The sequence below is a fragment of the Petaurus breviceps genome, unplaced genomic scaffold (assembly GCF_028583685.1).
Source record: "Petaurus breviceps papuanus isolate PSGF00001 unplaced genomic scaffold, PetGlider_PUasm1.0 91133, whole genome shotgun sequence".
Lineage (NCBI taxonomy): Eukaryota > Metazoa > Chordata > Mammalia > Diprotodontia > Petauridae > Petaurus > Petaurus breviceps.
Window position 1 is genome coordinate 10,505,371 of NW_027187419.1, and position 72,089 is coordinate 10,577,459.

The 72,089-nt window shown below is 38.2% G+C and overlaps 1 pseudogene; it reads left to right on the top strand.

Moving 5' to 3' along the window:
* Window positions 1–27,640: 27,640 nt before the first annotated feature.
* LOC138155266 (E3 ubiquitin-protein ligase FANCL pseudogene) lies at window positions 27,641–28,757 on the top strand (annotated as a pseudogene).
* Window positions 28,758–72,089: the final 43,332 nt, after the last annotated feature.

Here is a 72,089-nt window from a genome sequence, read left to right on the forward strand (position 1 = left end):
CAGGCTATGTGCTTGGTGTTGGAGAACATGATGCAAAAACAAACAAGTCCCTATTCTCAAGGAACTTACATAATATTGGAGGCAAACACCACATATACAAATGCAACATGAGCACACGGCTTTGATATTGCTTCTGACTCTTTGTCTATAATTTTTGGAGTTGGGGGAAAGAATATTGAATACAGAATAGATGATCTGCAACTTCGTGAGCTTCAAAATGTTGGGAGAGCCCCATTAATCTGGGAACTGGAGACCATGTCAGAGTCTGAGTAACGAACTAAGGGAGTAGAAAAGTCTGAACAAACTTCCTGACCCTACTCAGCCAGTGGATTGATCCGAAAGCACAAATTTCTGGAAGCAAGTTAGTAACTTTCCGCCCAACATATGCCATGTTTGGAAGTGAAATTGGTGGGATAAATGCTTTGCAGAAACCACTTTAGGTTTGAGTCCTCTCTTCCCAGGGATGGAGCTAGCATGTATGTTCCTCAGTCTGTGGGGATGTTTTGTATTTTTCTTCTTATTTTTTACAGTAAATATTCTTTTACAAAAGCCAACTAATATAAAGTGATTAGATGAAATTAAGGAAATATTAACTGGTATGGACAATATTAGAGGGGGCACATTCGAATGGAGCCTTGAGATGAGAACATCAGGATGACACCCAAACTTCTCCAGAATTCCTCTAGAGCCCCAAGGGGAGATGTATGTACTTCTCTTTGCTCTGAGGGACTCAGTTTAATAGTATGAGTGAGAGTTGGAAGAAGGCCTCCCAGAATCTATGTAGGCTACCATAAATATACCTAAAAGACACATGCAAAGTGAATCCAAAGTAATTTCTTGAAGGCGCAGCTAGGTGGCACAGTGTATAGAATGACAGGCTTGGGGTTAGGAAGACATTTTCCTGAGTTCAAATATGGCCTTAGACACTTATTAGCTACATGAACCTGGGCAAGTGACTTACCTCTGTTTACCTCAGTTTCCTCATCTGTCAAAATGAGTTGGAGAAGAAGATGGCAAAGCACTTCAGTACCTTTGCCAAGAAAACCTCAGATGGGGTCATGAAGAGTCAAATATTACTGAAATGACTGACCAACAACAAAAACAAATTTCTTGAAATAGGTGAAGTCTAGAAAGGGAGAAAGGCAATCAGGAAAATATATCTTGAGCTAATGTTTGAAGAAAACTAAGGATTCTAATTGACAGAAAAAGGAATGCTTTCCAGGAATGAGAGACTGCAAAGGAAAGGATGGCAGAGTGAACCACCTGTTTAAGAAGATAAGTATGGCAGAACTGGAAATGGCTTTGGAGTTGGGTTGTGAAAAGCTTTACATGACAAATAGAGAAGTTTGAGTTTGACCCCAGAGGAGACAGGAAGCCATAAGAGCTATTGAGCAGACAAGTGACACAAGTAGACTTGTGCTCATAGATAAAAAGCAAACTCATGTTTTATATTTAAATATCATCAAAATCTAGCCCCAGCCTATGTTTCTAGGTTGATGCCATCATGTATTCCATATTCCAGAATGATTGGCCATTTGTTGTTTGTTGCACATAGTGATATGTGGTGGGGATCCTAGAATTTCTATGTGTAGTTTTCTGGGACATTGTTCATTTTAGGGGAGAAGGCCCCTGGGCAATTTTCCTAGATTAGGTTACTCCTTCCTTGGGGAACTTTGCCCATTATTGGAATAACACTAGCCACATTAAGACTTCTTTGTTAAGGTTATCTCATATCTTGCTAGAGTTTTCTAGATTTTGAGGGGCTCTGATATACCAGTGTAGGTTAGAAGTAAGGATATGAATAAGTTTAATGGAAATGCTATGCCACTTCCTGTTAGAAGCCTTTCCTGTTTCCACATCTTTCTATCCTCAAATAATCAGGCACAGAATTCCCTGATTACATGCTCTTTACTCTGGGAAGAATGTAAGCTACCTGAGGGCAGAGACTGTAATTTTGTCTTCGGGTCAGCATTGGGTATAGTACCTTGTATTTTATAGGCCTAGTAGCACAGACCTAGCATATTCTTGTTGGTCTGGCTTGGCTTATAGGCTGTGATGAGAGATGAGGGATTCTATTAGAGAGTCAGGCTCTTCTGTTCACTTTGTACTTCTCTTGTTGCAATCGTCATGTAGACACATTGCATAGTGTAATGGACACAACCCTAAGCCAAACATAATGCAAACACTATATTTAGAAGAATAAAACAAAGGGGTGGGGCTACATGGCCTTTGAGGTCCCTTCCAGCACTAGATTTACTATTTTATGAAACTATTACCTAGAATCTTAATTACTCAGGACCAGAAGCCCAGGGTCCCTTTATGCCAGGTCCAGAAGTTTTTGCTAGGTTGATTTATATGATTAATGATGGGACATTGCAAGGTGCAGAATTCCCCCACCTGAAAATCTTGCAACTCGCTGCAAAACAGTGGGACAAATTTGATACCAAAGGAAGAGTCCAAGGAGCTCCAGATTGATTATAGGTAGTAGTTTAATCATTGGGGTTGCTTACATTGGAGACCAGTATGATGGATCCCTGCCAAGAATTCATGTAATCATCAGTCTAGAGAAGTGGCCAGACAAACAGGGGATTCCTGCAAAAGAACCCCAAAAATCCTTGTAGTAATTATAGACAACAGACAAAGGGAGGAGGAACTAGAGAGTGCATCACTACTGATTGGTGGATATTTTTGGTTCTCTGCTTAGCAATGAGCTTGAGCATTAAGCCAATATTATGCCCAATCATAAGTTTATATATTGACTGGTCATGGTCATATATGGGTCATGACATTCTTGTTATGGCTTTCATAGTTCATACTATCTAAATTTTGATTTTTTTTAACAGGTCACCATGTTCAGGCTTCCACCTTTCACAGTGTTTAAGTTTTTATGACTTTTCATTTATTACTATATTTTATGGCTTTTTCCAAATCAGGAACCCACAGATATCCTGGAATGTTCATCTTTTCTTGTTTGATGAAGACCTGATGCCATAGTGGATGCAATCCTTTAATTTCTGCATGGAATATACCATGAACTTAAGAAATAAAATTAAGCCAAACATACCTCCACCCATTCATTCTTCCATGGGGGAGGGAGGCATAAAATATTCATACTTTTGTGGTGTGTTTCATATCATTTGTTGGTTATAACCCAATGAGATTTTGTATAGAGAAACCTATTTTCTCTTGTCAGGAGACTAAGGTGGGACTTTGGACCTCCAAACCTTTGAAGTTTTATTTATGGTGTGGTGAATGTGATATAGCTCTTAAATTTTTATTTCACCTAAATAGGAATCATGGACTTTTCTTACCTTTACAGATAACTTTCAATGAAGTGAAAAAAAAATAAATGCTTTCGTAAGCAATAAGATTTGTTCTATCTCCCTTTCATTTTTTGCAAACCCCAAATTCCAGAACTTGTCTACCTCCCAGTTTTCTTCTTTGCATAAACTGTAATTTTATGCAAAACCTGATCTCTGATGCTCATAAAGTTGAAATATTCCAAGTGCGGCATAATAGGCCCACAGCACAACTGTCAGAGGCTTAATGAAAGAGAAAAGAATATTAAATTCTTTAAACATCATCTCCCACTGGCTCTCATATGCTGTTATCCTGATTACTTAGTCTTCTCATGAGTCTAAGTTTTAATATAACAGCCCCCAAATCTAGCCCAGTCTTCCATTGTTCTGAATTGTGGAGTGTTTTGGGGACAGGGAGAGAATGATGAAATGACATGGTTATAGCTATGTGAGAAATGGCATAATATATTTACAATTTTGATTGACTTTAACTTGGTAGTAGATGAACAAAGGATTTTTTGTTTTTCCTAGTTTTCTAGAAATATACTGAAGTTAGCTAGTCCACAAAACTCACTTTGAGTTTAGTAGTCTTTCTTACACATATATGGGTCCTTTGGATTCCTGTTTTTATAATCTTATTATAAACCTATAATGTTTTCCTATGAAATTCTCCAATATATCACAGATTTGATTGTATCAAAACATTTCCCCATATGTCCATAAATGCCATGTTTTCTCCTTATTGCATCTCAGTAAGAAAATGTTATTACAGGAAATGTTATTGTTAGTTCCATTATCCTTCTTTTCTAGTGTATTGATTATAATTCCATTAAATCAAAAATTATTAGGCACTCACTTTATTCTAGGCATTGGGGAGCTTACATTGCTGGTGGTGGGGCAGGTGGAGAGAAGGTATACAACATGTGAAAATTAAGTAAACAGACTGAATATCTAAATATAGAAAAATATAGTGAAAAGTACACTGGGCTTGAAACCAGAAAATATAACTTTATTATTAATTATCTGTGTGACCTTATACAAGTAACTTAGATACTCTGTTTCAGGTCCTCCATTTGTAAAAATGAAGTTTGATTAAGATGATTGCTAAGGTCCCTTCTAGCTTTATGCTGCCTATAATAGCAATAATAATAATAGTACCTCATTTCTTTAGTGCTTTAAGGTCTATAGAACATGTTCATCTCAATAAACTGTGGTCTAGGTTGTGTAAGTATTATTTTCCCTAATTTGGAAATGAGGAAACATTAGTTGAGGGAAGTGACGACTGTGGTCACTCAAACAGAAAACATAGGGACTTGAACTCAAATTAGTTGACTGCAAATTAAGAGTGCTTAACAGAACCATGCTGATATACAATATAAAACTTGAAATGTCTAGGAAGTATAACTATCTTTTTATTATCTGTGGGCTTAATATCCATTTTCATCAATTATCTATACCTCCCACTTGTCTTTTCCTTTGAAACTGACCACCATTCAGTCTATTTTCCTGTATACATGATTTCCTGCCTTGCTGACTTATTCAGTGCCATGCCCTCCTTCATGAGAATCCAGGCAGGTGAAGGGAAAAGGATGTGAAAACAAATTATTTATTTTAGTTACTTAGTAGAGAGTTGGTAGAGAAGGAAAACAGCATGCAATTTTTGGGTCGTCTGTGTATTTGATTCCTCATGAGATTCCTCTTGCAACCATCCTGACTACTCAGCACCGGAGTGTTTAGACAAACTAGCTTTTACTATCCTAAAAGTTCAGACCACTGAAGCATGTTTGACTGGGTTATTTGTGATTTTACTTCCAAGTTAAACAGTCATTGCTGCTTGGTATCTCAAACTCCTGTAGGCTAATGTTTCCAAGCTCCCAAAGAAAACATATTTCCTGAGGAGAACACAGCTCATTTATTCCCTAAAAGCCATTCTAAACTATTCACAGGGGAAATAAGTATGACCAATGTAGCATAAGAAATATTTTACAAAGAGTTGATTAAAGATGACTTCATGAATGATTAATTACAAAATTTAACATGTACGAGAAGGAGTTTTTAGTGACATTTAATTAAATGCCAACAAAACAAGTTCCAATTAAGCATTCATTATAGCAAGTACAGCACCATGGAAGGTTTCTTTATAAATCATTATTTGAAATGGAATACTAACAACTTTCCAAAAATCTATAGCTGGTATAACCAATTGATCAAAGTCTTGGATATTGAATGTATTTTAGCTTTTTATTTATTAATCTTTTATTATTATTAAAAGGTTATTTTATATATACATGCACACACATATAGATACATCTTTTATTATCAAAATAAAAACATTTAATATGTAAGACTTTGAATATACACACATACACATATACCATAACTAGCCTTTTATTATCATGATAAAAACAGAAACTGTGTACCAAAGATAAACAACTTCAGTTGTCTAGGACAACTAGTTCCATGGTCTAGGATATCCAGAATCCAAAATTTAGCTATTGTGTGTATATATGTATACAAATCTATATATAACATACATATATGTATAGTATATTGCATGTAAATATAACTAACCTTTTATTATGAAGATATGACTTTGAATATATACATATATACACACATACACTTCTACATATGTATATATGTATACATATACATATATATTTGTTACTTTAGAGGATTTATGTAAGTAACTTGACCTCCCTAGGCCTTGATTTTATCACCTGGAAAATGAAGTGTTCAGATTAGCTGATCTCTTAGGTCCTTTCCAGCCCTAAAACCTCATGGTTCTGTGATTTAAGAAATAAATGACATGTAGCCATGGTAGATCTCCTTCTGTGTGAGACATAAAACGACCCCAGTGCTTCAGGAACAGAGAAGGATGAAATTGGAGGGGAGAAATAATTTTCATGCTCTGTAGTCATGTCATGAAGTGTGACTGTGCCTGAGAACAGGACCTTCTGTTCACATAGAAATGATCTTTCTCTTGGATGTTTAACAAGTAGGATGGGAATGAGAAGGAAAGGCGTCTGCCACCTTTTGTCCTTGTACCAGGAGGCACTTTCATTCTGATTATGAGTGAGGGGTAGGGAGGGAATAAAACAAACAAACAAAAACCCCAAACCTCTCTTTTCAAACCTGTAAAATCTTGTTTAACTCCTAAAGATTCACTAGTCTTTAAGAGGATCTTGGCTTTTTTTTTTTAAAGAAGAATATCATTCTTCTCAAAGAACCTTTAAATAAATTATAAAGAAGAAAGAAAAATCAAGGAATTGTTTGCTAAGGTTTGACCAGGAGATGTTATCTTACCATTGAGACCTTCTTACATTATTCACTAGAAAGTGAATGGACCATGCCATAAAGTATTTGTCTCTGGCAAATGGAATGGGCATTGCCTGGAATATTTGATGGAGTTGTCCCTGGGCACCCTTTTACCCATGAGAGAACTGAATGACATATCATTCAGAACTGGTACATTGGCTCCTTTATACAACATGCACTTTTAGAAACAACAAAAAATCATTATTTTGATTAACAAAAATTTTTATCTCTCCCTCCCACTTCCTTCTACTATTGATGAAAAACCAAACCAAACCAAACCAAAACCCTTGTAACAAAGTTGCATAATTAAGTAAAACACAATGTCAGATTGGTCACATTAGAAAATGTGTGTCTTATTCTGCACCTTGAATCCATCCCCTCTTTACTACTTGGCCTCTTAAAGGCTTCTATTGATTATCCTTTTATCACCATGCGGATGAAATATTTTCCAAGGTTATCTGAAGGCAGTCTTGCAAAAATTTCTATATTTCTAGTCCTCACAGATTTTTTCTTCCATGTTTAAAATACCACTTCTGTAATTTGGAGTTACAAAAGAATTTTCTGTTGCTTTTTTATACTGTGTTTTATTTTTGTTGGATCAGAAATATGTATCTCAACTAGTACTTTTTAGATAAAGCAAGCTATGTGAAATATGCAAGTACATTTGAAGCTCTTATCTTTGAACCACTGTTCCAGTCCCTAGAAACCCTAATGGCTTACTTAAGCCTGACATGAACCTAACTTTTTGCCTCATTCAGGAAACCTTTATAGATTAGCACTCCACCTCATGTGTTTTATTTTATTTTTAAAACCAAGTTTTTATTGATGTCTTTTGTTTATCATATTATCATAGATACCCACAGCTGTTGCTTATGCTTTGTTTTTGAAGAGACCAATGACATCATGGGATGATACCTTGAATTGCTCATGAATTGGGATTTAAGTGAGGCAGAGAATTGCACAAAATCTTCAGCCTCACTCTCTCTTCCAGAGTCCAGTTGCAAGACAAAAGTCAAGGTGACTGGTGGTGGCCAGGATAGAGTGGATGACCTTGACTTAAATGTCTGACCAAGCTCTTAGTGCTGTCCACAACACCTGCTTCAGCTGCCTTCACGGTTGTTGGAACAAATTGTTCCCATCTGCTCATTCTGATCCGGGACATCTTCACATGCTTGGGGTAAACACTCCACTAACTCACCAATGGGTTTGAGACCTATTGGTCATACTATCTGTTTTAGCCTATCTGCCAAGATGAGAATATTTTACTGGGGAGTGGCTGCTGGGCATACTACAGCTCCTTGGAGCCACTTGTGAGAGTTGGGTGACAGGTAGACACCAAAGGTGGATGAACAACCCTGAAAAAGGCCTCCTTAAGCACTACTGGATATGGAGTCAGGAAGACTTGAATTGAAACCCAGTCTCAGATACTTAGTTAGATGTGTGACTGCGAACAAAATCATTACCCCCAGTGGAGCCATTCAATATAACAGAATTTTTTAAAAGACGAAAAAAAAAATCAGCACAGCTGATCAATACATTGAAAATGTCTGAAAGCATGGATAATTAAATGACACTTGTGGACTTCCCACCTCCGTTAAGAGGTTGGTTGGGGTGTCCACAATTAGCTCTTTATTTGAGTCAATGCTTGATCTTTATAATATTGTTACATTCTCTCTCTTCCTCCCTCTCTTGGTAGGTGATTGACTTTCCATTTCCATTGCTGTAGTCATTTTGTTTATTGTTGTCTTGACCTTATTTATAATTTTCATAAATTCTTGCTGCAGAGTAATTTTTTTTCATCACATTAATTTGCCATAATTTGTTTAACCATTTCCCAATGAATGGGCATCTACTTTTTTTTCCCCCAATTCTTTGCTATCACAAAAAATGCTGCTATAAATATTTTGGTATTCATGAAGACTGTTCTTATCAATGACTACTTCAGGGTCTAAGTCCAGTAGAGGAATCTCTGACTCAAAGGATATGGACATATTAGTCAATTAATTTGCATACTTCCAATTTTCTTTTCAAAATGGTTGTATTGTTTCACAGCTCCACCAACCATTTGTTAGTGTGTCTATCATTCAACAATCCCTTCAACATTAACTATTTTCTTTTCTTTTGGGCCATCTTCAGCAATTTGCAAGTTCTGAGGTAAAACCTTAGGGTTGATTTGATTTGCATTTTTCTTGTTATTAGTGATTTGGAGCATTCTTTCATGTGGTTGTCAATACTTCACAATTCTTATTTTGATAATTGTTTGTTCATTTTTTTGCCACTTATCTTTTGGGGAATGACTATTAATCATATTACACACACACACACAATCCTCTCTCACTCCTTCTGTCTTTATCTATCTATCTATCATTTATATATTTCTATCAAAAAACATTTAATAGAAAGTTTTTCCTCCATTTCATTACTTTTGTTCTTAACCCAGGTGTATTAATTTAGTCTGTGCAGAAGTTTTTCAGTTTCCTGAAATCAATGTCTATTTTCTTTTGTAAATGCCTGTCTCTTGTTTGACTAAAAATATATCTGCTACCCATAGCTGTGAGAGATATATGATCTGCTCTTCTAATTTTTTATAATGTGATCTCTAATGTTTTGTATTTATTTAGAATGTGTCATGGCATATGACATAATGTGTTTGTCTAAGTCTAATTTCTACAAGACTATTTTCTAGTTTTAATAGCAGTTTTTATGAAATAAGGGATTTTTCATAAGTCATTTAAGTTTCCTACTTTATTGAACACTATAGTTTCTGATTCTCCTGTTTAGTCTATGTCATTGATCTATTTTTTAACTAATAATAGCTTATTTTGATGACTGCTGCTTTAGAATGTAGCATGGGGTCTGGCAGTGCTATTCCTTCTTCATGTCTACTTCTTGTCATCATTCCTCATTATTCTAGATCATTTGCTTTTCCAAATGGACTTTGTTATTATCTGATCAAATTCTCTAAAGTACTCCACTGATAATTTGACTGATAGAGCATTAAAAGTCTAATTTAACTTTGGTAGTATTATCATTTTTATATATTGTTAAGCCCTAGTCCTGAGCACTGAACACTCCTTCAGCTACTTAAGCTATTTATTTATTTATCTATCTATTTATTTATTTGCAGGACACTCTGTAATTGAATCAGTGTAAGTTTTTTTTGTGTACTTTGGTAGACCAATCCTTAGATATTTTGTGTATTATGTGGTGATTTGGAGTGGAATTTCTCTTGCTATTTTTGTTTCTTGTGTTTTGTCTTTATTATAGAGAAATGCTGCTGATTTTTTTTAAAGCAACTGGGGTTAAGCAACTTGCTCAAGATTACACAGCCAGTTATTTCTGGGTGTGGTGCTAAGTATCTGAGCCCGGATTCGATCCCCAGGTCATCCTGACACTGGGCCCAGTGGTCTTACTCGCTGTGCTACCTGGCTGCCCCTATGCTGCTGATTTTTGAGGGTTTATTTTATAGCCTAAAACTTTGCTGAAGGTATTAGTTGTCTCAATTAACATCTTTGCTGATTTCTTAGGAATTTCCAAGTATGCCGTCATATCATCAGCAAATAGGAAAAGCTTTATCTCTTCTATATCTATCTTAATGTCTTTGATTTCTTCCTCCTGTTTTATTGCTGTTGCTAGCATTTCCAGAACTGTCAAATAATAGTGGGGAGAGTGGGCATTCTTGCTTCACATTTATATTTAGTGGAAAGGGTGCTAGTATATCCCCATTGCATATGTTGTTGGCTTTTTTTTTGTTGTTGTTTTAGATAGATGATTTATATATATGTATATTTCATCTTTAAGTGTACATTTGGGTCTGTCTTTTGCTTGTGGTTACTGAACTCATGACTATTTTGTTACATTATGTAAACAATGTATTAATTATTTTGACTTTTTTACATCTGTTTGTAGCACTCCCATGCCCTAAAACATGGTTAATTTTTGTAAAATTCACTGTCCTTCTGAAAATTATGTATATTCCTTTGTGGTGCCATTTAGAAGATGCCACAAATCTTTTAGCTTCAGTTTCTCCAGGAATTTGTTTAGTTCCATATTTTTCCTTTCATCTTTCTACTGGACTTATCTAAAACCAAGAGATATTGAAGTCTTCTGTCACTATTTTGCTCCTGTCTGTGTCTTCTTGTACCTCATTTAATGTTTGGTTTATGAATTTGGATACTAAGACATTTAGAGTATTTGAGTTTATCACTTATATTGACTTGTTATCCATAGTTTTGTTCAATATAATGTAGTTTCTTTTTTTCATCTTTACATATCACATATTACTCTCTATCCTATTAATTCTTCCTCCAGCACCCCATGCTGCCCCTTTATGTACTCTTGAATGTTGCATTGTAGTCCCACAAAAAATCTGGATCCATCTGTAAAAAGGGTGTTGTTAGGTTTTGTTCATAATACCCCGTGCTCACCTCTTTACTGTTACCTCCGCCAGACTTTCACCTTCACCTTTGTTTCCTTGTATACATTTAGAAAGCAGTCTCTTATTGATTTTTCTGTGTTACTTTCTTTAAATTTTTTTTGTTTCTTTTCTTTATATTGTCTTTAAATTCTGTATTTGTATTCCCATTCTATTGTTTTTTCTTTTGTTTCTTTAACAAGACATCATTTCAGATTCAAGTTTTTCTATTTTTTCCCAATTATTTTTGCTGTGCAGGTCATAAATTCTTCTCTCTTGATTATAATTTTTCTTTTAAACCACTTAGGAACAGCATGTTGTGGGTCTACATTTTAAAATTTCCCACGGTCCTCTGTCTCATCAAATGTTGGACTGTTTGCTTTACAGGATTTGTTCATAGATTTCTGAGCTCATTTATTAGATCTGGAGGCCATATTCCTAGTGTTAAGTTCTCCCTGTTGATTTATTTGTTTATGTTCAAGGTCTTCCTCCCCCCACCCCCTAGGTCTTTGGTAATTTCAGTCTCCCCCTTCCTTTGCCCCTTGTTGCTCACTTTTTAACTTCGTCCTCTCATAAGGTGGTTTTCCTGGAGGCTGGATCTCAAGGTGTCTCAGCCTTTTCCTGTACTGGGTAATTTATGGTTCACCAGTTCGGGTCTCTGCCCCAAGCGACGTTTTAGGGGGACAGAACTGCCCCCAAGCTAGATACTGAGCTTTTCCTTTTAGCTTTGTGAAGCGCCACACAGTCCCCTCCATTATCTTCCCCACACCCAAACGTGGTGTCCTGTCCTAGTGACTTAGTCTTTTTCCTCAGTCCCTTAGTCTTCTGGCCTGGCACTAGCAGTTCAGAGAGCAGCCTTAGTGATACAAGGTTGATTTCTATATTTTGGGTCTCCAAGGCTTCAGGAGAAGAATGGGATAGAGTAAGGGGCTGAGGTCTATTTTAAATATAAACACACGTCCTGACCCTTTCCTTCCATAAATCTATTGTCTTATAGAAAATTTTTACAACACTTAACATTACTGTTGTTATTGTGGTCCCAGAAGACTTCTACATCCTAGAGCCTAGATTTCAATGGGAGTGGAAAGAGGAGGGGATGCTGGGTTGTGGGGATGGATTTTGTTAAATTCCTGTGTTTCAGGATCAGCTAGTACATCTTTGCTGTTAGTAGTGGGTAGGATGATGGGGGAGGGGATGCTGACTGAGCTCAGGGTAGGCATTAGTGGGTGTGTGTGTGTATTTAGCTTTCTTTCAGTTTCTGGGGGTCCAAGATCATGGAGACAACTGAAGTTATCTTTGGGAAGCAATTTATGCTTAGGTGAGGTTTGAGGGCTTATGAAGATCAGAGAAAATGCCTAGTCTTACATTTGTTGGTTATATGATTAGAAGATTTCTCCCCCTCTCCCAATCTGTTTTAGATAACTTGTTTGTTTTTTCCATCACAGAATTTTAGATTAGAGTTAGAAGCAACCTTTTATGTCACTTAGTCCTACTCTCCCCTTTTACAATGAGGAGACTGAGACCAAGAGTGGTTGTAACATAGGATCATAACTCTGGGTTTTAGATGTGGACCTGGAAGGGACCTTAGAGGATATTAAATCTCTCCTCCTCTTAAGGGGAAGACACTGAGGCCTAGAGAGTTTAAGTGACTTGTTCAATGTTGAACCCAGTGTTACCAGCATACCACTATGTATGGTTTTACTGTGTAGATGTTCCCAGGAAATCTTTCCTTATGTGAATGTATGTGTAGACTTCACAGACTGAACCACTTGGGAGATAACCAGGGACAACTGTGAAATGTCTGACTTTCCTTCAAAGAGGTATCTCATGTAGGTACCTTGCTGCTCCTGGTACCTACTTTGGAGTAGAAGATAAATCTGTGATGACATAGAAATTCAGTTACAACCTGGGCTGCTTTCTTTAAATGCACTTAGCTAGCTATGGCATTTATTAAGCACTTACTATATAACAAACACTACGCTAAGTATTGGAGATAAAAATATAGACAAGCAAGACAAGGAGATTACTTTCTAATGGGGAACTGGAAGGTGAAAAGAGGAAAGGGATTTGGAGCTGAAGGCCAGGAGGTGAGCCTGGGGAGGATAAGATGAAAGTTCACCTATCAGAACCACAGGGAGTTTGGGTGGGGGAGTGTAAGGTGCTTGTGATAGGCAGAAGGGAAGTCCAGGTGACTTAGTTTGGTGATTGGTTGTAGCTTCCACCCAATTCTTCTAGTACAGTGGTGCTAAACTCAATAGAAATGGATCTTTTGAGCTGAAACCACAAATTAACATTATCTATATTGTGTCATGTTTTTATTTTGCTACACATTTTCCAATTACACTTTAACTTAATTTGGGCAGAACTTGGAAGTTTTTCCAGAGCTTGCAGTACAAGTTTGACACCTCTGTTCTAGGGGACTATTTGAGAACCCCAGTTGGGCTTCTTAGACTGTATAGAAATACAATTCTTCTATAACTTTTCTTTATAATACCTCACAAATCAACAACTCCTTAAAATGTTGTTTTTTTTGAAACTGAGAAAAAATGAAAGCATTGCTTCTCAGGTCAGAGGGAAGACCTAGATACATAATCCACCTCTGATATTACCAGTGTGATTTTGGGCAGGTCATTTAATCTTCCTGGACCTCAGTTTCCTCATTGCTAACATAAGCGGATTGAATTAACTGGCCTCTGACTTCCTTTTCAGATCTCGAGGTTTGATCCTGTGATCTTATGACTTGAAATTAATAAGGTCCACCAGGTGATAAGTATTGAGAATCCTGGGTTGGGAATCAGGAGACCCATATTCTAGTCCTGACTGAGTCATAAATTACTTGTGTAAGCTTGGTAAGTAACTTCACATATTTTATTTTATTTTGCTTTTTGGAGGGAGGACGACAGGGCACTTAGGGTTAAGTGACTTGTCCAAGGTCACAGAGCTAGTAAGTGTTAATGTCTGAGACCGGATTTGAACTCATGTCCTCCTGACTCTGTGCTCTATTCATGGCTGCACGTAGCCTCCCCACTTAACATCTTTTAATACAACATCCCTTGATTCTGGTCTCTTTTCTTCATTCCTTCCACCATGATACCAGTTCAGGTCCTTACCAGCTCTTGCTTGTATTATTGCAAAAGCCTTCTAATTGGTTTCTGTGCTTCATCCCTCCCCTCTGTAATTCATCCTCTAACAGATACCAAATAGGGGTTCCTGAAGCACAGGTCTGACCATGTCACTTCCTACTTGGTAACATTCAGTGGTGGTTTTCCCCAATACTTCGATTTCAATTTCAAACTTCTCTGTTGGGCATTTATAGCCTTTCATTACTTGGTTCCAACCTATCTTTAGAATCTTTGATTCTATTTTTCTCCCTCAGTGCACCTCTTTGGGAACTTGTAAGATAAAATTTCCTGGTTCTCTTGTTTAAGGGAATTCAACTTGGCATTGCTCTGGTCCACATTAAGCAGGAAAGGAGATAAGTTGAAGCAATATTCATTCAATCTTTCCTTTTGTAAACTTCATAACGGGACTAAAAGTATGTATTCAAATTCATACGCTGCTATGGTTACTGATTACATTGTACAAAGTCTAACTGAGAATGTTCTATTTTAAGGAATGTTATATCTATAGGTAGTAATTTCAGATTCCTTCGTATCTATATTATTTCCATAGCTGTACTATTAACACAGGCAAGTCCTATCAATCTGGAAAGAATTTCCATACAGGCCATAGGCCTAATGTACAGGGACCAGCCAGCTGCATTTGGAGAGGCTCATTAGCAGGTCTGAGAATGATTCATTTTTTATCCACAATTCTTGGGGACCATCTTACTAGATTTCAGAGATGCTGCAATCTGTATCAGTGAAGAACATACAAGGTCAAAATCATCTTGAAGTATTGAATTGTCACTCAAATGCATAACTAACATGCTACCTTTTCTGGGTAAAGACTTAAGATCAAGTTAGAAAAATAGCCATGTTAAAGCATAAGCTCCTACAGAGCAGGGAGTGTTGCATTTTTTTGTCTTTGTATTTCCAGTGCCTAGTCCAGTGCCTGTCACATGGTAGGTCCTTGTTAATTGATATCACTTATATTTCTACCTTTGAATAATTGGGAGGTATTATTTGGGTTCTCTGATTCTAGTTCTTTTAGATAGGAACATCATGATTAATCTTTAGATTAAGTCAGGAAATAGAAACTCAATAAGAAAACATTAAACATTCTTCCTTCTCTTCTAAGAATGCAAGAATGTAACACATGTCAAAGAAGAAATTTTTCATTTGAGATTTGTTCTATGCTTCTTTCTGTCTTTTTTCTCTCTCTGTGTCTCTCTCTCTCTTTCCCTCTCTCTCCTATTTTCTTTTTTGCTTTCCCTATCCATAGATAAATATGTCTATAAATTAGATCATAGTTACCTTGTATTTTAGATGTATATTATATCTGTTTCCTTTAAGGCAGGTGTGGGGAACCTGTGGCCTAAAGGTCATATGTAGCCCTCTAGGTCTTCAAGTACAGCTCTTTGACTGAATCCAAACTTCACAGAACAAATCCCTTTAATAAAAGGATTTGTTCTGCAAAACTTGAACTCAGTCAGAAGGTCACATCCAAGGACCTAGAGGGCCACAGTTTCCCTACCCCTGCTTTAAGATGTCAGATATTTTTAGAAATTACATAATAAAAATTCATATTGTTCACACATGAACAATATGTGGTCTTGACACATGTCGCCTATTTTGCACTTGTTTCACTTTTTATTTTTAAGCCAAAGTATAGGAGTTTACATTTATTCCTATTACATTTAATCTTGCTACAATCAGTCCATTGTTCCAGTCTATCAAGATCTTTTTAGATCCTGACTTTCTCATCTAGTGTATTATCTACACATCTAGTGTGTTTACTACACATTTCTTTACTCTTTACAACACATTTTACTTTGCAGAATATTTAATTTTTACTTCAAGTTTCACAAGCCTAATATTTGCCAATGGACACCCACCCCTTCTTCCAGAAGTAAGCTGAGTTAGTACAATTTAGATAATTAATTCAAGGCTGCATCTGAAGCAGTCCCATCACCACTTACTTCTCCGATTCTGATTGGATCTTATGGAGGTCCAACATATACTAGTGTTTAGGTCAAGCACGGGGTTTAGAGAGGGTTAAGGGACTTAGTTTGATTTCCATGCTAATGTAAAACAAAGGTCAGGGACTGGCTGTTTATTGTCAGAGCATCAAAATCCAAGGGATTAAGAAAGAAATAGGAAATTGGTTATCCTTGAAAATTCAGGCAGGAAGGTCAGAACCAAATTAAGAAAAAAGATACAGAGAATTCTGGGGAAGCAACTATTTGTCTGACTCAATCTATCTCCCTGAAGCTTTGGATTTTTATCGCAACTGCAAGTACTTCCTTACCCCTACCTTATGCTGACATAATATTTTGACCACTATGACCTCTCCTGACTCATCATATTGTGTTTGGACTCTGTAGCAATACAGAAATCTATGAACAACTTCTTCTCTTCCTAACCACATACACTCACAGAAGGAAGAGAGATCCAAATTTTAGCCCCAAGGGGCTGTAGTTGCACTGTTCCTTTCAGCCTAAATAAGCCCAGTCTAAAAAAAAATTAAAAAAAAAGAAAATAAGAAAAAAAAGAGAAAGAAAGAAAGAAAGAAGGAAAGAAAGAAGGAAAGAAAGAAGGAAGGAAGGAACAAAGGAAGGAAGGAAAGAAGGAAAAAAGGAAGGAAAATGGAGAATTCTGTACAGTTCTAAGACAGTTTGGGCTCAGATTGGACTGACTTCAGAACTATATGTTTTGGTTTGTAGAAATTGTTTTTTTAAGCAACTCACTTATCAAGTCATTATTGTATTTGTTCTTTTAAAATATTTTTTAAAAAATTACACACGTGTATTGGACAATTATCAGCAACGTAAAAATTTCCACATACAAAGGACAGAAAAAAAGAACAGCATAGGAAAATGTGACTCTACTTATACACAGCTTTCCCCCAAGCATATATTAAATTTAATATGGTACCATAAACATTGTTTTCTTGTCTATGTCCCCTCTGAAGTCCCCCTGCTATGTTCTATTTTTCTAAAAGTTTTATAGATTCTTCTTTCTTTTTCATTATTTTATTTGCAAAGGGCTCTTTTAATCATTAATCTAAATGTTATTTTCCTTTATCTCTGATCTAGTACTGAATTAGATGGTCATAACCTAATTTGGACAGGTGCTCCTAGTTCTGAGTGTGTAGGGGAAATGACAGAAATCATGGACATATGTATCTTTGCCCTCACTGTGGAGGTAGAGTATAAAGAGCTTCTGGTAGAGATTGAATTCATTTTGCTTTAGAAAACTATAACTTTACAAACTAGAAATAGCCATCTTTACAACAAAGAGCTCTCTATGTTTTCACATACATAGATTCCCAATTCAATTGAATAACAATTTATTATATGTGACAGGCCACACATTTTTCTTTGGTTGGAACATCTCATGTACCATTTACTAAATGATGAGCAGTAGTTCACCTTCGCCCTTGTTATTCAGGTCAGTATAATTAACATGGTACTTATCCACATAGCTATCCCTCTAATACTACTCTTCTCCAGGCTAAACATCACCACCTCCTTTGATCAGCCCTCTCACATGGCACGAACTCCAGACACTTAACCATTCTATTTGCTTTCCTCTGGATGTGTCCCAGTTTGTTAGTGGCTTTCCTAAAATACGTTACTCAGAACTGACCACAATTCTTCAGATGTCAGCTGATGAGGGCAGAGTATGGTAGACTTTTTTTTTTTTTGGATGTTGTATTTACATAACTGAAGTTTGCACTAGCACTTTTGTTGTTGTTTTGTGAGTTTGTTTTTTTTTTAGTTGTAATATTGTACTGTGAACTAATATTGAACCATTAGTCCACTAAAACCCCAGAATCTTTTTCACATGGACAATATGTTGTCTAGACATGTGTCCCCTATTTTGTACTTGTTTCATTTTTTGTGTTTTAAACCCAAGTATAGGAGTTTACATTTATTCCTATTAAATTTAATCTTGCTACAGTCAGTCCATTGTTCCAGCCTGTCAAGATCTTTTTAGATCCCAACTCTGTCATCTAGTGTGTTATTAACTATCCCTCACAGCTTCCTGCCATCTGCAAGCCTGATAAGTCTTTTATGTCTCCTTCTAAGCTTGGCATCACTGATAAAATGTTGAATAGAACTTGACTAAGAACAGCTCCCTGGGGCTCTCTGCTTGAGGTCTCCCTTCAGGCTGACCATGACCTATTAATCACCACTCAGTGGGTCTAGCTATTCAATCAATTCAGAATCTAACTATACTATCATCTAGTTCACATCTTACCACTTTGTTCCCAGGAATAGCAGGAGACTCTTTGTCAAAAGTTGTACTGAAATTTAGGTAGATTGTAGCTTTGCTATTTCCTTAATCTAACATCTAAAGCTCCATCACAAAAAGAAATGAGGTTAGTCTAGAATTGTCCTTTATTTAATTTTTATTGATACATTTTGTTTTGACAACACAATCACTTCCCAATAAACAGCCTACCCCCATAGGTCTTTTCCTTTAAAAAATCAGTTAAGCAAAAGCTATCTAACATAGTGGTTGAGACTGACAGCACAAATGTAATATTCTGCTCCTACATTCCACCATTTCTAAACAGAAAGGAAGTATGTTCTAATGTTGGTCCTCTGGGAACTACATTGGTTATTGCATTCAACACAAGCTCTGTTGTCTTTTAGGGTTGTCTTTACTTATATAATTTTCTTTCAATCATTCAGTCTACAAGCACTGACAATAAGTCAGATTTTGTTCTAAGCCTGGGGATGTAAAGATAACCCCTGTCCTCAAGGACCTTATATTCAAATCAGAGAGACAATATACATTTCTATTGATATATACAAAATATATACAAAGTAACCATGGGCTTTTGGGGAGTAAGGCACTAGCAAATGGGAGTAGGTTTGGGGGCCAGAAAAGAAAGGCTTCATTAAGAATGGGGTATTTGGGGGCAGCTAGGTGGTGCAGTGAATAGAGCACTGGCCCTGGAGACAGGAGTACCTGAGTTCAAATCCATCCTCAGACACTTAACACTTACTAGCCTGTGACCTTGGGCAAGTCACTTAACCCCAAATGCCCTGCCTTCCCCCCTCCAAAAAAAAAGCAAAAAAGAAAAAAGAATGGGATGTTCAAGCTTAGTCTTGAAGGAAATCAGTGATTCCAAGAGGCAGAGGTGAGGAAGGAGAGCACTCTAGGTACCAGGGGATAGTACAGGGCACAAGTTAGGTAAATAGGAACTAGCATGTTATATATGAACAATTAGACGACCAGTTTGGTCTTGGATGGTAGAATTCATAGAGGAGTAATGGATGATGAGGATAGAAAGGTGAATGACTCCATCATGATAGTCATTCAGCATACTGTTCTTTTGGCTTTGCTCTTTTCACTGTGTGTCAGTTCATACAAGTCTTCTTTTGTTTCTCTGTGTTCATATTATTTGCAATAATATTTAATTACATGACTTCTTAGCTGTTTCCTCATATCATATTCTGTTCACTGCTTCTGTTTTTACACAAGTGGTTCCTCAATTTTGCTTCCAAAAGTGCCTGCTTCTCACCTCTGCTTTCTAGAATCCTTTAAGTGCTTTACAATGTAACTCTGAATCCACTTCCTAAATGAGGTCTTTCCTGATCCCTCTTCCCTCCACATTTGAATTGTTTATCCCTACTTCCTCTTAAAATTATTTTGTATTAACTTTATATTTACTTAATTGTGTTCTTGTTCTATTGTTCCAGTAGAGTGGAAGTTCTTTGAAGGCAGGGGTGATTTCATTTTTGTCTTTGTATCCTCAATACTTAGCACAATGCACTCAGTAGGAACTTAAAAAAATATTTCTTGAATCAATTGAGTTTGCTCCTCTCCATCATCTTCTTGGCAGCTGTCAAAGTCCTACATGATGCCCCAGAAGACTTATCTCTTTTATATCTGGAATCTCTGCGTTGGGTCCCTGAGATCCTGATTGGTAGGTGCCTCATGTGGGACCCACTTTATCAGGTCAGTTGCTGCAACTGTATGCTATCTGTATACCCATCTGCTTTCTTTGATCAGAATTCTGATCAGAACAGCAAGCAATCATTATTTCAAAAGACTGATAATGACTAATAGCTTCCATCTCTTGACAGAGAAGTAACAGACTTGAGATGTGGAATGAAATATGCATTCTCAGAATTTATTATGTTAATTTTTTTGGACCATACTTATTTGTCACAAGGAAAACTTCTATTGGGATATAGAGGGTGGAGGAGAGTGGCAAGTTAGTGGGTACTGTTAGATTTAATGCAAAAAAGAAAATAAAGTTCAGAAGATGACACAAAGATTTGGTACTACCCTGCTAAAATATACATATTCACACATATGTGTTATGTATATGTATATAGAACATATTTCTTAAAAAAGAACTGTACAAAACAAAAGTTCACAGTTTCTCATATAAGTCTCTTTTTTGTTCTTTGTTGTATATTGAAACTTTTGCACTTATTGATGAATTCTAAGTTCACAATAAAAGAGAAATATATTTTTAAAAGGGACCCAGGGACATATGATAGCAGAATTGTCTCTTGTTGGAACTGGCTGTTAATTCTGCTCCATGATGGGTTAATGGTGACTGATTATGGTCAAAAGTTTTAGGCAATTACCAAGATAACTAAGAAGGGAAAAACATTAATCCTTCTGAAGTCTAATTTGCAGTGGTTCTCACACTAATGCTCCTGTGCCAAGACACTCCTTTCTCCTGAGATTTTGCAACTGCACATGTGTAATGCAAAGCAGAGGCAACTTCAAAGGTTTGGAATACCAGCATAGTAACTCTCTATTTTATTCAGTGACAAATTAAGGCAAAACATTCACAGAACAGAAAAAAATCAAAATACAGCATTCACCAAGTGTAATACAATAATTTCCAAGAACTACTCTACCCCTGGGCAGTACATTCATTCAGTCAATAACAAAGTCTCTCTTCTCAAATGGAGATTAGTTTCCAATCATAAACAAAGTACATTCATTTGGTCAGTCACAGAGCACAAAAAAGTCAAAAGTTTCCCAACCCTGGATTACAACTGAATTACAATTATCATTAATGTCAAGCACCTACTCAAAAGGGGCAGTGGAGAGCACGAAGGCCATCTACCCCTGAGCTACAACAAGGTTAAGATATCATCACAGCATTTAATACCCAGAGAGAGGTCTTTTCTTCATCTTGACTGGAGGCAAGTTCTCAGCAATCTCTGTTCCTGGGGAGACAAAGCTTAACAAAGCCACAATATACATTGCCAGTGTCCTCATCAATTCACTCTCTGCCTGCAGAACAGTCTCAGGACCCCTGAAAATATCAGCAAGACCCTCTTCCAGGATTTCTGTAAATATACAACAAGAAAATCCTTCTTCAGGGCTTCTGCACCAACAGCAAGGTTCTAAGACCTCTGCAACAACAGTACTGTCCTTTACCAGCAGACGGATCTGGCAAAACAACATCAAAACAGACAGACAAAACACTGGCATAACAGCCATGTCTCCTCAGTCCTTGGCAGCTCTGGGTGACAGCTCTAGAAAGTCCTGGGCAGCTCCAACTGGCCCTCAGCAATCCTTTCTCTCTCTGCCTCCAAGATGCTGCTCCCAAAAGTTCTTCTGCTTCTCTCCTTGCTTGGGTCTTCTCTAAATCCACAGCACCAGCTCCTCCCAGTTCAGCCCTCTCTCTTCACTTCAACAAGTCCATCCTACAAGTGGGATTCACAAGCTCTGAGTTTCAATACTCAACCTGAAAAACAAGCCAATACGGGGGGATCTTTAAATTCTATTACTATTACAACTTGATGACCAATCCTATGGGAAATGTGAATCAAACCAACCTATATAATGACTCCTTCATTCTGCTTCGCTCCTTCCTTATTCATGTCACACTCATTAAATGTGGGTATACCCCAAGGCTCTAACTTAGGTCTTATTTTCTCTCTATACTCTCACTGAGCAACCTCATGGGCTTAATGATCAATTCCATCAATCCCATATCCAGTCCTAGTCTCTCTCCTGAGCTCTAGTCACCTGTCATCAACTGCCTATTGAACATTTTGCACAGTAGGCACCTCAGACTCAGCATGGCCCAAACAATACTCATATTTCCCCCCCAAACCCATCACTCTTCTGAACTTCCTTTTTACTGTTTAACATCCTTCTAGTCACCAAAGCTAACAATCTCAGTGTCATCCTTGATTCTTGATACTCATTCATCCAACATGGCCACTCTGTTGCTAGACCATTTCATTTCTTTTTTTTTTTTAAGGTTTGTTTTCCATTTCTTTTTTTTTTTAATTTTTTGGTCTTTATTAATTTGTTTGTTTACTTATAGTTTGCAAGATTCAGTTCCACAGTTCCTTGACTTTCAAATTTTCTCTCCCTCCCTCTCCTCCCCCCTCTCCATAGTGGCATACAATCAAGTATAGGATCTGCAAATACTTTCACATTAGACATTAGTCAGGTTATAAAGAAGGATTTTATCAGATGGAATGAGCAATGGGAAAGAGGAAACAAAACCAAACAAGAAAAAGATCAGGAATTTTGCTTCAATCTGGATTCACACTCAATTCTTTCTCTGGATGTAGATATCTCTCTCTATCATGAGTTTTTTGGGGTTGACTTATAACCCTGCATTGCTGAGAAGAGTCCACTCTATCAAAGTTGGTTGTCAAACATACGTTGTGTCTGTAATTGTGTGCAAATTTCTCCTGGTTCTACTTTTCTCACTCAGCATCAGTACATATAAGCCTCTCCAGGTAAATATGAAGTTCATTTGCTCCTTGTTTCTTATAGCACAATAGTATTCCATGACATGCATATACCACAACTTGTTCAGCCATTCCCCAATTGATGGGCACCCTCTATACCATTTCAATTCTAAGGCTACCTCATTTCCCTCACACATCTCCTCGAGCTGACCCCCTAATTCAGGCCCTTGCTATTTCTCTCCTGGATTATTGCAACAATCTCCTTTTTGGTCTCTCTGCCTCAGGCCTCTCCCCACTCTAATCCTTCATATAGCTGCCAACATATTTTACCTAAAGTGCGTATTTGACCATGTCAACACACTGTACTCAACAAACTTCAGCAGCTTTCAATTACCATTAGGATCAAATATAAATGTTTTTGCTTGACATTTAAAACTCTTCACAACCCCACTGGTATACTTATACAGTATGCCCCTCCACACACTCTGTGATTCAGTTGCGCTGACCTACATTGTTGGGCCTTTCTACTAGTTGTATCCAATTCGTAGAACTTGTACCCCTTTCACCTCTACCTTTTAAAAGTCTTAGTGTCCTTCAAGGATCAGCTTAAGTGCTACCTTCTATATGAAGTGCTTCTTGATACCCACACCTGCTAATGAAGATACTCTATCCTCAAACTACCTTGAATGAATTTTGTACAAATTTGCATATATTGTGTATATACTTACATTTATGCATGTAAATTTACATGTGCATTTACATTTATATCTCCCCAGCTAGGTGATGAAGTGGATAGAGGTCTGCTTCTATAGCCAGAAAGGCCTAGCTCAAATGCAGCCTCAGACGCTTACTAACTGTGTGATTTTGGGGAAGTCACTTAATTTCTTTCTGCCTTAGTTTCAAATGGGTTTAATAATAGCACTAAGCTCTCAGGGTTTTTGCAAGGATCAAATGAGATAATATCTACATGGTGCTTAGCACAGTACCTGGCACAAAGTAGGGGTTTAATAAGTATTTGTTTCCTTTCTTCTTTCCTTCCCCATTGGAATATAAACTCTTTGAGGGTGGAGACTGTTTTTCTTTTGTCTTTGTACCCTAGTGCTTGGTATCATGTCGGGCATATAGGAGGTTCTTAATGAGTGCTTGTTGATTGTTTGATTGAAATAGCTGGAGTTTAAGAATGGAAGGCTGCTGACTGTCTGGTAGCCACAGCGAAGAGAAGATTCACTCATCTCTTCTGTTCCAGCAAAGCATGCACAAGCCACTAGTGTGAAAACGGAAGCTGTCACTGAGTAGCTAACAGTATAATCCATATCAGGATAATGAGGTATGGGCTCTGGGAGCCCCCTAGATCTCTCCTTGGGTCCTTGAGGTACAGGCTCTGGGAACCCCCCTTGAACTCTGATTAAATCATCTCATTTGATGAGGCATTTGCATGAGGCAATAATCCTTACTTTGTAGCTGGGCCCAAACTTCTGTTACTAGACTTCCCACCCTTGAGCCTATCAAAATATCAATCCACCCTAGAACTTGCCTAGCCCACCATTGTCTGTAGTCTCCAGGTAGCCTCCAGCAACTTCCCACCCTTAATCACTCATTGACCTCATTAACTCCTCCTGAAGACCCTCCCCAAACTCCTCCTCTAGACCACCCCTAGATTCCTCCCACAACCTTCTGTATATAAGACCCCATCTTGTCTCCATGTCTGGGAGAATGCCATAGAATTTGCTAGCACAGACTTATTCTGTGTCCAATACAAGCGAACTTCTAATAAACTTTACTTTTCTTTGGCTGAGAAGACTTGAGTCGAATTCATTTAACAGGACCTGGCATGTTGGTATTTTGGGATCTCCAGAGCAATCCTAAACCTCTTCAAGGATAATGGTTAAATTTTTGTTCCTGGACTAGGTCTCCAAGATTCCTCAATATATACTTCTGATAAGCACCACCTTGCTTCTTGCCAGATGGTTGTGTTTCTTCTATCTGCCTCTCGTAGAGGGACATTGGATTGGCTATGATCTTGCCTGCCTAACAGAAATTCCAAGGTATCCACCACAAGAGGAACTTCCAATTCACACCATTTTGTCTTGGAAGTTGGGATGGTTTTCTGCTGATGCCTTGTCTCTCCTTAAGAAGGGGTGGAGGATCCTCCAAATTCTATTTCAGACCTCTAGGCCAAGATCCAAAGGATAAGTGAAACCCAGAAAGACTAGATGAGTCTGCTCTTAACTCTAGTTCTGTTGCCATTCTTCCATCCTCCATATGTTTCAGAGTTTACCAATGATGCCTCAGAAATTACATTCATTAGTTCTTTCAGTTCTCAAAGTATAGTTCATCTGGGCCTGGTGTTTTGCATGCATTGAAAACAGCTTTTATTGCCTTCTCACTTGCTTTGGGTTTCAATTCTCTATTACTACCCATTTTATACTATGCATAGTTCAAAGGTCATTCTTGGCAGAGAAAATAGTAGACTAAATGTTGAATATGTCTTTCTTCTTTTGACCATCTCATACCTTTCATTTCCCATCATTCCAGAGTTGTAGCCCTATTTTTTCTTTGACCTTCCTCCAGTCCCCAGAAAGGTAAACATATTCTTTTGGTTTCCCTTAACATAGATTGCTTACTTAAGATAATTTTGACCTAAAGACAAAAATTTTGGACCTTTTGAATGAGATCTTAGTCACTCAGTCACTAAAATGGTTTAAGCTGACAACCTTGCTTAGGCCCACACACTTTTTCATTTGACTATCATTCTGAGTTTCTCTGGAAACTGTTAAACTTATTATTTTAAAGGCTGATTCAATACTACTATCTCCTGTATTTGTAACATTACTTACAGTCAAACCATTTAGAGAATTTAGGTGTTATGAGAACCTATGTACCATCTGCACTCTAAGTCATCCTAACATAAGGATCATAGTCATCATAGATTGGACATGAAGGTAACTTTAGTTTTTAAAGATGAGGAAATGAGGTCCAGAGAGGTAAAGGGATTTGCCCAAAGTCACATGAATGCTTTTGTAAGTAAGTGGAAGTAGGTGGAAGAGTTAGGATTTGAATTTAGGTGATATGACTCAAAATACAGTGCTCTTTATGTGAGAACTACTATTAAGGCAGCTTTGTAGACCTTTTCATAGGCACAAAATGAGATAACTCTATTTCCTGACCCTGAATTGTGTTTTTAAAAAATTCTTGTCTTGTACAAAAGGAATAAAAAGATACCTTCTCATTCCATGAATCTATTTTTCAATTAACCAATGTTAGAAAATCATGCTGATTCAGGCTTCCAGGGAGTGTGAAGGATTACTCTGCCCTGTTCTTTGCCCTCTGACTCTGCAGAGATTCAAGAATGTGTCCTAAGTCTTAGAAGGAAGAAAACTTTCCCACCACCTCACTTCCTGATTCTCCTCTGAAACTGGGCTGCTGGCCAGTGTGAGCAGAGAATTGCTAAGCTGTTAGAAGGTTAACAGCCAACAGTTTCCTCTGAACCTCTCAAAGGCACTTAGGAAACTGTAGCAGCAGAATGGCACCAACTGTGAACCCTAGAGAATATGCTTGAACTCATTATTCCACATAATTACATATTAAAATTGCTTTGAATTCCCTGAGGACATGATAATGTGGTAGGGGGAGATAGCCAGAAGCAAGCTGGGTAAGTGAAGAAATGTTGGAAAAAAGATGCCTTGGGATTGGAAATTTGCCACAGAGATTTAGCCCCTGATTTGAAGCCATGAGGACAGGGTTTGAATCCAGTCTCATTATTTACAGTACTGACTCTATGGCCATGAACAAGTCACTTAACCTCCTTGGGTCTCAGATTCTATATTTGTCAAATGAGGGAGTCGTATTAGATAATCTCTAGAGTTCCTTCTAGTTCTAATCTCTATTATTTGAGGACTTTTCCCAAGTGGATGGCATTCATATGAATAATGGAAACTTGAATAAATTACCTAATTCTTTCTTTTTTTTAACTTAGGGCCAAATTTTGACTTTGGGATAATAAAGAAAAATCGAGAAACATATAACATATGACTATACAATGAGAAAATGGAATGGCAGTTATTTGAAGGAAAGAGTATTGCATGTAAAGTCAGTGGGTGGAGGGGTGGGAGGGAACACACATTTATTAAGCTCTTACTGTGTACCAGGCACTGTGCTAAATACTTTACAACTATCTCATGTGAACCTCACATTAACCCCTGAAGGGTAGGTGCTATTACTCCCATTTTGAAGATGAGGAAACTGAGGTCTTTCTGAGTTTAGGACTGGTTTTCTACTACATTACTTAGCTTCCATGGATTGGAATCATAACCTTGACAATGATTAGCTATGTGACTATGGGCAAGTATTCTTCCTGCTACAGTTGTCTGTAAAATAGATATTAATGGAGTTATACTATTACATGGTTGTAATGAGAAAAACAATTTATAACTATTAAGTACTATGTAAGTGTGAGCTTTTATTATCACTATATTATATCATTATATATTTATTAGGGCAACTAGATGGTACAGTGGATAAAGCACCAGACCTAGAGTCAAGAAGACCTAAGTTCAAATCCTGCTTCAGACACTTACTAGTTGTGTGACCCTGGGCAAGTCACTTAACTGCCTCAATTCCTCATCTATAAAAAGAGCTGGAGAAGGAGATGGCAAACCACCCTAGTATCTTTGCCAAGAAAATCCTAAATGGGGTCACAAAGAATCAGACATGACTGAAAGAATAGTAACAAAAAAATTTACTAAATCATATAGAGAAATCAATCTTGTTTTCATGTCACACCTTAGAAAGCTTGAACAGGGCCTGATGGACATGTTAGTGGCCAAGGCAACTTTGCTGTGGCAGTTACTGCTTCTCCTTCCTCAGAACCTGGAGAAACCATTTACAAGGGATCCATCTCAGCTCAGGGGAGGGGCTTCCATGTTAGAATACTGTTACCAGAAGATCTTCAACTAAAAAAATGTAAGAATACTCTGTAGCTGGCAACTAAAGACAACACTGGATAGATGTCATCAGATACTAAATAAAAGAATACAGTACTCTACTGACCTGGTGAGCTTTATGATGGAGTTGAAGATGATTTTGGAAATTTCACTGAAGAATGAGCAAGAGCTGTACACACCACCACCTCCTTCTCATTGCTATTCATGTCTCATTGAAGAAACAGAAATTCTGGGTTGGGTTAAACTTGTTTATGTGGATGCTTCCTTTAGTACCATCAAGCGAAAAGCCAAAGACATTCCAGGTAGAGAACATCTAATCACTCTCAAGTTAAAGGCAAAGTATCTGACAGAATCACCAGATTGCTATGTGGATTTACCACTTCTATTTTCTGTTCCCTGGACACCACAGACTTCATTGATAAAAAATAATCAGTTTTTGGTGGCATTAGAACCACTAAAGGCATTCTGCGATGTCATGGATGAGATTGGTCAGAAGACTTAGATTCTTGAGCCAGAAAAACCCACACAAAGTAAAACTATAAAAAGAATTGCAATAGGAAATAACGTTTCAGAATATACAGATGTAGACCCCAGGCATCCCACAATGCTTCCTGAATACTTCTTTGTTGGTGCTGATCATGTAGTAAAAACCCTGGGAACTAAGCTGAGCAAGGATATACATATATGGGATCCAGAAAATAGCCTATTACAAAATTTGAAAAATGTTTTAGAAATTGAATTTCCAGTACAGGCTGTCCTGGAAAAAATCTGATTTCACAATGGATTGCAGAATTTGTTATGCTAGGTACCATCCCAGATCAAATGTGTGATAATTCTCATTGTGAATAGCCCTTCCATCAGACCTGCTTATATGAGTGGTTGAGAGGTCTATGGACTAGCAGGAACAGAATTTTAACACCATCTTTGGTGAATGCCCATATTGTAGTAAGCCAATTTCACTGGAAATGCCTGTAAGGAAACCCTGAAACAAGAACTTGAAACACTGTTTTAGTAAAGAAGATGAAATTTAAAAAATAACCAGAAAGAATTTAGCAGATGTCAAAGAAAATACAAAGAAAGAACTACCAAAATCAAAAGAAAAAATATAGTTAAGCTGTAGTAATACACATCTGCCTTGGTCTCTTCACTGAGTGCAAGCTGGGAAATAGTGGACCGAAACCCTATACTCTGATATTTTTTAAAAGTTCATAGCCTTGGCAATGTGATGAGTGGGCATCTCGTGTGTATAAGAAGATGGGCACTGCCAGCTATACCTGGACTAGGACAATCTTGATTTAGTTCATGAAATGAGCTTGAAAAATGCTCATAGCTAGTTTTGTTAGGAAGCTTTATTACTCTTGATAAAAATTTTTGGTGGTGCTGACCTTTATGTCTTCTCCCCGTGCTTTCCTATGGAAGAATAAATACATATTTAATTGACAGATTTATACTAATACTAAACAAATAATTATACAGGAAGTTCTTATCTTCATGTATTTAAAAATTTACTCCAGGGTGGCTAGGTGGTGCAGTAAATTGAGCACTGGCCCTGGAGTCAGGAGGAACTGAGTTCAAATTAGGCCTCAGACACTTAACACAAAAAAAGAGCCGTATCTCCTTGGCCAAGTCACTTAACCCCAATTGTCCTACTTTCCCCCCTCCAAAAAGCAAAAAAAAAAAAAATTTACCCCAAATTTTCCAAATAAAGTTACTGGCTAAAGTCACACCTTATAAATCCTAGCTATTCCAGTTCCTCTGGGAAGACTGACTGTTTTCTCATGTCCCTAGAGCCTAAAATAGTTCAGGAGAAAGGATAAGATTCTGTGGACACTTTAAAGGAAATGCATAAGAGAATTCTTTTCTATGCCCTTTTGCTTAGGTTTGCATTATAATCGATGTTGGTGGGGGAACTCTGAGGACTAATTGCTTGTAGACTTAATCTTTTATCTTTTAACTTGTGGGTAGGAACAGGAGAGGTTACTGTAGCTTGTGGGATGTGGGGGTGGCATGAGTAATAGTGGGCAAAATGAATCTAGTGACCATTTGGGCATGGGAAACTGTGGGTGTTGAGACTCCTTTGGCTTTAGAATTCAGGCACAATATGAATGTTATTGATACTTTGGGCATTTGAAAAAATCACCCCCAACTAGATTTAGAGAATTGTAGAATGTTTTAAGTGGGAGAGGTTTCAAAGATCATTCATTCCAGCCCTGCCTTGTAGCCCATTTTACAGATGATGAGATTGAGACTCACAAGCTTACAAAAATAAGGCAAACTAATATTTAAAAATCTTATTAAAACCACTATATTACTTTATTTTGGTACAATTAATAAAGTCAGAGAGAGGTACTACTTTGTTAGCTTCATGTTAAACTTGAAGAAACTGAGTCTTAGAGACATTAAACAACTTGACCAATGTCATGATCAGTTAATGAACAAGCATTTATGAAGTGCAAATTCTGTCATAGGCATGGGGTGGCTAGGTGGCACAGTGAATAGAGCATAGGCCGTGGAGTCAGAAGGACCTGAGTTCAAGTGCGATCTCAGACATATAACACTTACTAGCTGTGTGACCTTGGTTAAGTCACTTGACCCCAATTGCCCCTCCAAAAAAAAAGAGCAAAATTCTATCATATGCATTGTGGAGGGGCTGAGGATACAAAGACAAAGTGAAATGATCCCTTCACTTAAGAGCTGTCTTTTTATTGGGGCAGACAACAAAGCCATATATAATTATGTAGAAAATACATACAAAATGAATGCAAACTAATTCAACAAAAGGAGGATGCTGGGAGCTAGGGAAGGAGGAGAGTGTTTATGTCAGTCATGTTGAGCTAAATTTTGTAGGATGCAAGGAATTTTAAGAGTTGGAGGTAGGGAGGCAGTGAATTCCAGGCATGGGCTACATCTGTCATAATAACTTATGGACTGGACGTGTAACATTATATGTGAGAAACACTAAGAAGGACAGTTTAATTGGACTCCAGAGTGCAAGAAGGGTAGTAATATATAAAAAGGTGGGAGAGGTAGGCTAGGTCCAAGTTGTGGGGGGCTTTATAAGATAAAGAATAGCTTAAATTTGATCTTAAATACAATAAGGAGTCACTGGAGTTTATTGAATGAGGGAATGACAGCCAGTAAGTGTCTTCCCAAAACCTTATGAGGAAGGTACTACTATTATTTCTACTTTATAGATGAGAAGACTAAGGTTCAGAGAGAGTAGGCACCTTATTTGGGGCCACACAGTATATCACAACAACCTTGGTAGTTTGGTGCTCTTATTAATTTGCAGATGAGGAAGCTGAAGTTTAAAGAGAAATTAAATGGGTGACACAGACAGAAGGCATCAGACATGAGGTTTGGAATTCAGGCCTTCCTGATTTCAAGTCCCACGTGTTTTTTACTACACTATAACCCTGCCTCTTACCAGCTCTGTGGATCAGTGAACTAGAAGGAAGGATATGATGAAATTGTCTTCTGGGAGCTCTGTTGCAACAAAGCACATACAAATTAAAAAGCTAAAGATAGTTTTCTTCAAATAATGTATCAATAACCTCAAAACTGTACAGTCCGAGAAGTCTATCAGAGCTGAAGGAATTCAGGGCAGAAGACCAAAGAGAAGACAAAAGAGAAACCAGAAACCCGAATTGCTAAATTCCTCTTTCCTCATAAGGAAGTGTCTTATGGTTAGTTCTGCATTTATGGGAATACAATCCTATTCCCATCTTTCTACTCTGAGCATTGTTGTGTCATCATGAAAAGTGTTCTTTTTTAATCCATTGGGGTCACACACTTTTTCTCGGGACTAGTTGCTCATGTATGAATTACATCATCCCTTCCTGCCAATGAAATCATGGGCTGTTCATTAATGTGAAAAGGTCTTATAGTATCTGCTTGCCAAAAGTGTAAGCAAAGTGAAGAACTCAGGATGATGATGATGTCAAAAAAGATCAAAATTCACATATTATTAATATTTAAACTTTGATTAATTTATTGCTTAGAAATGTATACTAGCTAAAGAGGATGGTGTTAATTTTTGCAGTAACAAAGGAATGTTAAAGTGGGTGTCCATTGGTTGGGCACAGTCTGAACAAACTCTGGTATAGAATATAATGGAATATTACTGTACAGTGAGAAATGATCACTGTGAGGAAATCAGAGAAAGGTGGGAAGATTTGTATGAATTGATGAAGTGAAAAAAGACAGATAAGAAGATATACACTATGTGGAAAAATGTACATGAAAAGACTGTTAAAAGAAGTTGAATTTGAAGTACTGTAGTAACAAATCTTTGTTCTAAAGAACACATAATGAAACATTGCAACCTATTTCCCAACCTCTGCCAGAGAGGGAAGGGTCTATAGGACCTGAATACCATGGATATTACTAGATACAATTACCATGTAGGTTTTATTTGCCTACTATTTTCCTTGTTAAAAAGGAGAATTAAATTCTTGGTGGTTTAAAGTAATAAATTATTATGATGTGAAAAGAAAAGGCATCAGTAGACTTTTTACTGATTTAATGTAATTTTTTTTGGCTCATTTTATCTAAATTTTTGCTAATTTTATATGTAAAATGATGAAGAGGCTGTTGCTTATTCAAGCTAGCAAAAAAATTTCTTCTAACTTTATTAGAGATTCTGTGCTGAGACCAAAAACTATAAATAGGGAGAAAGTCACATTTTGTTAAAAAAAAAATACCCAGAAAGCATTGAGATTTGAACAATCCCTTTCTTCAATAGTTCTGAGAAGGGAGCTTAAAAATTGTCTGACATGAAAAAAACCTCCCTCCCAAGTTTTTCCTTGTTCTAAGATTATTCATGCTGCAATTACATGACTGATGTCACCCTGTTTTGAAGGTAATGTATTAAAGAATGTTCTGAGCCCACTCGAAAAAAGTACAGTGTGAATTTCTGTCTCCTTAGCCCTGTACTGCTAATGGCACCATGTGTTTTCTTGATTAGAAATCAGGCTTGCTTTCAGACAGCCAAGTACAGATTGGATGAACTATATTAATTAAACTAAATTGTGTAACTCAGGGGTGAAAATGTAGAGAGAGAGAAACAGTCAAGGACATTGGCTATTTTTCTGGCCTATACTCTGTTTGAGATGTACAAATACCGCCCAAACAGGCCCTACATTTCTGGTAGGTTTGTTTGTAGACAAAAGAGGATATGTTTATTTTACAGATAACAAAGGGCAAGGGAGTTCTTTCTGAAAACTCTTAGCTCTAGAAGCCATTATTTAAACCTGCAACCGGGTTTTCAACACATTTTGATGATGGGATTTCTAGCTAGCAATTGAATAGATCTTTAAGGCTTGCTAAATGCTGTACACATATTTATTTATTAGTTCTTCATAACAACTATGGGAGGTATGTGTTATTTTTGTCCTCATTTGAAGTTGAGGAAACTGAGGCAGCAGAGACTAAGTGATTTGCTCAGTTATACAGCTGTTAAGTATCTGATTTGAACTGAGGTCTTCCTGGCTCCCAGTCCAGGTCTAGAGTTAAAATGAACCAGAGGTCATCTAACCCCAACCTTTCATCTTACAGATGAAAAAATCTGAGACCCAGACAGATTAAATGACTTGCCCAAGATCACTTGGTATTAAGTAACAGTGTCTGGATTTGAAACCAAGTGTTCTGACTCCAAACCCACAATTCTTTCTATTACACCACACTGTTTCCATGTGTCATTTTGTATTTATAGATTTATAACGCCTTCTGTGAGTACATGAAACTTTCTATCTCCCCAACACCTAGCTCAGCTCTGCATGCAGTAGGCACTTGATAAAATCTACTGAATTAAATTGAATGTAGAATCAAAGTAAAGTGTAGAGTTGCGGTATTTATCTGAGGATCATGTGGATAAGGGTGGGGCGTGTGATCTCCATGGGCAGGTGCTTTCATGTAAGTTGGCCAAATCCCATATCGAGGCTTACAGCCCATGACATTGATTAAGGGACTCCATCGACTAATTCCCTATAGCAAAGGTTTCCCATACAAGTCCTCTCATCAAGCTAATAAGAATACTTCTTGATATGCTTCTCTCTGTTCAGTCCCAGAAGCAACTTTGCTGGCATTTATAGCTTATAGTTATATAGTGCATTCCAATTATTAGGAACTTCACAAACATTATCTGATTTGATGCTCCCAGTAATCTGGTGAAGTAAATAATTCAGGCATCTCTGTATAAGAGGGAAACCTGAGCCTCAGAGAAGTTAAATCACTTGCCTAAGATCATATATGGAAATGAGGTTGGAAAGGTAGATGGGAGGTATACTGTGGAGGGCTTTGGATACCAGGCTGTGTCTTAGATCATTTTGGCAGCTGTGTGGCAGGTGGTCTGGAGAGACTGCAAGCAGGGACATCAATTAGATGTCTAAGATACTTAACTAAGATAGTTCAGATGAGAAGTAAGGAGGGCTGAACTGGGGAGGGGAGGCTATGTGAATAGAGAAAAAGGGACAAATGAGAGAGATATTATAAGGACTGGCAACCACTGGATATGGTTTGGGGGTAAAGGAAGAAAGTCAAAGTTGATTCTTAGGTTGTGAACCAGGATGACCAAGATTGTGGTACCCTCAGTGGAAGTAAGGAAATTTGGAGTGATGGTGGGCTTTCAATGAGATAAAATGAATTTTATTTTTCGGACAGGGTTGAGTTTGAGATGATTAGAGGATGTCCAGGTGGAAATATTCAGGAGGCAGTTGGTGATGTGAGACTAGAGTTTTGAGAGAGATTAGGGACAGACACATAGATTTTGAAGTCCTTTCCATATGACTCTTGTGAACCCATGGGGACTGATGAGATCACAAAGGAAGAGATTGTACAAAGAAAAGAGTCCAGTACCTTGGGAGATACCCATCATCCAGGTACTCAGAGAATGCTCACAGTTAATGGTCAGAAGGATGGTAACCAGTTAATGGGAACCAAGAAGCAGTTGGGTAGGTAAAGGACCAGGAGAGAGTAGGTTTATAAAAACCAAGAGAGGAGACAGTGCCCAGGAGAAAGGTGATCATCAGTTCTAAAAGTTGCAGTGAAGAGACTTCTGGGTCATGTGATCAACAAGATGGAAGACTAGATGGCATTTCTCAACCCTCTCCAAAACAGAAATTATGCACCTGAGATAAAACCATTTCAGATATTTCTTTAGTTAAAGATACCTGGAATCCAAAAGAAGGTAAAAAATAAACAAACAAATCTCCAACCCAGGAACTGATGGTTACTGACCCTGAAATCTGTAAGCATCCCTTTTTCACCTCCTACACTGCTGGCAGTAAGGCTACATTAGTAGACCCAAGGACACAGCACAGGCTTACATTAAAACCCATCTCTATACCCTGATTCCTCCTCCCTCTTCCCAGTGCTGTAGAGACCCTGGCTCCAGGCTGCAGAATTTTGCTCTAGGCCTGGAAAGTCAGCTTGGACACAGCCCTTCATAACCAAAAACTTGCTGAGGACTAGAACACAGAAGCCCTGGAGCCTGGGAAAAGCAGGCTTTAAATTGCTGGTGCTGGGCCAGAGGAGCATCGCATCTTCTATCCTTTATGGTTAAGCACAGACTTGTAGGAAAAAAGGAAGTAGGATAGATCACCTGGGCAGGAAACCTTGTGTGTGCATGCTGTGCAGCACCCTAATAAGCTTGAGAGGAGTACAGCATCTATCTGGGGCTAATTCTGTCGGATGTCCTAAAAGTCAGAGACGTAGGCAGGTGAGCTGTGAAGTGCCTATCATGGGAAGAGTCTAAGACACTTTGACATACAGCCCTTGAGGAAACCACAATCAGAGAGGAAGAAGTCAGGAAGTGAGTGATAAGAAACATGGGAGGATTGGAAAGATTGAAAGTATCAGAGATTTCAGGATGAAGAAAACTCAAAGATCTTGAACATAAACAGATAAATCAGTAGGTAAAATGGCAACAACAGAGGGAAATATGACCTCTAGATCTAGTAAGTTAATTCAGACATCTATGAATACTGAAAACAAAAAGGAAACTGATCCCACCTTTGATGAAACAGAGGACCCTGTGGAATTTGAGGAGAACATGGAACCATGATGTATTGTTCCTGAGTGGTTTAAAAGAGAAATGAGAATTTTTGAGTGCAGAATGTATATCCTGCACAAGGAAAATAAGAATAGAGAAATTTGAATCTTCAATGGTAAGCAATGGTAATTTGACCTTCTGACCATTGAATTTGCAAGGAACAAAAGAGATAACAATATATTGAGAATGTGCATATGTAGAACTGAAGGACAATCTAGAAGAAAAGCAAAAAACAATAACATTGAGAGAAAATATGCTCACTATGCAAGCAAAACATATGGAAATCAAAAAACAACATGTGCAGAGACAACCTAAGGATCTTAGGTCTCCCAGAAAAACAAGGCAGAACAACAACAAAAAACCCCCTTAATATCACAATGAAGAAAAAATAGAAGAGAACTATTCAAAACTTTTGAACATAGAAAATGAAATTATGATTGGAAGAATTCACAGATTACCTCCAGAAAAAACCCAAGGCTCCAAACTCCAAGACACATGGTGGCTAAGTATAATAATTCACTTCAATTAATAATTCACTTCAGAAGTAACAAGTTCTTGGGGACACAGTGAATAGAGCACTGGCCTTGGAGTCAGGAGGACCTGAGTTCAAATGTGATCTCAGACACTTAACACTTACTAGCCATGTGACCTTGGGCAAATCACTTAATCTCAATTGCCCTACCTGCCCCCCCCCCTCCCCCCCCCCCCGCCAAAAAAAATAGACAAACAAAAAAGTAACAAGTTCTATAAGTCATCAGGAAAAAGACCTTCAAATACAAAGATAAGGACATTAAAATAGTTTAATACTATTCTGCACCCACTAGAAAAAGGAGGGAATAGAATAATGTGTTCTGAAGAACAATGACACTCATGATGCAGCCCAGGGTGGCCTTTCCTGGAAATCTGAGTTTAATCATACAGGATAGAAGATGGACATTCAGTAATAAAGAAGAGTTTGAAACATTTTTAGTAAGAAAACCAGAACTGAAGAGATTATTTGTCTCTCAAATACCCCCAAGCTACAGAAATGCAGGAGTGAATAAATGTAGCAGGCAAGCACAATAACAGCAACAGAATAACAATGGAGAGATCACTAAGAGACTTTTTTCTTATTGTACACAAGGGGACAAGGTGAAGGTGGAAGTCTGGTAGAGGTAATATGGAAGAGCTGGACAGAGGGCATTATGGGCAGAACCTGGCAACATCCTGCCTACAACGGAATGCTTCTTTTGTGGAACTACATTACAACATGGGAAGATTCATTAAAAGGGTAGAGGGGATTAGGGGATAGATAAGTGAGTGATACACTAGGATCACATCAAGGGCTAGTAATGAGGGGAACATGATCTCCATCGTCCAGAAAGAAAAGGGCCCACCTGGGAGTAGGTGAGGAGGAGAAGGAAAAGATTGAAAAGAAGAAGGAAAGGAAAGAGACCTTAATTTGGAGGTGGGAGGGGGTTCTGCTGATGTATGCTATTTTGAGTAAAGAGAGATGGGCAGTGAAGGGAGTTGATGGTTTTACACTGGATGAGATCTGAGAGATTTGGAGCTTGAAAAATCTATTTATCCTGGGAGGTCGGAGGAGTTGGAACCTCTGGGATTGGGCAACTGGTGCCTGGAAGAAGAGGAGAGCATTTCTAGGGAAAGGTAGGAAAAAAAAAAAGGTCAACATGAGAGGGTATCGATCAGGGTTGGGTTTCATAGTCAGGAATATGACAGGGAGAGGTCCCACCATGGGACAGTGCTTGGTGGATTGATGGCTAGAATGCCTGGAGTCAGAAAGACTGAAGTTAAAATCTGCTTTTGGAAACTTACTAGCTATGTGAATCTGAACAAGTCATTTAACCTTGTTTGCCTTGGTTTCCTCATCAGTAAAATGGGCTAGAGAAGGAAATGGCAAACCATTTCCTTTGCCAAGAACACCCCAAATAAGGTCACAAAGAGTTGGAAACAACTGAAACAATGAAGAACAATAGCAACAAGACTTTTCTTTGTGTATACATCATCTGCATCTAATTCCTTCAAGAACTAAAGGTTTAGAGAGGCTGTGTGAAAGAAAGAGGTAAAAATGAAACCTTGGACAAATCATTTAATCTCCTTGGGTCTTAGCTTTCTCACCTAGAGAGGAGAGTATTGGAATCTGAGATTCCTTCCAGTTCTTAGTTCTATGAGCCTGAGCTGCTTTTAGAAATTTTCTTGCCCTAAGGAAACACAACCAGATTCTGAAAGAGTATAGTAAAAGGATCTTTAACTGAAATATTCATCAAAGGGATTGGCTGAAGTAGCCGTACATAGGCTGACCATCCCGCAAAGCACAGTTTTACTGGGGGTAACTACAATCCAGTCGTGAAACCTATCCTAGTTCTAAGGATGAGAACACAATGCTAGCTAGGCAGGCTAAGGCCGCAGCAGTGGTGGTTTCAATATATGGACTCAGGATGACTCATCACATCCCCTTCACTGTCAACAGTCTATTAAACACCTGCTATACACAAGACACTGTGCTAGGCAATGGGATTGGAAAACAAATAAAATAATACCTGTTAGTTATCTGATGCAGCATGTTAGATGAATGAATACTGCCTAAGCAGGCCCCGAATGGTTGGGTGGGCTCTGAACCCAGGTGGATTCTGGCTCTTGGCCCAGTACTTGTTTTATTGTGCTACACTACTTTTTTTTTCAATTAGGGGTTCGATTAGATGGCCTCGGATGTTCTTTGTCACTCTGAGGTTTTGTGATGCTAAAAGTGAAATCTCTAAATCTCTTAATTGTCATCTCAAAGTATAGATCCCAGAAAGGGTGAGAGTCCTATTAAAGTACTTCTGGAGGTTAATTTAATCTCTTTTTTGAGTTCTTCATATATACTATTTCTTTCAAAAAGTATAATATTATTATTTTTTAACATTCATTAAAAAGTTTTTTTTGAGTTCCAAATTCTCTCCTTTCCTCCTTCCCCTTCCCCACTCATCAAGAAAGTAAGAAATGTGATATACATTATATATCACATATAGCGTTACCCAATTACAAAAATATGTTATTATGCTATTTAAATACAAATATTATTTAAATTTAATTTGAAAACAAAAAATTTAAAAACAGAAATCCCATAAGATAGTTTCATATCATTGTTCTTTGAATAGGTAATCTCTTATCTGGGCTGTTGGAAAAGAAGACAGAGTTATTAGATATAATGAAGTCTCTATCATCCATATGATTGGGGAAGTAGTGAATTGGATAACCCAAACATTAGGTAATGCAAGATTATTTGATTTAAGCTCTGAGAGATATAAAATTTTTAAAAAGTATATTTTCGGGATCTTCCAGGGGCACCCCTTGAGCCTTAGCAAATTGACAAAGGTATTTTTTTTTTTAGTTTTATTTTTATGCTATCTTTATCAAGAAAATAGAACAATGTGGGCTGTATGGTAGCAGGTAGAGTCAAAATGAGTATCATGGTGTAACCAACCCAAAGAGTAGTCATTAATTGGTTGCTGTAAATTTGGAAGAAGTCACTAATGGAGTGGCCTGGGGACATATCAGTGGTCCAATTCTATTGAACATTTCTGTCAATGATTTGGATACAGTCACATTGTATGCTTAGTGAAATTATAGATAACATAGCAATAGAAAGAGAATTAATGTGTTGGAAGATAGACACAGGATCAAAATATCTTGATTTAGGCTAGAACATTAGACCAAATTAAATGAAGCCAAATTTAATGGACATAAAGCCCTACCAAAAATCAATTTATAAGCACAAGATGGGGGAGGAATGTGTAATCTGTATGAAAAACTGGAGGTGTTCATGGATTGTAAGCTCATTAGGAGTCAACAGTATGATATGGCAATCAAAAAAGCTAATGCAATCTTAGGTTGCAGAGACACAGTATCTGAACTGAGTTCAGTGATAGGTCCACTATACTTGGTAGAATCAATTTCCTTGGGCGGTGGTGGATTCCTGATCATTAGAGATATTCAAGCAAAGATTGGATGACCAATTAGTGTTATATAGAAAATTCTTAGGTATAGGTTAGACCACATGATGTTTCTCTTCAGTTCTGAGATTTTGTAGTTCTGTGGTCAGAGCTTCAAGAACCCAGTGATCTCCACACCATGATGAGGAACCAGAGGGCAGAGCCAAGAACAACTTTGGGTCTCTTTTAGGAGGACCAGCTAACAAATGCAAAAAATGTGACCAGAATGCTGGGTGGGCATCAAGTGATGAATTTTCTAACTAGGGCAGCCCAAGTTATAAGTAGGATGAGTAGCTGTAACTAGAATGGAGGGAATGGTTTTTCCCTTCAGGGTACCAGTATCTGGGCCAGGGGAGTGATGCTTCTTTCCTGAGGTGGTCCTCTGGTTCACTGTCCCTGTGCTTTTTGGTTCTTTGCTGACCCACAGTACAGCTATCTGTCCCCACTGCAGTGCACTATTCTCCCAGCTGCTAGCTGTGAGCATCCTGTTGGAGTCTAGGGATGTCAGGGACCATTCCTGATGACTGATGGTCCATCTGGAATGGATTTTCCTTGGCATTGTTCTGTTTTGCTGGGTTCATCAATAGGCCCACTCGAGACTTTCTAGATTGACAGTATTTTTTATAGTAGCAATGTGGGCTGAATGATAATAATACACTTTGGTTGTTAGAAGAAGTATAATGGTAAGTTTTTTTTTGTTGTTATTTTTTGGCTAGCGTTTAGAATTTGCCCTTGGTTCAAGAGTTCCTAGTTATGACTCTGACGATCCCCATGTGAAAGAAGGAGGGATTGTGTTCTGCAGTGATGAAGGGAGTATCCCGACTGATGAAATGATGTCTTTTAAAGTATCAAACTAAAGGCAAGTTTTTTTGGGTACATTATAACCACTGCAGGAATACTATCATATGTATTTGGTATTTTAAATTGCAGAGCAGGTGCCGGTTTGCTTTGGTAGCAGAAGTTTCTTCCTAGGGATTCCCTATGCCAATGAAATCACAGGTTCAATCCAAACCTGACTTTTCCTTCCCTTCCCCCCTCTCCCCTCAAAAAAAGGTTTATATAGCACTATCCTTGCAATAACCCTGTGAAGTACATAAAACTGATCTGCCAAGAATCCATCAGGAAAAAGAAGTAAGTCATAGATAGCATGACTGATGAAACAAAATTAATAAGAACAAGAACTTCGTAAAAGAGATACTGGCTGGCTGAACTGCTCCTAGCACCTCTCTCGTAGTGCCTTGTGCAGAGCCTGGGCTCAGCAGACAGTTGTTGAACTGAATGGAGTAGGATGCCCAGTATCTTAGGCTTTCAGAGGCCACTGAGCCAACGTGATACCAAACTAAGAATCTCCTTTGCAACACATTGTTGTTACCTAACCTCTGTCGAAGCTAGGTGGTGCAGTGGATAGAGCTCTGGGCCTGGAGGCAGGAAGATCTGAGACACTTGTTGGCTGTGTGACCTTGGGTTCAATACACTGCCTGAGTATTCTCCATGATTTGTTCATTCCTTTTTTTCCTTTGCCTGCAGACATCTAATAAGGGGGCCTGAGCACTTCACAAAGCAGTTCATTCTAGTTTTGAATATCTCTAATTACTAGGACATCCCCCTGCCTGCCATTTTAAATCTAAATCTGCCTCTCTATGACTTCTCTCCATTCTTGCCCACTGGTGTAAAGTGAAGATACGAATCCCTCTTCCACATGGTCAGATACTTGAAGATGGGTATCATCGCTCCCCTTTCTGCTTTTCTCTAGGCTAAACACCAAGTTCTTCCAAACACTCCAGTCCCCTCTCCATCCTGTTGTTCACCCTCTGGACATTCTCTAGCTTTTCACCATGGTGTGGGAAAGGCCTATCTGTTCCTTTTTGCTAACACAAAAAGGATTTCCACAGGCTCTCACTCAGGTTCATTATTATAATTTTAATTGTAATTTTGTAGATGCTCTTGTCAAATGAAAGGCTACTTTCTCTTGAGAATAGTGGCTACTCATTGTGAGAGCTGATGTTGTATTTGACTTAGAGCAGCTGAGAGATCTGGAAAAGGAATGTGAAGAATTATGAATTCCTTCCTGTGACAGTGATCTCTTTCTTTTTCTATTTACTATTATATTTTTAATAATATGAATAGCTCACATTTACAAAGACCTTTAAGGTTTATAAAGTGCTTTCCTTTTATCAACCTTGTAAATATTATTTTGGGGGCAGCTAGGTGGTACAGTGTCTAGAGTGCTATATCTAGAGTCAAATTATGTGACCTCAGATGCTTCCTTAGCTGTGTGAACCTGGGCAAGTCACTTAACCTTCTTTGTCTCAGTTGCCTCAAGGGTAAAATGAACTGGAGAAGGAAATGGCAAACCACTCCAGCATCTTCACCAAGAAAAACCTAAATGGGGTCACAAAGAGTCAGACATGACTGAAACAATGAACAAATATTATTTTATTTTAGCTCAGAGAACAGAAGCACAGGGATATTAAAGTCAACAATTATTATTGCCACCACTCATTGGCATAGTGGTTAAAGTGCTGGACTTGGAATGGGGAAGACCTGAATTTAGATCCACCTTTAGACCCTTACTTAATGACCTTGGGCAATGTACTTAGCCCTTCTTTCTTCATCTGTAAAGTGGGGATAATAATAGCACTTACTTCTCAGGATTGTTGGGATGATCAGATGAGATAACATAAAGTGTTTTTTTAACATTGTTGTTGCTGTGATTGTTGTTCAGTTGTTTTAGCTGTGTTCCCATTGGGAGTTTTCTTGGCAGAGATACTAGAATGATTTCCCATTTCCATCTCCAGCTCACTTTCCAGATAAGGAAACCGAGGCAAACAGGGTTAAGTGACTTGCCTAGGGTCACACAGCTAGTAAGTGTCTGAGGTCAGATTTGAACTCAGGAAGATGAGTCTTCCTCCCTGCAGGCCTGGCATTCCATCCACTGTGCTGCCTAGCTACCCTTTTAACTTTCAAGTCCTCTATAGAAATGCGATCATTTACAATTTTAACAATATGTGAAATTCTTCTGTTGTTACAGACTGTCAGACCTTCTCCTCTCTTGATAGCCCATCCTTTCCTGCCATGTTCCAGCACAGCCTCTTCATAATCTTACTAATGTGTTTGGGGGGGGGTCATTTTTTTCTCATCTGTAATATAAGAGTTGGACTGGACAACTTCTTAGATTCCTTCAACTCTAACTCAATGATCGATCCTATGAATCTGAAGACAAGCCTTTCCAAACTTAAGCCTTGCTGACATTGCTGGCCAACCTATCACTAAGCCTATCCTTGGGACCCTTCCAGACTACAGTGTCCTCTAAAGTCAGTAGGGCAGCCAGGCAGCATAGTGGATAGAACACTGGGCTGGAAACCAAGAAGACTCATCATCCTGAGTTCAAATCTGGCCTCAGACACTTACTAGCTGTGTGACCCTAGACAAGTCACTTAGCTCTGTTGCCCCAGCTCCTTATCTGTAAAATGACCTGGAGAAAGAAATGGCAAATCACTTCAGTATCTTTGCCAAGAAAACCCCAAATGGGGTTACAAAGAGTCTGATATGACTGAACAATGACTAGAGACAGTATCAAACTGGTGCCACACTGGAAATGACAGAATTATGTCCATTCTACAAGGAGGCATCAAAGGATTGTAGTAGAAAAAGTATTCACTGATGCCCTTTTAGTGTCTAAATAACTAGACTAAAATTGTCCCTCAAAGTACATTTCAAAAGTGTTTTTTTAATCCCCTGGGACTTCCCCAAAATTACCTAGAAGCCCCCCTCTATCAGAAAAGTAACCCTTATATAGTTCTCAGAAGAATGGGGGGGGGGCAGATAGTGAAGAGGGATTGTTGATATAGAAAAGGGAGTGGGTGGTAGAAATAAAACAACCACAAAAAAGGAGAAGGGAAAATGGTATCCAGAAATAGACACAGAACCAAATAGTATCATTTCCCATTGTAAGCTTTATAGCAAGCCTGAGGCAAGGTAACAGAACAGTGGGTAAGGTCTACTTGAAAGGGGGAAAGGAAATTTGCCTTTGCCTTTCTTCCATGGCCTATGTCCATGTTCCTTCACTTCCCACTCACCCAGAGAGTCCTCTCCTGGGACTTATTTGGGTGGTCTAAGATTTTCACTTCCTCTAGGGTCATGACTGACTGCATTCTTCAGCTCCTGTGTCAGCTGGTTACACATACTACATGTTTTGCATAGAGTTGTACTATAATGAGTTTGCATTTCTTTAGCACACACTGTCTGTGGAGGGAGACGCTCCAAAGATGTTAAATAACATGTCCTTATGTACTGTCTCCTTATTTACTATATGAGTACCTTGAGAACAGTTATTGTCTTATTTTTTTATTATTTGTATTGATAGTGCTTTGCATACAGTAAGTACTTAACTAAGACTTCATTCATTCATTCAACAATCAGAAGTCAGCTTGGGACACCAAATTTGATATACATGTGGTCAGTAGTCACTTTCTTTTGAGGAGTCCATCCCTTTCATCCAAATGACCTGTTGGGTTCTACATGTAGCTCTGTAGGTGCTCAGGGTGTATATGCATAAGACTGAAATGACACGTATGTGATAACTGCCTTTTGAGCACCAGTGTCCTCCTTTAACACCTATGAGTCATCAGGGTTTTTCTTTTTTTCTGTCCCTGCTTGTGATCTCTTAGATGTAGAGAACTCCCTTTACCTAAGCAGATGGGCACTAATTCTGCAACTTAGACTGTTGCCTTAGAGTTCTGCAACTTGGAGAGAAAGGGTTATGGATAGCAATTTGACCTATGATATCAATGCAAAAGAGAACTCCCAGTGAGAACAATGCAGATTGTCAACTTCTTTAGAAGCTGTGGTCTTAGAGAGCTGCCTAGAGGATTGATAGGGTATGTAACTTAGTCACACAGATTCTATGTCAGACACTTGAATCCAGAGCCAGGCCTTCTTGTCTCTGAACTCTAAATGTTCACCCTCTATCTGCTATACTCAGACTGCCTTTTTAAAAGGGGAGATGGTAGGGACTGGAGGACCCATGATTTTATTGGTACATGGAGCTCTTGGGTGAGGTGACTCATCCTGGCAATTCAGGTTGGTACCTTTTTTTCTGACTTAGAGAGTTGCCTAGACCATGGAGAAGTTAAGTGACTTGCCTAGGGCCACCAAGCCAGTTTGTGTCTGAGCCAAGACATTACCCCAGACCTTCCTGGCTTATAGCCTAGCTCTCTATCCATAATCCTACATCTCTATACAGGGAAAGAGAAAGCTAATTTCTTAGTGAAACTGCAATTTCCAGCACATAGGGGTATTGTTTTTTTTTGTCATTATAAAATTGTATTGATGGATACCCTGTGCCCCTGATGTCTGTAATTTTCCAAGATTTCCTGTCAAGTAAGTTAATGAGTAAACATTTCCATTTTAGGGTAAGGGAAATGAGGAATACTGAAGACCAGTCCTGAGTGATTCACTAGAAGCCAAATGGAAATTTGACCTAGTATTGATGTAAGCTTCTGCAACCCTACCCTTGTTCATGCAGCAGGAAAAGGAAAGTTTACTAATTCTTTGTTATTGTTCTTATGAAAATTGTTAGCCAGAGTATTCAATTAACACAGGAGCTATTCATCTCCATTTATTTAATTAGTTAATTAAACAAAGTCTTACACAACCTACTGTATTCCATATAAGAGTCAATATGGCATGGTGGATATAGAACTGGTCCTGGAAACATATAATCCTAGGTTCAAGGCCTTACTCAGGAAAATCTGATTTAAAGTTCTTCTACAATACAAACTGACCACAAGCAAGTCATTTAGCCTTTCAAGGCCTCAGGCATACTTCAAAAACAGACGACTTGCTGGTGAGTTATTGACATGTACCAATAATTTATGAAGTTTCCACACTGACTTGTAATGAAATCACACATCCTGTGCTAAAAGTGTCAGGCACTAGATTAGGCAGTACAAAGACAAAACCAAAATGGTCCTTGCTCTCGAGAAGCTTACATTCCACAGGGAGGAAACAATGTACACAGAGCTGCAAATCTAAAATAGATCCAAAGTGATCTTTTGGGGTGTTTACTAACTAGGGGAATCAGGAAAGGCCACATTTAGGAAGCAGATTTTGAGCTGAACCTTGACAGAAGTTGTGAATTCTAAGGCAACTGTGTCAAGAGAGGATTGGAGTCAGAGATATAGATTAGGAAGCTATTTCAATAGTCTTATAGACAGGTAAGGAGGACCTGACTGACTGGTCATGTCCATATGAGTGGTGAGAAAGGACTGAATGGGAGAGGCAGAGTCACTACTTTCCCCCAAATTTCTTGCTTCACCTAATCAGGAAAACCCAATATGAATGTGCTGGAAAGTGTCCTGTTTTTAGAATATCTGTCTGACTGATTGGCTGCTGGATTGTCACCTTCTGATTTTCTTAATAGGTTGATTTAATATTTAGAGGATCTGTGATTTCATCAGTGTGGCTATTCCCTTCATTGACACAAAGTACAACTCCCCTATAACTCAACGGGTGATTTTTTAGAATTTCTGTGACTAAAAAATTCACCACTCCTAGGTAATCTGGGAATGGGATTTCTGAACAAAACTCAAATGCGCCTTTGGCAACAGGCATGCAATCTCATCACCAAATCCTTATTAAAGCCTTTCCAACTTGGCAGAAACTGCTTAAAGATGTACTCTATTGGCATGGCCTCTGGGAACACAAGGTTACCTACATACCACAATGAAGCATCAAAATAGAATTTTGGTAGAAATTCAGAGAATTATACCCTTAAATGTACTTTGCAGAAGAACTGAAAGGTTTGGGCAAGGGGGCAGTTTGAGGGTGTTTGGGGAGTGTTTGCCAAAAGGAAGCCTCTTTTGTAGAAATGCTATTCATGTGGAAAGGGATGCTTATGTTCTCATAACTCTAGGGTCAAGATGTTATATCCTTTGATCCAGTGAATGTGGACCATCAGATCAATTATTAACTTATGTTTCTGTGAAGATCAGCTTAAGTGATAACCCACACATTATAATTACAACCATACCAATTGGCTTGGAAGTCGGTTATCACACAGCTTAGAGAGTAGTTCCCTCTAGTGGTCATAGATTGCACTACCAAGGGACTAAGGCCTAATTCTAGAAATTACTCAAGGAAACCTTGGGATTTCAACAACTCCCTGGCCCCTGACCTCCACACCTGGCATTTTCAAAAACATTTCAAAGTTTAAAAAATAGCACTTTTCTATAGGTGTTCAGGTTAATCATATTTGGATGAAGCCTTCATTTGTGGCTAGTACAGGTTTTTTTTTTTTTTTTCTTTAAATGAAACTAGCCTCCTCTTTGCTGATGTTTTTTCCTTTGGGTCATCTCCAGTCATCCTAATGAATATCTGGTCACTGGATTCAGACTTCGGAGGAGAAAGTGAGACTGGTGATCTTGCACAGCTCTCCCTCACTCAAATCAAAGTCAACTGTAAGTTACGCTATCATTTCCCTGATGCCATGATCCTTTTCTAAAATGAAAAGCAAACATAACAATAGCATTCTTCCCTTCCTACTTTAGGAATTTTCTTCCCTCCTACTAAGATTTATTTTCAAGAAATTTCAAATGAAGATCTCTTCATAAAAGACTGATATTCAGAAAGCCTCCTGTAGTGGAAAAGCACTGGAGATGAAGTCAAAGGAAGTGGGTTCAAATTTCAGCTATAACATTTTGAAACTTTATGACCTTAGGTAAGTCATCTAACTACTCTGGGCCTCAGTTTCCTCAACGATAAAAAAGAGAGGATTGGACTAGATGACCTGAGGTCCCTTACAGCTCTAAATCTATTATCCTATACCCCCCTTGTCAGTCTTGTCTCATAGTAATCTGTGCTTTGGCATAGCTCAAATGATGATAACAATAGGTGGTGCAGTCGATAGAGTCCTGGGCCTGAGGACAGGAAGACTTATCTTCCTGAGTTCAAATTTGGTCTTGTATACTTACTAGATGTTTGACCCTGGGCAAGTCACTTAACTCAGTTTGCCTCAGTTCTTCATATGTATAATGAACTGGAGAAGGAAATGGCGAACTACTTCAGGATGTTTGCCAAGAGAACCCTAAATGAGGTCATGAAGAGTTGGACATAACTGGACAACAACAAATTTATTTTTACAATTTTTAAGCATTAATCACATTTTATACTCCTGCCAGAAAGTACTTAAAATCATGTTGAAATGGTGATTCTAGTTCTTGGAAACTCACAGTAGCTTCCTATTCAGATGTCCAGGTTTTAAAGGGTTCTCTGACCAAGTGTTTATCCACACTTGTACTGTGAGTTGTCATTATTTCCATCACAATTGCTGATAATTCAGCTTCTTAAGTTTATGGTTTATGTAATTAAGTGACTGCTTTCCCCCTCAGTATTTCGATAAGCTTTCATTAGGTGGTAGGAGGTGGTCCAAGCCTCACAGTATGAGTAGTCATTTCCATAGGCTTTGGTGTAGTGAATGAAGTAGAGATAATAATAAAAAAACCCCAAATAATAACAATGATTATAATGATGGTACACTAACATATTGTGCTTCAAGGCTTGTGAAGATATATATTATTTCATGAGGTCGATACTAGATGTCTCATAATTTTATGGCTGAAAAAATCAGGTTTAGAGAGTTTAAGTGGTTCAGCACAGTATCTGACACATAGTAGGCACTTAATAAGTGTTGACTGATTGATTGATTTATCCATGGTCATGTGGCTAGTTAATTTTCAGGGGAAGAATTCAAATGAAGGTCCTCATGACTCAAAATTTAACATAATTATCTACTATATTGTTGTTTTTCCTTCTTTTTGGAAAAGGACCAATGACATCTGCAGGGTGATATGATATCTCGACTTATGTGTGAACTGGCTTCAAGTGTGGCAGAGCTGTGTAAAGTTGTCTACTGCACCACGTTGCCAAAGATATACCTCTATTAAATAGTGGTTAAGAAAAGGGAAACCAACCAGTTCAGAGCAACTTTCCCAAAGAATAAAATTTTTGGTGGCAGGGTGGCCAGAAAATTGACCGTCTAGTTGGCATCTTCCTAGTCATGACTTTCCCTGTCTTTAGATAGGTTAGTCCTTGGGTAGCAGATGAGCCTTTGCCAGAGTTTGGGCTTGGCTGACCTAACCTTAATGGACCCAGGATCACTTCCTCACCATGATAAGGAATTGGAGTAGTATCACGGATCGATTTCTCATACAAAGTCCAAATAGAAGTGAGAGTTCTTATGAACAAACCAGCCTCCCCAGATGCAAACTTTCCTGGGAACCCCAGAAAACCACCAAAGTATTCTATTCAAACTATTCTATTCAATCAGGGGTAGCATGATTGATCAGGGCATGCCACCAGTGAATTTAGAGAAGAGGGCTAAACTCTATCCTGGTGAGGTAATTCTTTTCCTTTCACCCTTTAGCTCCTGGGGGCAGTGTGGTAGAGTGACAGAGAATACAGGAAGTATGGAAGAAAACCCTTTCTTAACATATTTGGACATCCTTAATTATAAGGTGTTGAAGGCCTGGGACCATGGAAAAGAGGAAAACTTAAATTGTGAACCCAGACATAGCAGAAAGGAACCTAGGCATTGCATGACCATGTCTTTTCTGTGACTGTTTCTTGTAATAATGGTGTCATAGATCAGTGATCTCCAAACTTTTTTGATCAGGCATCCCATCAGTAAAAAACATATTTAGCTTGCATCCAAAATATATGCATATTCCCTTGAATCTGGGCAAATGAGTAAATTTCTTGGTGTACTAAGAAAGTCTCTAAGACTGTAAGTTGCAGAGAAGACAGTGCATTGGGAGAGGGAGTCTGCTTATTTCAAAGGTCCCTGCGCAATGAACATGCAGGCCCAGGCTCTGTCCCTGTTTTTGTTGTTCTGTTGTTTTTCAGTCCTGTCTGACCTCATTTGGGGTTTTCTTGATAGAGTTACTGGAGTGGTTTGATACTTCCTTCTCTTACTCATTTTACAGATGAGGAAACAAAGGCAGCCAAGGTTAAGAGACTTGGCCACGATCACATTGCTAGTAAGTGTCTGAGGTCAGATATGAACTCAGGAAGATAAGGCTTTTTGACCCTGCTGTTCTATTCATTGTGCCACCTAGCTGCCCACATCCCTATACCACCATATACTTTATTATGTAGTTTATCAAATTATGCCAAAAAACTTAAAAAGGCTATGATAAAGATTAAATAATCTTGATCCGAGAGTCATTAGGGTAGTATTAGAGTTTACTGAGAATAGAAGTGACATGGTCACACCTGTTTTTATTTTTTTTTTTTGGAAACTCATTTCGCTAGTTGTGTGAAGAAAGGAATAGAGTCTAGGAGACCAACCAGTTAGGAGACTCTTACAATAGTCTAAGTGAGGAAGACTTGAACTGTGTGGTTATAGTGGTTGTGTGAGTAGAAAGGAGGGGAGGTGTATAAGAGAAGAAGCCATGGCAGAATCAGCCAGATTTGACAACTAATTGGATAAGAGAAGGTGAATGGTCAAAAAAGCGAGGTGGCAAACCTAGACCACCTGTAAAAGTAGTGGAACCTTCAATAAGAAAAGCAAAATTCAGAAGAGGGATGAGGCTGGGTAACAGTGGGCAGGTAACAAGTTTGGCTTTGAGATACATTGGGTTTGAGATGTCTACTACTCCACAACCACTTGCTTGAGACGTGCCCATAGCAGTCATCAGGTTATGTAGGGTAGTGAGTGGGAGTTGTGAACTTTGACTATTGGCTGTGGTTAGATTATAACTACCCTGAAAGGGTATAACTACCCTGTCAAAGGAGGCCAGTGATGGGCATAGGGAAATGTGACAAGCCCATGATGCCTACAGAGGAATAGAAGGGGAAGAACTGAATATTACCTCTCTTTTCCCCCTCAGAATGGTTTATTACATACCTCTTGGGGGTGAAACCACTGCCCTGACTTAGGAAACTATCCATGAGTGGGGAACCTGCAACCTCAAGGTTTCATATGGCCCTCTAGGTCCTCAAGTGTGGCCCTTTGACTGAATCCAAAGTTCACAGAATAAATCTCCTTAAAAAAAGAATTTCTTCTGTAAAACTTGGACAGTGCCAAAAGACCACACCCAAAGACCCAGAAGTTTTACAGAACAAATCCTTTTATGAAGGGAATTTGGTCTGTGAAGTCTTGTTTCAGTCAAAGGGCCACGCTTGAGGACACAGAGGGCCACATGTGACCTTGAGGCCACAGATTCCCCACCACATTAGACTGTTATATGAATGTGTTTCCTTGTGGGGAAGGAGAAGAATCTTTTTTTTTTTTTTTTTGCTTTTTGGAGGTTAATTGGGGTTAAGTGACTTGCCCAAAGTCATATGGCTAGTAATTGTGTCAAATGTTTGAGTCGGATTTGAACTCAGGTCTTCCTGACTACAGGGCTGGTGCTCTATTCACTGCACTACCTAGCCACCTCAGAGAAGAATCTTAATGGGAAATGAGCCATGAACCATACCTAAGCTCTATTTATAGGTTTTCTTGGAGTCCAGATGGAGTGGCAAAAATTGGTGAGCCCAATTTGTGATAAGTTTATGGAATATTATATGTGAGTGATTTCTGGACACTTTAAGACCAGAGGTTTGTTTGTTTGTTTGTTTGTTTTTTAGTATTTTTTTTGGTATCATGTTAACTTTGGAAGCCCTATGTAGCCTATGGGCCTCTTCTCAGAATAAATGTTTTTAAATTAATAAAATAAAATGCATAGAATTATAAAGGAAACCAATTAAATAAAAATCATTATCTAAATATTAAACATACACACATTTGCAGACCCCAGATTAAGAACCCCTTCCCTAGAGATATCTAAGTGGAATGTGGGCTAAGGAGGCTAGAGTAGAATGCTTGATGCAGTCAGAACAGTTTTCTAAATTACCTGCACCTACAGGTAATTTACCTATACCTTACAGCCCCACCTGCAACACAGATATGGTGTATTATTTATTCTCTTTCCCTCCTTTTAAAGGTGGGAAATTAAAAAAAAAAAACCTCATTTTACACCTCTCTGGGTAAGGTAGTGCTGGGCCCAGAATTGAAGATGAGGAAAATTAGGATAACTGGATAAATTATATCTGAGAGATTATTTTGTGTGCTTAAGGATTCCAGGATGTTTTCTCCTAGGTCTACCAATAATCCTTCTGTGATGTTACATGCTACAAATTTTGAAAAATCATAATTTTAGAAAAGTCAAATTTTAGGTGACCTGAAGAGCAATGAAAAAACACATGGTGGGTATTAGAATATCACCCAATATACATTTGTTAAATGCCTACCATGTGCTAGGCACTTAATATCACCAAAAATGACCTGTATGTAAGAAATGGTAAAAAATCATCACCAAAACCATGCATGACCGAAAAAGGGCAAGCCAGTGAAATAGCAAGCGTGAGAGAAGACATATGAAAAACTCTAAAACAATAAAATATTAAAGGAACTAGAGGAAAAGCATCCATCATTTGGGTATTGTTGTCCTTTGTAATCACAAAAGACCAAAATAACATCATGATTTTGGGGTCAATGTACAGGTGTGTCTGACAGTGGCTGATCAAACTAATACAAGCTCAGAAGCGACTACTGCAGGACAGGCACAAATAGTCCATATGAACATTAGGAGAGGTGATGTCTCTGTTTATCATTTGGGTACTTCTATGGAGGATTTGTACAAGGCCTAGTAGAAGCTGTAGATGGGCTGGGATCTACACCATCAGGAGTGCTCTCACAAATGAGATCCTGGATCCATTGAAATTTTAAAGCATATGGCATTACTTTCTAATCCTTAACTTTAACTTTCAAATAAATCAAACCCTTATTTTCTATACAGATCTTAGTGTATTCCTTTGTGACTCACTCCAAATCTTAGCTTCATGTCAAAAACCTCCTTTGGCTTTGAACATCTTTGGAAACTCAGATGAGTTTGGGATCAGTTAAAAAATTCAGTTCAATAGATATTTGGGTCAAATCCCTTGTAGCTTTTCTCATCTACTGGCTATGACTTCATTTAGAGAATTATATTAACAACTGTCTTCTTTCACAACTTGCTTCTAAAGTAATTCCCTACTGACTACTTTTCTGTTTAGGCATCTTGACCTCTCTCTTTTCACACAGAAACAAAAGAAGAAAGAATTAGTTACTGGGCTACCCTTCTTTCCTGCCTTTATAAAATCTTCTGTGTCAACATCTCAATTTTTTTCTTTAATCAGAAAGTCATTTTCTTCACCTCCCTTCTCTTTTCCCCTTGCAAAGAATTCCTCTCTCTCTCATTCTGCTTTCTAGTTGGCTGTAACTAGAAGTTGTGTACAATGACTGGAATTTTTATTTAGCTTGTTGGTGGCTGTCTACCCTCAGCAAACCAATCAAGAAAAAAATTTTTGAAAGTTTACTGTGTGCAAAACACTATGTTAGGCATTCTGGGAAGTATAAAACAACATAAGACAAATAAGTACAAGAAACTTCTCTTTCCTCTTTTTCCCTCTCTCTCCCCAGTGATACAATGGAAAGAATACTAGGTTTGAAGTCAGAGGTCCATTTAGGTCCTTTTAGGTCCATTAGGTAGTAGCTTTGTGAACTTCTGCAGGTCCCTTAGACCAGAAGCAGGGAACCTATGGCCTCAAGGCCACAGGTGGCCTTCTAGGTCCTTGGGTACTGCCTTTTGATCGAGTCCAAGTTTTACAGAATAAATCTTTTTGTTTGGATTCAAACAAAGGGCCACACTTGAGGGTCTAGAGGATGACATATGGCCTCAAGGCCATAGGTTCCCCACCTCTGCCCTATACCCTGGTTTTCTCATCTGTAAAATGAGGGGGTTGGACTAGATCTTTAGGCCCATGGATGCATTTCAGAAGGTTCATGAGTTTGGATACAAAAAATCACATCTTTATTTTCACTAATCTTTGGTTCATTTTATAATTTGGTGTGTTTTAGGTTGTGCATTTTAAAAACATGATTTTAAGAAGGGATCTGTTGGCTTCACTAGATTCCCAAAGTAGGCCACGGCACAGAAAAGGATAAGAAGCAGCTCTGGGCCAGATGATTTCAATGAAGCCTTCCAAGTTCCAAGTTTGTGCTCTTGCATTTCTTTTAAAAACTATTCTCTTAAAGGGCCTATCTTGTTTATGGCAGAATGTGCTATTTTGGCCAGAAGAGTGAACATAGTTTTGCCTGATTTTATCAGTGTCCACACTGTCTCCTTTGATCTTTAGTGGCCTAAGCAGGCTCAGACAGGTTTGTGCCGGTTCTCCCTTTTTGGTTTGAGGACTGAGAACACTGTGACTCCCTGTGACCATGTTATAAATACATGGAAGACAAAACACAGAAGTTTTCAATGTGAGGTTCTTGTTTAAGTTTGTTTTTGAACTTGGTTTCTTGTTCCAAACCTCATCCTTATATATTTTTCTTGGCAAAGCTCCTGTGACTTTTTGGAAATGCTTTTATTTTCAAAATAAACTCTTCACAGTCACCCTCTCCCCTGTCTGTCTGTTTTTCTGTTGCACATACACACACATCTACCCATATTTACTTGCAATAAATCTTGAGAAGTCCCCTTGTCTTCCTCTCTTTGCCTTTGGGGGAGTTTCTATAATGTGGCAAGCTTGGAGGCATAGTTGAAAAAATGCCACTTAGCTTATGAAACCAGATTGCGGCTTCTATCTTCCCAGAGACAATTCTATGGTACAGATGAGAAAATATTGAACCCTTCTGACAGTGATTTAATGTTACCCATTTAAAAATCATCTGACACTTGTAAATATGGAAAATGCAGTTTCCTTTCGACATTAACAGAAATGATGGCTTCCGCAATTCCTTATGGCTATGACAGTCCTGATGAACATAATGCCTTTTTAAAATAAGAATCAGCAGAAAATTTCCATAATAATTTGGAAGTTTGGAAGAAACAAAATTGCTTTTTTAAAATGAAACTAGATGGTTTTTTAACTCATGCCTGGGCAACTTTCATTTAGTAGCCAGCCCTTATTGGAGTTTTTATCACCGAATTGCAGAGGTGGAAGGGATCTCAGAGGGCATGTAGGCCTACTCATACTTGAATAAAATGCAAACAAGTCAACAAGGCTTTATGAAACACTTAGCTTCTGCTAGGCCTAGTGCTAAACTCTGGGAATGGAAAGAAAGGCAAACCTGTGGTCTCTGCTCTCAGGAACTAACATTCTAATGGAGGAGAGGACAGCAATCAACTATGTAAACCTCTTCAGCGTCTTGGCCAAGAAAACCCTAAATGGGGTCACAAAGAGTCAGACACAACTGAAAAGACTCCAGAATGACATACACATACAACATATCTGCTATGTAAATGGGAGGTAGTTTCAACCAGAAGTTGGGGAGACCGGGAAAGGCCTCTTGAAGAAAGTGGGATTTGAACTGAGTTTTGAAGGAAATGAAAGTGAGGAAGAGGAGCATTTCGGCCATGGGATCGTTTGTGAAGAGAGTCTGGAAATGGAGCATTGTATACAAGGGACAGCAAGAAAGCAAATCTTCCATGAAAACTCCCAGATCTTTCTCAGAACACTTATTATCTAACCCTGTTTTCCCAGTATTGTACTTGTGAAGTTGTTTTTGTGGACCCAAGTGTAAGATTTCACATTGACCTTTATTGAATCCATAATGTTCTAGCCTGTCATGACCCTTTTAGGTCCTGACCCTTGTCATCCAGTAGTTAAGCCTCCCAGAGTTGTATCTCTGCAAAATTGGGGAGCATGCTTTGACCTAAGTGCAAAGTATTGATCCTTTTATTTGTGGATGTTTTGGTTATGGAAAGAGGCATAAAAAAGACATTCATGGGAGAAAAGTAACTTGAACCACTTGTGAAGACCTGAGAGAAAACTGCTTTTCAGATAAAAATGTACTGAGAGGACCTGTTTGAAAGCAGCTGGAGCACATGTACTTAGTGCAGGTGGGGGTGAATGCAGTGCATTGTCCATCAGATCATTTACGTATGACCGGTTTTGAAAAATATTGCCAAGAAACTATAAATCAAAGAATTATTTGAGGATAACGACAAAATTGCATGTTATTTGTTTATATTATAGCTAAGAGAATGTGGTCTTTGGGTTTTTCAATCTGAGTTAGAGAGGGGTCAGTTCTCATAAGGGGCCCTTATTTGACGCATTGGAAATTGGAGGAGACAAGGCGAGAAGCCAGGAATTAGGAGACGAGGAAGGGAGCAGCTGCCTGCAGAAAGGGGCTCATGATAGAGACTGTCCTCTGTAGCTTGCAAGAAGCAGCTGCTGCTTTAGGCTGAGAGAGCTGACTGAAATCTTACTGGATCTGCAGCTGCTGGGAGCCCATGGGTGGAAGAGGAGCTGGCTGGGTTTGTTCTCTAGAGCCATCTAGAGCTTGAGACCTGACTGAAGACTCTGCAGGTGTACTTGGACCTAATTGTAGCAAATGGGAATCTGGTTAGTGCGTAACTAGCTGTCTAAGCTTATTACTGCATAGGACCTTCTATAGACTCAGGTGTAACCTCTGAGGGGTTTCACTACATTGTTATTTAATTGCCCTTTCTAGCTTGAGAGGGAACAATTCCTCAGAGCTCTCATGAGAGCTGGGGAACCGCAGTTCTTTGGCTTAAGGGAGCTGCTTGTCAATGAAATATATTAATACCATTCCAGTGCACAGCCAATGGAGGAGACTGGGAAAACCACTGACCCTGTGCTTATTATTTTTTCTGAGGCCTAAGAGTGGCAGAAAAGTGGTTTCATCTAGCAGGAGAGCAGAGAAACTCAGAAGGAAGAGCAGGTAAATGGGTTCAGATTACTCCCTCAAACTGACCATTAATATCCAGGCCCACAGTCCAGAGTCTCCAGAGTCATGAATTGCCCCTGAACATGAGTTTCACTACTGATATGCTTCACTTCTAGGTTTCTGTAAGGGTGTACCCAATCTCTTTCATGACCAATATGTACCATAGTGGGAGAATGTGACCCAGATTTTTATTATATATATGGTTATATTTTCATTATTCTTGTTTTTTATTTGAACTGTGTTATCCTACAATTATTGCTTGTGCCTGGTAAATGTTTCATTTTAAAATTTGATGGTGTCATCAATGGCTAACTTATTTAAAATGAGAGCATATCAATGGGAGCACAGGAACTACAGTAGGGAATAGCAGGGGCCACCTTCCTACTCGAGACTGAACTTTTCATGAATACCTTTCAGGAACAGCCATTCAACTAATTATGAATTTATCTAAATGCACTATTGTCTTCCTTAAATCTCCACCTTTTTCACAAGAATGGGATAACATACTTTATCAAATGCCCTGCTAAAATGCAGGTAAACTCTATATTAAATATTCCATGATCTACTAGTCTAGTAAACTTTTTTAAAAAAGAGAGAAATGAAATTTGGCTAGTATAACTTTCTTCAATTAAAATGTTTATTTTTTAAACCATGGTCATATTTTGATATATCTACTCCTTCCCACACTGCACAATACCTTTCCTTATAACAAAATCAATTAAGTAAAAGAGATAAAATTGCCATTTCTGACAGCTTATGGTGCATTCTGCACATAAAATTTCCCATCTCTCTACCAACTGGAGGTAAATGTGTTTCATAATGTGTTTTCTGGGACCGAGACTGGATTTTTGCAATTAATTATGTTTTAGATGCCTTTTGGTGTTATTTTCATTCACATTACTGTAGTTTTATTATTTGTTCTGTTTCTTTTCACTCTATTGCTTTGTATAAATCTTTCCTTGATTTTCTGAAATCCTCAATTTCATAATTTATTATAGCAAAATGATATTCTATTTTACATACCATTATTTCTCAGCCTTTCCCCATTTGTTCTAGCCTTTTTTTCTGTCTTTGCCCTGCAGTAGTATCAATGAATACAAAATCACAAAAAGTTTAATTACTTTTCTTATATAATTTAAATTCACAACTCTACTAGCATACACACAAATAAAATTATATATAATATATAAATGTATACAATATGTAGTTAGTAACAGAGGCCCTGAAGGAAGATAGACATCTATCTATCTATCTATCTATCTATCTATCTATCTATCTATCTATCTATCTATCTATCTATCATCTATCTGCCTACCTATCTATCTATCTGCCTACCTATCTATCTACCTACCTACCTACCTATCTATCCATATCTATCTTCCTTTAGGCCCTCTCATATTGATTATGCATGATCTGTTCTTGATGAAGCTATGCTAATTCTTTGAGATCATTTCTTCTGCTTCTAGATGTTCACTAACCATTTCTTTAACAAATCGTTCTAGATATTTTCCAGGAATTGGAGTGAATCTCATTGGCTTATGGTTCAGACTCCATTTTCTCTTTTGTAAAAATGGCTAACACTTGTCTTCTGCAATAATGCAAGTTATTAATCCCATTTTCTGTGATTTTTCTCCAATCATATTTGCCATTTGTTACATTTGCCAATTCTATCAGTATCTGAAGATATAATTCATCCAGCCTAGGTGACTTGAATTCATCAAGCCAGGTGTTCTCTATCACTCTCTAATTTTCTTGATGTATCATCTTATTTACCATTTATTCTGTTCTTAGCAGAGAAAGCAGAAAAAGAAAATAGGGGTTCATTTAAAAAAATTCAACATAAGGCTTTAAATGTTCTGGTCCCATGCTCTGGCCAGTCCTCTCCTCTGGTATGTTAGCAATTTCTTCTAACTTTATGTCATCTGCAAACATTATAGTGGTGCTCTATGTCACCTTTAACTTTATATAAGACATTGCTAAAATATTAAATGGTACAGAGCAAAGCATAGATCCCTGGTCACTTCTCTGGAGACCTCCTTCTGAATGGATGTCAAACTATTAATGACAACTCTTTGAGTACAGCCATTTAAGCAGTTTTGAATTCACCATTTAGGACTATCATTTGACCCAAGTATATACAGCTTTTACACAAAAAATAACGGATTTTGTCAAATGCTTTTCTGAGGAGCAAACCAGCTCTACAGAATTCTCTTGATCTAATGGACTAGTAAACCTGTAAATTCAATTCAACAAGAGGCAGCATGGTTTAGAGAATAGGATACTGATCCTGGAAGTCAGAAAGATAAAGTCCTTAAGTCCAATTAAGCTTAATTGTTGTATGACTGAGCAAGTCATTTAACTTTTCTGGGCTTCAGCTTCCTGATCTGTAAAGTGAGGCTATTATTATTATATATTATAATATATAATATTATTACTATTATTATTATATAAGTTGTATTCAATGGCCTTTGTGTTATCTTCCAGCTCTAAATCTATAATCCCTTATAAAACTCTGTTCAATTCAGCAAAAATTTATTAAGTGTTTGCTATGTGGCCCAGTGGGTATAAGAGACAACATACACAAGATAAGCTAACACAAAATTAAAAGGCAGTATTTTTGGAGCACCAATGACCAAAGGAATCAGAATGGCCCTTGAGCTGATCCTGTCAGGAAGGGAAATTAGATCATGAGCTGTTCTTGATGAAGACATGAGGATTGTGTTTAGCACTTCCTTTTTGAGAGGTTCACTGTCACTTGAAATACACCTTCTAGAATTTTGTCAGGTATTAAAGTCAAACTTCTATATAGGCTTCATTCTCTTCCCTTTTTTGGGAAAATTAGGGCACCATTTGTTCTTATTCAATCCTGAAGTATCTTTTCACTTCTCCACAATGTGTACAAAGGAAGGGTCACCCACGGTGGTGCAGCAATGACATCTGTAAGATCTTTCAGTACCCAATTATGTTCTTTTTTTACATGACTTGTCCATAAGCCGAATCTACTCATGCACTTGATTTTTAAAATAGAAATTTAGGACTTTTCTATTCTCCCATTAAACTTCATGCTGTTTCTTTGGGCCCATCATTCCAGTGTACTGAGGTCTTTTTAAACCATGAATTTGGAATTTAGTTTTCTAACCATTCCTCCCAACTTGGTGACATCTATACCAGAGTTATCAACCATATGGCCTGTCTTGTGTCCAGTCTGAACCAGATTGAAATGTCATTGGGAAATTTTTTAATAGAATAAATAAAAATACAATAAAACATAGATAATATTATATTTTAAAACAAAATCAATATGAAGCCTTCAGGGGATCTCCTTTACAGATTAGAAATCCCTGTTTCTATTCAAGTTTGATACCACTGGATTCTAGGTCTTTCTTTAAGTTGATGAAAAAAATTCCTAATAGTATTTTACCTGGAAAGAGAAGAATTAAGGGGATGTGATGGTTGTGTTCAAGTATTTGGGGGTTGTCCTGTGGAAGAAGGATTAGACTTTTTCTTCTTTTCTCCAGAGAGTAGGATGAGGAGCTATGGGCAGAAGTTACAAAGAGGGAAATTTAAGCTTAATGTCAGGAAGAACTTTCTGACAACAAAAGTAATCTCCCTGGGAATGGGCTGCCTTGGGGAGCAGTGGGTTTCCTTTCATTAATCTATAGTGAAATAGTAATTGCTTTCAAACTGTGGCTGTGTGACCTTTTGTTGGGTATAATATAGAGGAAATTCTGGTTCAGGTTTTGGATGTCTTCTGAGGTCCCTTCCAACTTTGAGATTTGGTGATGCTCTTCATGCTGTTCTGCTACGTTTTATTTGTGTGATTTTGGGCAAGTCATTTAATGTCTCTGGGCTTCACTTTCCTTATTTATAAAATGAGTACATTGGAAAAGATGACCTCTAAGGTCTCTTTCAGCCTTAAACCAATGTACCCAATATATAGAGGTTTTAGTGGATGATATAGTTCAAGTTAAGTCAGTAGAGCGATGTGACTGCCATGAAAACTCATTTAATCTGAAAGTCCACTAGACAGTCATCATGGGATAGTAGAAAGTGCATTGCTTTTGGACTCAAGACCTGAGTTCAAATCCTACCTTTGATACTTACTACCTGGATGACCTTAGGCAAGTCACTTAGCTTCTGTGGGTCTCAGTCTCCTGATCTATAGAATGATGTAGGTAGAGATGGATAGCCTCAGCATCTGAAATTCTTACCAGCTCTATTACCCTAAATAAAATATCCTGATTAAGGGAGGTGATCAGATCATTACTTTTCTTGTCTGAATCCGCATGCCATATTGTGCTCACTTCTGGGTATCACCTTTTTAAAGATGATATTCTTTGGTATGTTATTCATAAGTAATTATATTTATATATTATAGAATCTATAATATATTCCAGGAGGCAGCATAGTATAGTGGAGAGAGGACTGGCTTTAGAGCCAGGAAGACATGAGCCCAAGCCTTTCCTTTAACACATATTTATTGTATGTCCCTGGGCAAGTCACTTAACATTTAAGTTCCCCAGTTCACTCTTTAAAACAATAAGTTGCAGAGATGTGTGGATCTGTATTGGTAGAGATAGAGGAACTCTCTATATCATTGAAATAACTGATCCAGTAAAAAAGTTAAAAGATCTTAGGATTGAAATAGAGAACAAGGAATCATTTACTTTAGCAAATATTTATTAAATTCCTGGCTTCTCCTTTGCACAAATTTGTCATGAAGAGGCCCTTCTCATTGCCAAGGCCAACATTTCTATTCATGCCAATATCCTATCCCCTTACATCTCCTCTTGGTGCTTATCCTGTTGTTCATCCACCTTCCCCAAGCTTCATTTCAATTCTCCCCAAGCTTCATTTCAATTCTCCCCATGTCTTGTTGCCTCCCTTTGGCTCACTAGCATAGTCAGGTATCCTCCACCTTCAAACAATCTTTATTTGACCCTACCATCCTCTCTAGCTATTGTTCTAAATTCTTTCTCCCTTTCACAGTCAAACCCTTAAGAGGTTGTCTATTCTTACTGACTCTATACCCTCACTTCTCATTCACTTGGCATCCTCTTGCAATCTGGCTTATAATTCTTGCAATCAGTAAGCAACCAGAACCACTCTCTCCAGGATTACCAGCAATCTCTTAATTGCTAATTCCAATGGCTTCTTCTTGGTCCCTGTGATAGTAATGGCAATTAAAGATTCCCCTGTATTGGCTTGGTTTTCAAATTGATTGTATTAAAACCCAGAGTTTGTTAATCCCACCTGTGGGATGGGCTTGTTGATGTGAAAAGAAAGTCCTGAAGTGGGAGGATCTGGTGACGTAGATTTGGAGAGACACTGGAGAGAGGCGGAAGATCTTTTTTGGAAGCAGCACCTCGTGGAGAGAGAGAGAGACTAAAGAGGATTGCTGGTGGCCGCTTTGAATTGCCCTGGACTTTTGAGACCTGCCCCCTGAGCTGCCAAGGACTGAGGAGACATGGCTGTTTTGCTGGTACTTTGTCTGTCTGTTTTGATGTTATTTTGCCAGATTTGTCCACTGGTGAAAGACTGTCCTGTTGAAGAAGTCCTGGAACCTGGCATTTGGTTAAGAAGGCCTGAGACTGTCCTGCAGACAGAGAGTGAATACTGTCCACTGGTGAGGGACAGTACTGTTGTTGCAGGGGTCTGGAGACTGTCCTGCAGACAGAATGAATACTGTCCACTGGTGAGGGACAGTACTGTTGTTGCAGGGGTCTGGGAGCCTTTCTGTTGGTTCAGAAGCCCTGAAGAAGGATTTTCTTGTTGTATGTTTACAGAAATCCTGGGAGAGGGCTTTGCTAATGTGTTCAGGGGTTCTAGGGCTGTTCTACAGACAGAGGATAAATTCATGAAGGGACTGGCAATGTATCTTATGGCCTTGCTAAGCCTTGTCTCTCCAGGAACTAAGATTGCTGAGAACTTGCCTCGTGTCAAGATGAAGAAAAGACCTCCATTTGGGTATTAAGTGCTGTGTTTAAACTTGATGTAACTCTGGGGTAGATTCAATTGTGATCCAGGGGTGGGGAACTTTTGACCTTTTTGTGTTCTATGGTTGAGCAAATGAATGTATTTTACTTATGTTTGGAAACTAATCTCCATTTGAGAAGAGGGGCTTTGTGGTGGACTTAATTAAGGTATAGCCTAGGGGTGGAGAAGTATTTGGAACAGAGACTTTGTAATTGATTGAATGATTGGAAAGTCCTGGGGTGGGGTAGGCCTTGGAGATTATTTAATCACACTTAGTAAATGCTGTATTTTGAATGATGTCATGTTTTGATCTTCTCTGTTCTGGGTTTGTTACTGAATAAAATAGAGAGCACCTATGCTGGTATTTTGAACCTGGGAAGTTGCCTTTGCTTGATATTATATTACAGTCCCCACTTGCATTATCCCCATGTCTTTTCATTTATTGCCCCCTATGCCATCTACTCTCTCCTTCTGAGTATTCTGTCATCCCTCACTTTTTAAGTGCTCCCTCTTGGTTCTTCTCCAACCTGTTTGACTTTTTACTTCTCTTTTACTGAATCATTATTCGTATCTCACTCTCTAAATATGCTTATCCTGGGACTTCTCATCTTTTCACCTTATCCCCATCATCTCAGTGAGCTAATCTTTATGCTAAACTCCCAGATCTACATATTCAGCCCTAATCATTCCCCCGAGTTCCTGTCCTACATCACCATCTGCCTGATAGGCATCTCCAAACCAAATGTACTATAAAAATGTCCAACTCAACTGGACTAAAATGGAACTTATTATTTTCTCCCCAAACCTGAGGCTCTTACAAAGTTCCTTGTTTCTATTGAGGGTACCAACATGCTCCCAGGCATCCTGGTTTGTCATCTTTGAGTAATGTTTGAAGTTTCTCTCCCTCACATCCCAAATTTAATCAGTTGCCATTTTTTTGGTGTGGATTATACCTCCCTCCATTGATTTCACATCCACATTCATTTATATGTTTATTTGTTAACATATTGTATCCTTTCCAGTAAGATGTCTTTGAAAGCAGACACTTTTTTTGGTCTTTGTGTTTCTATTGCCTATTCTGTTACCTTGCAATCAAAGTAAGCACTTAAATTATGATTATTGGATTATGTTATTCTGGGAAAGGGAAGAAAGAACAAGAAATTTCAAGCTGAAGGAAAAGTATGAACAAAGGCACAGAGCTGGAAAAGTACAAGGCATGTTTAGGGCCTGCAGAGAATTTTTGGTATGTTTAGTAGAGAATGCATGGAAGGAAGTAATATGAGATAATGTTTGAAAAATTGGTTGGTATCAGGTTGGGAAGGACCTAAAAGTCAAACAAAGAGTTTCTGAATTTTGTCTGCTTGGCAGTTGCAAACCATTGAAAATTTTTGAAGGAAACAGTAATATGACATAGGGCATAGATTCTTTAGAAAGGAGAATTGACAGGAAAGTTATGTCAGAAGGGAAGAGCTGTAGGGATTTTCTAGTAAATCATTGAGGTGACTGAACATTGGATTGAAGCAAGTCAGGTAGGCTGGCCCTTGCCTTTGAGAAAGACAATGTTAATTGAATCATAGAACCTCAGATTTGGAATGGATATTGCAGGTTATCTAATAAATCGCCTATATAAATAAGCACCCCCTTGATGGCATCTTCTAGAAATTATTATCTAATCTTCACTTGACCTCCAGTGAGGGGGGACCCACTGCATCACTAGGCATCCCATTCAACTTGTGGAATTTTAATTGGTAAGATGTTTGCTTTATATTGAGATGAAATCTGCCTCTCTTTAACTGCAATCTAGCTGTGAGTTATTTATCTGACGCAAAACATAAACTAGCATACTTCTTTGTAATCACACTCCTTCAAATACTCAGACAGCTACCATTTCTCCACCAAGTCTTCTTTTCTCTGGGACAAAACAACCACATTTCTCCATGATTTTAGTGCCTTTGCCATTGTAGCCTACCTTGTCAGTATCCCCAGTCAGATATTCCTCTACTCTCATTAAATTGATAATTAAGCTCCTCTGACCCCAGCACCCAAGAGTCATTTGAATATTAGATTTGGAATGGTTCTAGAATTCATTGAATACAAGTCCCCATCTGATTTCTAAATAAATCATTTCAACTTTCTCTGAAAAACAGCTTGCAAACCAATAATGCTTTGTCTAAGAGTCAGCATTTACTGGCTAATTATTGGACTATGTTTTAAAAGCTGTTTCAGTGGAAAGTTTTAACTCGTTCCTCTCCTCCTCTCCCCTTTTTAGAGCTCAATAGAAATAAGCTCCATCTGACTAGAGCAGATTAATGAATTCCTCCATGAAATACACTAGATGGCAGTACAGTAACTTTTAACTCCAGGCAAAGAAAATCTCTGGGCAAGTGGGATGCAACAGGGAAATGGCTGTTACCTGAATTAAAGCCAGAGATTAGAGGAGAGGGGGGAAAAAAGCCTTAACTAAAAGCAGAGGGGAAAAAATGCACTTTTAACTAACCCACTCTGCTGGTATTCATATCACCAAAGGCTTTCCAAATCATCTTATCTCTTGCTTACTGAAATACAGAGCTTTACTAATTGTATAGGCTTGTGATCTTATCAACGTGGATGTTCACTCCAGTGACCCAGTTGCAATCTATGTAGGCCTTCTATCCTGCCCATGTCCTGCGGCAGATCCTGCATGAAGGTCTGTCCAATGCCCTGGGGCTACTCCTTTAGATATCTTGATGTTACCAGGATGCCAGTGGGCCTCCCTTCTTGCCCCTCAGTCATCCCTTACTCTGCTTATATGATTTATATTTCCTTCTCTGGTCATACGTCTCTTTCTCTCTGATGATACACTTCACTGAGCCACATCTCCAGCACAATTGTCCATTAGTAGTAATCTATTAACCATATCTATTACTGTATTCTTGCCCACTATATACCTCTCCATTTTTTTTTGGTGCCCCATAACTTATTTCTATGCTTCTCTTTAAGTTAGGGGGCACCAAAAAGCAATGGAGAGGTATATAGTGGGCAAGAATACAGTAATAGATATGGTCAATAGATTTTTATTTAATCAATCCCATTTTCCCCTTTGATCATAGGATCATAGATTTAGAGCTGGTAAGAACCTTAGATGCCACTGAATATAACCTCCACATTTTATAGATGAGGAAAATGAACCGAGACAGTTTAAATGACTTACCTAACAGCTAACAAAATTTGATCTCAGGTCTTCCAAGTCCCGTGTTCTATCCATCACACCACCTAGTTGCCTATTTATATAAATTTGCAGAGAAATTACAATAAAAAGTTTCCCTTGAATGTAATAAAAATCGCTTAAGAATGCAGCAAAATGATTTATAGCACATATTTAAAGGAAAAATATTGACTTCTGGGAAAACACAGATGACTACACTCAAAATTTTAACAATGATTTTCTAGATATCTCTAATGTAGAACTTTAAATTAGTCACTCAAGAAGAATAATGTAAATAAAAATCTAGCACCATAGCAGATACTCTAGAAACCTGATGGTCAGTCACTGGTATTGTTCCCCCTGAATCCTAAAATGTTCAATGCTTAATAAGAAACACAATATCACTTTAAACTTTACTATGAATTTTTGTCTAAGAATCACAACTTACTTGGACAACATGGTTAAGATGAATTTTATGACAGAAAGAATGAAGACTATACCAGTAGAGTTCATAAAAGAGTGAACCAGTTATGCAGTTGGTTAACAATTAAATCACAGATAGATATTCAGGCCTAATTTAACTAAAATAACTTGCTCCTGTTACATAACCTGGAAGAAAGAGGGGATCAGATAGTTAAACGTTTATTAAGCACCTGATATATACCTAATATGTTCTTAATAAAAGTTCATTGGTTGATTCTCCTTCCTATTATAAGAATATAATTAACACTAGAGTTTCAAAGTATTTTCCCATACTTTATTGCATTTATCTCATAACAAGTCTGTGAGATAGGCAGTAGAACTATTATTATCTTCATTTTGCAGAAGAGCCCCAAGAGGGGGTTAAGTGACTTCCTCAAGGTCACATAGTGAGAGAGCTGGGACTTGGAATCAGGTTTCTAGCCCCAAACTTGAGGTACAATCCCTTTGAGAGCCAGTCTGTTAAGGCAGGACTAGCTTGGCTGTTATATGCCGAACCCAGTTGATAGGAAGATTCTGTTTTTCAAGGCCCAGCTTGAGTCCTTCGTGCTGCTTGAAATCTTTAATTATTCTAACTCATGTCTTTTTCTTCTATGACTGGAGAACTCTAGCTCATATTGTAGTTGTTTATAGTCAATGACTTAGGCCTTTGACATATCCTGAACAGGGAAGGGAGAAATGGATGATGGGAAATTAAGGGCTAAGGTAAACAGGGAAGTGATTTCAGATCAGTAGGACAAGATGATCTCTCTCCCGGTTCTATTCTGGGCACCACATTCTAAGAAGGCTGTTGATAAGTTATAGAGAACCTCCAGAGAAGGCCAAACAGCATGGTCAAGTACATGACAGATGAGGCAGAGTCAAAGAAACTGGGGATATTTAACACCTGGAGAAGAAAAGACTTGGGGAAGACACAATAGCTTTCTCTAAGTATTTGAATTTAAGTACTTAAGGATTTTATGAATTAATTAAAGATTTAAGTTTTTGAAGGACTATTGTAGAAGAAGTAGTGTTCTGCTTGGGTCCAGAGGACAAAACTTGAATGATGGATGAAACTTCAAAGAAGCAGATTTAGAATCAGTTAATGAAAAAAAAAACAAAGCAAAATCAACAGTTTTTGTTGTTGTTGAGTCATTTTTCAGTTGTGTCTGACTCTTCATGACCCCATTTGGGGTTTTCTTTGCAAAGATACTGGAGCGGTTTATATTTCCTTCTCAGCTAATTTTACAGGTAAGGAAACTAAGGCAAACGAGGTTAAGTGACTTGCTCAGGGTCACACAGCTAGAAAGTGAGGCAAGATTTGAGGAAGATGAGTCTTCCTGCCTCCAGAGCTGGCACTCCATCCACTGTGCCACCTACCTGTTACCCAAAATTAGAGTGGACCACTGAGGATGTCATTCAGAAGCTGGATGGCCACCATTTTATAGATAGGAGTCTTGTTCAGGTATGGATTGGACTAGATAGTCTCTGAAATCCCTTTCAACTCCAAAATTCTGTGATTTTCTAGAGTTGTTCTCTAATTGCTTCATGAGTATAAATGTCTTCTCTCCCCAACTGGACTATGGGAATCTTGTGTGAAGTGTTTTTTGTACTCCCATAGGACCTAGTTTAGGGCTAAGAATAGAAGCATATTATTCCAGTTGGAAGGGATCTCAGCAGCCATCTATCCAATCCACAGGGGAACAAAGAACTTTTCCTGTAGCCTATCTACCAACTGGTCACTCACCTTTGCTTGAAGACCTTCACAGCAGGAGAATCTGCTGCCTCCAAAGAAGGCTGTTCCACTTTTGTATAGCTCTAATTGTTAGGAATATTTTTTTTCTTTATACATCGTCTAAATTTACCTCTTTGCAAAATCTACCCACTGTTTCTAGTTCTTTTTGGGGGGAGTCAAGAAGAAAAAAAATTGAATCTCTCTTCCACATGAAAGTTTTTCGAAGTTTTTGAAAATAACTCTTCTGCCTCACCTCCCTTTCTTCTCTCCTCCAGGCAAAATGTTCCAGTTCACTGTAGTGGAAAAAACTCATGACTTAGAACCATCAGACCTGGTTCAGAGTCCCAGTTATATTTCTTAATAGCTATATGACCTTGTGTAAGCTTGTATGATCTGGGTGGGGTGGAGGGATGTTAGATCTGGAGTTTAAAATGCTGGGTTCAAATATTGGTTCTGCCATAAACTTCTGTGCCATTGGGCATGTCATTTAACTCTTCTGAACATCAGCTTTTGCAACTGTAAAATGAGGGAGTTGGACTAACTGTCCTCAAAAGTAATTTCCTTCTCTAAATTTACCTTTTTGAGACTTATTATACTGATAGCCAGGATCAACATGCTAAAAGCAACCTTAGAGTCCAACTCCTTTAATCTTACAGATGAGGAAACTGAGACCTGTTTAGGTAAAATGATTTCTCCAAGCTCACACACAAGTATCTCTAACTATTAGAGATGGGACTAAAAACCATGTTCTCCGATGTCAAACCAAGTGCTTCCCCCACTGTAGTCACACTATTACAGGAACTAGAAGTAGAAATGTGGAGAGCAGTATGTGATCATGATCTTTGTCAATTCCAGGAGATACTCTGCAAATTTAGATTAACTATTCATCTGAATCCCAAACCGGATAGCAGAAAATCTAGCGAAAAGAGTAATTACACTTCTTCCTTTATGTCTTTCAGTACAATTGTCTATTGATGCCTCTCCTCTCCCTCTTGGAGGAAGGGTGCCTATCACAGGAGTATTGAGTCCTCTGGCTGTCACTTCAATGTATATTATCATAAATGAGGGTAGGGTGGGTCCATTAGAACTTGGTTCACTTGGGTGCACATGTCTTGGTTTATCTGAGGATTTTAATGAGAAAAGGAAGTAATCACACATGACATGTCTATCATTATTTTTACAAAATGAATAACCCCTTTAATATTTTGCAGAGAGAAGTGGTTACATTGGAATGTAAAGTCCCTGAAGACCTTGGCTAGAGTCTGTGAAGCACGTGGAACATTTATACACATACTCAAGGCAGCCAGACTCCAGCTTTAACTTTAACCCACATTTATGAAGAATATTGCCCTAGGTTCTTATGAGATGCAAAGTAAAAGAAGACATGATCCTCCTCTTCATAGATTTTGTAGTACTGGGCTATTCTAGATTTTCTAGTTGCAATTCAATGCAATAGCTGACGTGTGGTGCAGTAAGAACAAAAACTAGATAAGGGGTCAGAGGACTTAGGTGCCAAGTCCTGTCTCTGCCATGTAGTTCCCATGTGACCTTGGGCAAGTCACTGGGCCTTTGACTCATCATTCCTAGAAGTGTTGGACTAGATGACCTCCAAGGTCCCTCCCATCAATGATCCTAACTGGTGAATGAATGAAAAAAAGCATTTATTAACTACCAGTGATGTTCCAGATTCTGTGCTACATGCTGGGGATACATCAAATACAAAGGTGAGACAATTGCTGTCCTCATGGAGTTTATTGTCTAATAGGTGGAAATCATATGTATTGTTAGGAGCTGTGGTCAGATGAAGGAATTTTTATCTGGGGACAAAATTCAAGCATTTATTAAGTAGCTACTGTGTTTATAGCATTGTACTAGAATCTAGGAGAGGTACAAAGTTTAAACAAAAGGCAATTCCTGTCATTTAGTTTAAATCCCATCTTTGACAGCTTGTGTGACCTTGAGCTTAACTTCTCTGGGTCTCAGGTTCTTCACTTATGCCATATTACGGGAAAGTGAATTAAAAAATTTTAGTGTGAGATCTTAGGGGGGAGTTGTTACTAATGAGGAACATCAAGGAAGGCTTCATTGAGGAGGCAGCATCTGAATTGGATTTTAAAGAATAGGCATGACTTCAACAGATAAGAAGGAAGAAAGATATTTCAGGTATAGGAACAGCTCTGAGTAAAGGCAAGGAGATGTGACATCTCAGGGTGTGTTCAGGGAGTGAAAAAAAGTTATTTTTTTCTAGAGGATAAAGGACATGGAAAGTAGTAATGTAAAATATACTTGACTCTGTTACAAAGAACTAAAAGAATGGAACGTGACCTTTAAGACTCATTTGGCTGGTGTCAGCAGTGGGTTATGCCATGAGATATGTAGCACCCTATAAGGTATTACAGAGCTCATGAATTCAGTGCTTTCAAGACTTGCTGGACCAGGTGATACTGGTGTGCAGTTGTCCCTGGACATTTGCATGGGTTAGGAGTGTAGGATCCCTGCAAATGTGGAAAACTGAAAATAAGTCCAGGCCCTAACCCCAAACCTTGATTTTTAATAATTCTGGTTATATTTATTTAACATACAAAACAAGTAAAGCAACATACTGCAGCCATAAAATGCTGCAATTTCTGTGAGAGAGATTAATATCTTGCATACTATATAGAGTCGTCACAGCTAACAGTGTAGCTGTGGCATTGCTTCATGGCTTTCCTTCTCCTACAAGAAGTGCGAAATACAAAAATCACTGCAGGGAAAAAAATCACATACCTGAGTCTGGATGATAGAGACAAAGAGGATGCATTCCCAAAGAGAGTGCATAGCTTGTGGTTCTTTAGTGCACTGAAATTTTTAACAAAATTTAACTATCTTAAATTTATATTTGTATACTTATAGGAGCAAATGATAAGATATTTGACAGTTTTGTGATAGAGTAATATAGTGTTTATGCATTACTAATTTTAAAACTTTCTTTACATATGTGCATCATCTGTGATTTTCCATAGTACACCACAAATCTCCAAAAATTCCCACTTACAGTTATCCCTTCCACATTGCAAGGGTTAGGGACGTGGCAATCCTATGATCTGGAAAATTCGTGTAAAATTTTTTGGCCCTCTGTTCATACTAGAGAAGAAAACTGAATTATTATGATATTAAAAGATAAAATATTGTTCAATACTCTACATCTATTTCAAGCATTTCTGAGTTTCTAAACTTCTTCTGTTCCATCTGCTGGCCTTCACATGTCATCTGCAGCTTCTGCAAAACTCCCCCAAAGTTGCCATTTGATTTTTTATGCCAACCCGCAATATATTGAAACTATTATGGGAAAAGTCACAGTGTGAAAGAGAAGAACCATAATTATCTATGGCCAGCTCACAAATAACCAAAACTGTGAATGTGAAACCAGTTAATGTTGAAGGATGATTATTTTATATTCTCCTAGGTTGCTGCCCACCCCTTTCAACTGAGTCTGAGTCATCTTCTAGGACCTACACTAGATAGCCACCAGATTGGAGAAATACCAATATGAGGAGTTCCTGGGGGCCCACAATGGATCAGTAAAGAGTCTATTGGGACTTGCCCCTGCTGAAAGCCACACTGCAGTGTAGGACCTTTACTTTGATAAAGGGATTCTAGCAGTTCCTAAATTTTGTGGGCTGTTACTTTCATTCTGCCTTCAAGTTGTACACCATGACGATACCTCTTACCAAACTTCTGAAGCACCCCAAGTATTCCTAGTTGTCATCAGAGTAGGAAGACCTATTTAATGACCTGAAGAACCTATTGACTTTAACCCCTATATGCATATACTGGAATCTGCAGGAAAAATAAATGATCATGGAGACCAAATAAACAATTACTGCAATGGAGTATATCCTCTCATAGGCCATACATGTTATCCTTCTCCACACCTTGGCCTTAAAGATATTTTTCTCACAAGCTCTTTGAAGGAGACAAATTAAGCTATCTGGGCATACTGCTTGCAGTCCAAGTTACATTTGAAATATGGAAGTCTTATTCTGAAGAAATATGGCAACTCATTATTGTCCACACTTACCATAAGAACCTCGAACATCCTCAAACTGTGTGGTAGTTTAATCGATGCCCAACCTACGAGGCATCAATTTTTAAAAATTTCTAAACATTTTAAAAGTTTTGAG